The 57,457-nt window shown below is 39.9% G+C and overlaps 2 protein-coding genes across 4 annotated transcripts; one reads left to right on the top strand and one right to left on the bottom strand.

Moving 5' to 3' along the window:
* Nucleotides 1-2,040: 2,040 nt before the first annotated feature.
* LOC119720483 (transmembrane protein 161B-like) lies at nt 2,041-24,482 on the top strand. Of its 2 annotated transcripts, none has more exons than XM_038190161.1 (11): nt 2,041-2,257; nt 2,457-2,574; nt 5,835-5,935; nt 8,889-8,978; nt 10,460-10,726; nt 13,668-13,819; nt 14,571-14,775; nt 16,819-16,944; nt 19,797-19,971; nt 21,982-22,078; nt 22,806-24,482. In XM_038190161.1, exons 2-11 carry the CDS (start codon nt 2,572-2,574, stop codon nt 23,075-23,077), a joined length of 1,488 nt encoding a protein of 495 aa, XP_038046089.1. In that variant the 5' UTR covers nt 2,041-2,257; nt 2,457-2,571; the 3' UTR covers nt 23,078-24,482. The 2 variants fall into 2 exon arrangements, with proteins under 2 accessions (XP_038046089.1, XP_038046090.1); XM_038190162.1 differs by having other exon boundaries at nt 2,042-2,165.
* Nucleotides 24,483-29,051: 4,569 nt separating this feature from the next.
* On the bottom strand, nt 29,052-48,746 carry LOC119720186 (glycine amidinotransferase, mitochondrial-like). Of its 2 annotated transcripts, XM_038189756.1 has the most exons (9): nt 48,666-48,746; nt 48,001-48,096; nt 46,795-46,863; nt 43,113-43,328; nt 42,172-42,367; nt 40,935-41,125; nt 39,240-39,377; nt 33,398-33,626; nt 29,052-31,438 (listed from the first exon to the last, which is right to left on the bottom strand). In XM_038189756.1, exons 3-9 carry the CDS (start codon nt 46,858-46,860, stop codon nt 31,212-31,214), a joined length of 1,263 nt encoding a protein of 420 aa, XP_038045684.1. In that variant the 5' UTR covers nt 46,861-46,863; nt 48,001-48,096; nt 48,666-48,746; the 3' UTR covers nt 29,052-31,211. The 2 variants fall into 2 exon arrangements, with proteins under 2 accessions (XP_038045684.1, XP_038045683.1); XM_038189755.1 differs by lacking the exon at nt 48,666-48,746 and having other exon boundaries at nt 48,001-48,429.
* Nucleotides 48,747-57,457: the final 8,711 nt, after the last annotated feature.

The following is a 57,457-nucleotide window of genomic DNA, read 5'->3' as shown; positions in this document are numbered from 1 at the left end:
TTCTACATTACGGTATATATACATTTGAAGTCCGCAGACTAAATATAACTGGAGAAAATTAGACACACGCGCACCCACACAGACACGTTTACGTTACATACCTAGTGTGGACATTCTTTTGTTTTCGTGAAGTTAAGTAAAACATGTTAACATTTTTTAAAATTTTACTCACACTGTGAAAACTCTTTCCACCCAATTTTTTCCTATTATTCCTTATAGTGTTTCTATTCAATTTACCACTGATAAACCTTACCCAAAATGTCTCTAAACCTGTTCTTCAGAGAGGGGAAAATATTGTGTGGACCGCGGGCACGTCCACACAACGTCGCGATATACCTGGTTTATGTGGACCATGATGTGGACCTCTTTTGTTCGGAAGTCCACACAGTGAATGTAATGCTAGTTCATCTTTTCGCAGTCTTTTCTTTTTCTGTGCAGCAATTCCCCTTTGACTGCCTGTCAGGTGGGCCTTGGACATCAATGACATTCGTTTCTTAGTCTCGAGCATCGGCCACTTTGTAAATACAAAGTCCCCGATATTTTGGCATGAATAGGGAGTTGGATTGTGCTACATTTTACAAATTGGAAGTCCGCAGATTAAAAATAACTGGAAAAAATATTAGACGTACACATCAATGTTTTTGCCGTGTTTATTTTTCTGTGCAATACTTTGACTGCCTGCCAGCTGGGCCTGGGCCAGCCATGACAGTCTCGATTTTTTTTCAATAGAAATTCCCCAGTTTATTGCTTGGGTAGTTAGTGTACATTGTAGCCTACAAGTTTGAAGGCCGCAAAGGTTTAATTGGTCAGGAGAAAGTAATTTGATTATACGCATCCATATTTTAGCCATTTTCATTATTTTTTTCTGTGCTGCATTTCCCCTTTGACTGCCTGTCTCTGTACGCTTTGGCCAGCCATGACATCACCTGCTAAGTCTCGAATTTTGACAATTTGTCAAGAGAAATAGCCCGATATTACTGCATGGTTAGGGAGCTTGATAGTGTGATATTGTTTGGCTAGTGTGGAATTGAAAGGCAAGCATCTCTGATTCCTCAGACCCAACAGTTTTTGAGAAAATTCAAATGTATAGCCAATGTTTAAATCCGGAATCTTTTTGGTGCAGTATAACTAGTAAACCTCGTGGCAACCCCTGTCGGCGCCGCGCGGTATAGGCTTGATTATTTCGACCTAAATTAACTTTAAAATGGACTATTCCAGACAAATTTGTATTGTTGGCAAGCTGGGAAGATGGGCAACATTATGCAAATATCTCCAAGTCATCAGACCCAATAGGTTTAGAGACAATTCCAGATAAAATGCTAAACCGGGATGATCCGGAATCTTTTTTGTGCATTGCAACTCTCGTCTGCGCGCACCTCAGCGCAACTCTCGTCTGCGCGGTTTGAGGCTCATGTAAATGGAATATTCCAGACAAACTTTGTAGTTTGGGAAAACAGGATAGGTCGACAACACAACATGCAAAGACTGGTCCTCAGACCCAATATTTTTGAAGACATTAATACCAGATGTAAGCAATGTTACGTCCGGAATCTGTTGGTCACCGTAGACTGACCCCTGTCTGCGCCGCGCAGTTGTGGCTTGATAAAATGTCGACCTGCTGAAGGAACTTTAAAATGTAATATTCCAGCCAAACTTTGCATTGTTTGTCAACGACATGCACAAACTCTCCAAGTACTCAAGATGCAACCAATGTTTACGTCCCGAATCTTCAATTTGTGCAAAACCCGTAGCAACGTGTGAGCGCCGCGCTTGTTCAGGCTTATATGAACTTTTAAAATGGAATATTTTCCAGACACGTTTTGCATTGCATTTCGGAAAGCTGGATCAATTATTGTAACCAATGACCCGGAATCTGTTTCGTGCAGTATAACAAACCCCGTCAGCGCCGCACGCTATGATGCAAAATTGATGATTCCAGACGAACTTTGGATTTTTGGAAGTGAGCTGGGTGGAACAACATGCAAAAAACACAGTTCAAGTGAAACTGGGTGAACGCGCACCCAAAGCAAATAGAGGGCGCTGTGTCCTCCATCCAGTGAATGGCTGGCTTTGTCGGCATGGTCGGTCACGTAACACGTTGAGTTCATTTCCCTTTTGACGTTGCCTTTTTGTCCGGTCACTTCCATTTCCAATGTAATATGCCGGTGAGTTCATCAGGACCTACAATTCAAGTAGAAGTTGTGCAGTTCCATGTTATGAAATTGATGTCATCAATTCGCGTTTTGTCCCACTAACGGTAGGCCTACCAACCTTCTTTTTTTTATGGTGCTTTATCTGCCCAGTTTCCGGACAGTGCAATTTTCGCATTGCCGTTGGAAAGAATGTTGCAACCTGAGGCGTTTGTGTAGTTGCGGACCCCGTTCCTATAAGGGAACGAAAATGTACTTGTAAACTTTGGGACTCACCTGGAATATTGTTATATATTTTTTTTCCAGATACACAAAAATGACAAAGGTGCATTAAAAACATCAAGGTGATTGTGATATCGATCAGTTACGTGTAGATTTTGAAAGGAATGAGGTGCCGCTTTTGGATGTGTGCCAGCAAATCATGGTGAGTACAAACCTGCATATCACTCAGTCAAACCAGGTGTTTTGCACCTGAGAATTTGCAGTGTTGCGAAAGAATTTTGAGGGTACAAGTTTGAGTCTAAAACATCGTGCCATCGGAATGCTAGTCTTCATTCAACTCCCATGTGTTTCTGTAATTAGTGGGATCTGATTTCTTACAGTGAATTGTCAGTAGTTACTTTGTGTGTATTCCAATTTGGCACCAGTCTGATGTTGAACTTAATGAGAAAAAACTTGCAAAAGGGAACGTCTCAAAAGTTGGAATGCTTGGAACATTCCAACAGGGATGCCAGGTGTTCCTGCGAGGGAACGTTGCTCTATGCGCATGCACACTTACTTGGGAACGGCCTGCTCCAGCAGGAACACGCTGGGAACATAGGGGCACACAGTCCCCATATGGAACGAGAACATTCCGACTATTGAGACATTCTCAAAAGTGAAGATATGACTGGTACCAAACACATGTACCCTGTGAAATTATTCTGCCTGAAACGGTAGCATTTTCAAGAAAACAATAATTGAAGGCAGTTTAAAAATGTGTACCTGCGGGCACACTTTTTTTTAGATCAATGTCCCTTTGCAATGGCTTTCTGCACTATCACAACTATCACCTCACCTACCCATGTTGAGCAGAACCAATTGCACAAGGGGGTGGACAAGGCATAATGTTCACACTCACACCAGTTTTTATACCGGTTGGTTGTAGAGTTTGTATTTTCTCCCCGTGTACACAAGGGCTGGATTTTATCTGTGTAGATAGCCTGACCCTTGTAGAAGACGTGTTGGATTTATGCTTGTGTGAAAGGGGTTCGACCCAGGTCCAACAAAAGCCCTGTCCGCACTGGACTTTTTTTGGTCAAACTAACCGAGACTATGGGTACTTTTCCCATTTTAAGTCCAGTGCGGACAGCCTAGGACGTTTTCCTCTCGGTTACTTTTCCTGAGTCCAGCGGTTACTTTTACTGGCCAACTGCTGCCCAGGAAAACTTCACACGTGCCCAGGAAAACTGACCAGGTCACTTTTCCCGAGACGATAAGTCCAGTGCGGACAGTGCGAGTCAGTAAAAGCGGCTCAGGAAAGCGTACATCCGGCCTGAGCGCCCTGTTATGCATACAGAGACCGCACGAACCTGCACGTGCAGTGGCCGAACATATTGTAGAAACACGCTGTTTGCGGTGTATCATCAAGTCCGAGCGGTAAAATCTCGTTAAAATATATATTTCAACGGACAAATACATACACAGAGAAGAGAGATCACGTGCTGAGATTTAATTTGCGGAAATTCTCTTTCTCCACCGATGTATGTTATTTTCTACGATCCAAATTCGTCCTGATACGCTACTGTAGTCATGCACGGAACATCATGGTCCGGTACCGTACGTAGGCCGTAGTCACTGGTTCCTGGCCCACATCATAGCTTCGATTCTGTAAGCATGCGATGGGAACCAACGAATACTGATGGCACTGCTGCCGCACGGAACATCGTACAGCGGCATGGCTTCGACGACGTGGATCACAAATGCGTCAGAATTATAGGCCTTTTCGTCAAGATTTAGCATGTCAAGATGAAATAATATCGTGTAAACGATTATGTTGTGCATGCAAATGGCGTGTGTAATATTACTGTGCGTATCGGCGGCCGAAAATGTGATCGGTAATTTGTTTTCTGTGTACAGTGAGTAATTATACTGACACTGTGACAGCTCGGTTACTTCTCCCACGTGGTCTGGGTAAATTTTCCCGTGTCGAAAGTCCAAGTGCGGACAGTGGTCACATTTGACCATTTCTCATTTTACCATCGTCTCGGTAAAACCTTCCAAAAAAAAAGTCCAGTGCGGACACGGCTTAAGAGATATGGGAAAGTGTGAAAAGGTGTGTAGGAATGGCCTCCAAGCCTGCACATACGTACAGTAGTCAAGATCCGGTCTGACTAATTCCTTGTAGTGTGATGCCAAACCCTAACTTCCAGGCTTTTTTTGCTAGGATGCATCCTCAATCCTTACCTCCATGTGAAAAAAAATCATTCGTTAGTTCTTGAATTTGTTCATTAGAGGGGTGACCACTTTCTCAATCCTTCAAAATCCTCCACAAATTACTGTAATACATTGAAGCAGTGCAGATGATATCCAGAAACAGTGCAGATGCTATCAAGTATAATGTGGGCCTCTAGCACAAGGTACAAAAATAGCGCAAGGTACAGCTTAAGACCTTGACAAAATGCATCCTTGAAAATCAGCTAACCTTTCTTGGCATGCAGCCTAAATCTTCCACTATCCTCCAAAACTGCCAGGTTAAATTGAAGGATTGAGGAGGGTTATGGTTTATCCAAAAGCCTCACTGGCACTCCGGACAGGTTGCCACACGTCAGAGTTGTAATGACTCGAGTCAATGACTCGACTCGAGTCTGACTCAAGTCACATTTTTTAATGACTCGACTCGACTCGAGTCCCTAAGGGCAAATGACTCGACTCGAGTCACTGCGAGCAAATGACTCGACTCAACTCGAGTCCCTCATCAGAATGACTCGACTCGACTCGAGGAAGGCTAATAAGACTCGAGTCCCAAATATAAAAGCAAAACTTGGCGAAAAATATTTGCAATGACTTAAGCCGGTGCCGGTTTTTGTTCACATCGCGTTAGAATGTTCGCGAATAATGTATACATATACATACCGTACGTGGTTTGATCAGTGTCCCCATTAGTTGAATGGCGATCAGCTGGCACCCCCTTTTTATTTTCATTAAGAGTCAAATGTGGTGTCACCAAATGAAGTAGCCGGAATGTAAAATTAAAAAGCCAAAAAATGACTTTCTCTGTGTATTTATTGTATAGTGTTCAAATATTTGAGACTCAAATTGACTCGAGCTAAATACTTGACTCGACTCGACTCGACTCGACCTTCTTCACCTAATGACTCGACTCGACTCGAGTCACTTCTTTAAAATGACTCGACTCGACTCGAGTCACAAAAATCACTTCTTTAAAATGACTCGACTCGACTCGAGTCACAAAAATCAGTGACTCGTTACAACTCTGTCACACGTATTCTGCATGAACACATCTTCAATCATTTGACCGATTTGAACTCCCATTGTAAGTATGTACAGACCTGTGGTACTGACAGTACATGTATCGCTCTTGTAAAAGCCAGACCGAATGTGGATTTGAAAACCAATTCTGTATAGTCCAGGTTTCAAGCACCTTAACTTCTCACCGTTCTGTCTTTCTCCCTTTTACACCAGGCATTGTTTGGTGCTCAGCTTATTCTGACCATCATAGCCGTAAGCTTTCTTCATAAATTCACTCCGTACCACTCCCTGGCAGAATGGCTTCTTGCAAGAGGGTAAGAATCAGTGTTGAGGTTAGGGCTGTCCATTTTCGAATAAGTTAGTTTTCTAGTATTTGAAACTACGTTTGACGGAATGCAGTAAACTCCGGCTAAATCGATACCGTACAACTTGTCAAATCGCTCAAGTCGGCCGTCTGACTAAAGTCCCGATTGTCCGTAATGCATTTCCATTGAATTTTGTATTTCTAATTCGGCTTAAGTCGCCATTTCGCTCAAGTCGTTGTGTTACTCTCGGTCCCCTTTCCATAAAATGCATTACGAAATCCTTTGTGTAAGTCGGCATTCAAAAAATCACGCACTGTCACCGACTTCCTGTACTGCGGTCGGCAAGAAGTGTCAAGTGAAAAGTGGTTTCAATCGTACATTCATCGGTGTCGCAAAAGGGTTTCCTACTGCATACATCACATATGCATTGTGAGCATATCAATACCAGTACACCCTCTCGTCTGTACGCATGCGCTCTGTCCATTTTGGGGTTGTCTAATTGAATGACTAGTACATGCTGCAGTCAATGCGTGCGTGGTATACCGGACCATGCACGCACGCATTTAATTCCTTACTGTGCACGTACATATTGTACACGTGGTCTCCACTATCAATACCCCAAATGTGATGATACAATTCAAGGATTAATTTGCTGGATTCAACTCGAGCATTAAGGAGATAAACCATGTTAACTAGGGTAAATGGAAGCCAATTATTGCAATGAACCATGTGTGAAAAAGGCCATTCATGTAAGTCGGCAAAATGACGACTTACAGCAGATGTCGGCATTTGCGTAAGTCGACACAAATTTTCGGGTCCCGAGAGTGCCGACTTAGCCGGAGTTTACTGTATATTCAAAACTCGCTGCTCAGGTTTACATACACCAGCTGCAACTGTGTGCCACACCCGTGAGATGTTGCATGCAAAGTGCGCCGGGTAAAATTTGCATGTAGAGATCAATGTTGTGAGCTGCTGGAATGTTTTGCAGTATTATATTTCATAAGTGTCAAGAGCTTTACCCTGCTGAAAGGATAAGAAGGAACTGCTGTCGACAAACAGTGGCATCTAACAATAAAGCACCGCAACATTACAATTAACCCCTTAAGGACAGGGTGTAATGGGGACATTCCTCCACACATAGAGCAAGTGACCCGCATGACTGCACAGCCTTTGTGTGGTAGCGGGACTGCACAAAAGCAGCAGCTGTAGAACTACCCATTGGCCGTGCGCCACTGCATACCACAGCTGGCAAATGCACTCCAGTGAGGATTAGCGGCCGCGGCCATTACCGCTTCCCGTACACGAGGGGTTAAATGACATCAAAGTCATGTACGTGCATAGTTTTTTTAGTTCTTTCAAATATTCCGACCGATAATAAGCTATTCAAATATTCGGTAGATGATCGAATAATCTGTATACTCAAGACAGCCCTAGTTGAGTTTGAGTCCACAAGTCCTCACATGCCCGTGATTTGACGTCATTATGGACTCTGGACAGAAGTACCCCCTCAATCGAGAGTTGGGGTAGACCACTTAGACGCTCACACAAAGAAGCAGTTGATTTGAGCACACTCGAAATAAAACGAGCTGGACGTACTTCGCGCTGCACTCCCATGAACCAGCACATGCATGTGGTGTTACCCTCAAATTGGGCTTTCAAAAGTGCCGAAAAGCAGCATCCACGTTTTTTTGCAAGAAGTCCATAGTCTTAGTAGTCTCACAAACTGTTCAAATGAACTGTAACAAGTGTATCCTTGGTTCTTATTGTTCACCCCCTGAATATAACTTGTGAATTGACTTATGTTTTACTTCTGACAGGACTTGTGATTGACTTGACTACAGCACTAAGGGTGCATCGTTTAAACCTCATTCGCCCAGTTGGTGTGACAAAAAGGGCAGGGTTGGGGTTGTCGGGACACCCTGCATGTAGCTTGTATTTGCCCATGTGCCCCTACAGAATTTCGAGAAAAAAAAATATTTTTGACCGTATGGAATGATGTCCACTCCTTAGAAAACGAGGACCCCAATGTGACCTTCACCCTAGTTATGCCACTGCTGTGGCCATCTTGGTATAGTCCTTGGAAGGCCTGAAATGACATTCTGTGGTGAATGGACCAAGGTCCTGGCTATTTTGGACAAGAGCCTGATTGGACCCTCAAAAAGCAAATGCTTAAAGCCTTTTGTTGTGTGTTTGTCTCTTAGCTTAGGTTATTAGTCTGCATTCAAGTCAGTGGTGTTCACATCACAGGCGTTCAATTACATCTCCTGATCCCATTCAAAAGTTTGGGCAAGCTTCTCTTAACCTTAACGATCCCCAACCAGCCAAACTCCAACACCAGGGTTTGTTGGAATCTGTTACAATGAGTACTGCACTAGTAAACTGACTGTGCAGTGCGTGGGATTAGGCATACCGGTACCATAGATATGCACTAGTTTACCATGAGTTGGGATTTGCAAGGGTGAGGAAGGTTCCTAGTAAATCATTCTAGGGGGTTACGGTTAACCCTAACCGCCCTGAATCCTCCAAAATCCTTTTTGCAAATTGGAGGAATTTGCAGGATTGAGGTTACATGGCAAAAGTGGGTTGCTGATTTCGAAGTACGCACTGTGTCAAGGTCTTGGGCCGGACCTTGTGTTGTTTATGCTCAGCCGTGCATAAATTTAGCCCTTGATTATACTTGACATCCTCCGCACTGCTCCAGGATGTCACTGCCTCTGCCTCAGCCTATTGACAGTCATAGCCGGAGGATTTTGCAGGATTCAGGCAGTGGTCACCCCTCCATGGACCATATTCAAGAAATAGCGGAGGAATTTGCAGGATTGAGGCTATATGCTATTTTTCCATGAGGCCAATTGGAGGATTTTGCAGGATTGAGGCTGCATCTTAGCAAAAAGGCCTAGGGAGTTAGGGTTTTAATGAGTGATTTGATTTATAATTTTTTTATGATCTTTTCTCCCGACAGAAATCTTGTCCGCTATATGTACCCAAAAGATGAAGAATTACGGAAACTTGCGGGGATCACAGTCAGTAAAGGAAGACATCGTAAAAACAGGTGCGTTATAAATCTACAAAACTTATAAAACAACAGGGTGAATAAAAAAAAAACGGAGCTCAAACCCCAAAAGTTATATTTCATATTTAAAAAAATATGTAGCATCAAAAAAAAAATAATGACTGGAAGCCAATTTCATAAGTTACTTTTTGATTAAAAAATTACTAAAATTGCTGAATCCGTTCAAGGAATATCACCATTTTAACACAATGACCCTAAACCCTCTTTCGTTCAAAAATGCGATTTCAAGAATAATCGTCGTCACAGTTCCTCTTCAGACATCGTCACCGATAAAACCTCGGTTTAAAAGTTAACAATATTCAAGGCCTTATCAAGGCCCTTCTTTTTCTTTTTTTTTAAAGTGGATTTTATAAATCATATTGTTTGCCTAACCAGGGTTGTTATTAAAAATATTTTGTACTACAGTTGTTGACAGTTGTTGATACAAGTTTTCTGTGTCATTTTCTTTGTTATTTGGTCCCCCCAAAAAGCAATTTATAGAGTATTCTGACTGTGTTGAATATAAAAGAAATTATTTGGGGCGAAAGAGGTTTTAGGGTCATTGCGTTTAAATGGTGATATTTTTTTAACGGATTGAGCAATTTCAGTATTTTTTCCATCTAAAAATAGCTTATGAAATTGGCTTTCCAGTCATTATTTTTTTTGGTGCCACATATTTTTTTCAATATGTAATATTTTTTTGGAGGTTTGGGTTCTGATTTTTTGGACTCGCCCTGTATAAAGAATTTTTACTTGATTGGGGGCAAAATTAGAAAAGCACAAATTTACCATTTAAATTGTAAAAGATGTTCATTTGAAAGATTTACACGTAAGACAAGACTCCAAAAAAATCACAACAACCAAATTTTTGTTTGGTAAATTAACTTGCAATGAATTTGATTAATAGCATGAATAAGATTAACATTTGTCTTCTCCAAAATAGAGTGTCAAATTATTGAGAATATGACAGCAAATTGTGATACGCTCAGGTGTGTAGAAAAACCCACAAGACCACCAGTCTAGGTCAGCCATTAGCAATGTTAGCAATGCTGCAAACCTAGGCCAAGTTCGGGCAAGGACCATTAGACGACTAGTGGTTGATTTGTGACGTACCTTACGCCTGCGCACTGGTAGCAACGTGCGAACGTCCCTAGTCAAACGCTGGTCAAAATGTCATCGCAAAACTTCTGGATCCGGGCTCTCTGATAGCGTTATGAATGTGCGCGGCTATTGGTTACCAGCAAAGGAACCAACCCCAGTAGGCTGGTTCCAAATAGTCGACTAGCGTAGTCAACCATCGTCGACTAGACAGAGTTCGGGCAAACGTTAGTTAACCATTGGTCAACTAAAGTCCTTGCGCAAACTTGGCCCTAGAAACAGCAATCAGTGATCTTTCAAAGAGGATGCAGTTTGAGCCACATTTCTCAACTTAAACGTACAGATCTATCCAATTTAAGTGCATTTGCCTTTCAAAAAAACAGATCAGAACACAGTAGACGCATCAGTCTCCTGGAGAACTCCGAGGACAAGTCTTTCTCCGTGCCCAAGAATATTGACCTGGACTTACGTACCCGCGTCATTGAGCCCCTGCACGTGATGGTGCTGCGCTTCTTCAGCGAGTACCGCTGGCTGGTGGACTTCTCGGCAGCATCGCTGATTGTGTACGCCCTGACGGAATCCTGGCTTCAAAGTAGGGGAGACTTCAACTTGAGTCTTATCTGGATAGTCATGATGGCCGGGTTTGCACTGTATCCTTGTCGTGACTTGTTTAGAGCTGTGCATTTTTCGAATCATTTTGTATTTGATTAATTCTAACCTGGACTTGATCAAATATTTTGAATGTGCTGATCAAGTTTAAATTGCGCCAGCGTGAATTGGCCACCGATCGGGATTTGCTTGCTCCTGCATTTGTCGAAAATTGACAAAGATCTTTTTAATATAGTGTAAAGAAGAGGTAGCTGAATGGCTTATTTTTACTGAAATGAGAGAAGCTCTCAAATCATGGAAGCTCTGAAATCATGCACGAAAGTGGATTTTGACAAAAGTGTGGCATCAGACAAATAGACAAAACCACACAATTTATACAATCAAAAGACCATAGTGGATGTTTTTCATCGTCTCCTCAATACCTCTTACATTTTTTCAAATATTTGAATAAAAAAAAAAATGCTTTTCGGATAGTAGGTTGATGCTCAATTAAAGGGAATATACATCATTTGCTTTTGCTGTAATTTTCAGAAATGTATGGAATTGGGGGGTTGGACATGGGCGTCGCGAAGGGGGGGCAAGGGGGGGCACTTGCCCCCCCCTGGAAAAGCACAAAAAAAAAAAAGGAAGAAAAAGAAAAGAAAAAAAAAGAAAAAAGAAAAAGAGGCGCGAAGACAAAGTGGTGTAAATTTAATGAGTGGGGGGGGGGGGGGGGCAAAATGTCCCTGCCCCCCTCTAAAACTGATAAATCGAGAGTGTGTTGAGAAATACAAGCATTTTTTGGCCAAAAATATTTTTGCCCCCCTCTAGAAAAAATCCTGGCGACGCCCATGGGGTTGGAAATATATAGCAAATATAGTTACACTGACTTTTTTGAGGTTTTGGGTTCGAAAATGCTATAAAAACCAAGAAAAACAATCATTTTCCTGTAGTCTGGTTCCCTGACTCCATATAAGAAGAAACAGAGCAGTTTACATACATTGGGGAATTGTAAGGTCAGGGAACCAGTCTAGCTGGCTCGTACCCGTTCATAGGTTTGTAATCAATTGCAAACAAGTGCGATGGTCAATTGGGGCCAGTATTTTGAAAAAAAAGCCAGTTTTTTCCAACGCTGATCGGCCGATCGGCGTTGGAAATTGATACAAAAATACCACTTTTCTTGAAAATGACAGTATACCAGGTGCCATGATTTTACAGGATGCTTTACACTGTCATTCACTAACAGTCCAGCAAGGTATTTCAAAATGATTTGGTAGTTTTATTTTTTGATGTTTGCAAATGTTGTATTTTCCCTTTAAACAAATGTTTGGTATATTCAGCACGGCACTATGACTTGTGTAATGAAATCTTGTATTCAGTAAGACAAAAATTTCAATACAGGAAAATGCCACTATAATGAACACCACTATACTGAACATTTGGCGAAATGATCACCACCATCCCCCCCCCCCCCCCCCGTGGCTCCCAAATTCTGTGTATTCTAATACTGATTATTGAAAGCTGAAAATCATTATAACCTTTAAAAGTTTTTTTTATGGCAATCTCCTGACAACAGTGCACCTTTAAATTAGGAACAAAGACATTCTTAACCCTTCAGTTCCTGAACCGCGCCCAAACTGCCTGCCTGTTACTCCCTTAGTCTGGTTCCCCGACCTGACAATTTCCACCGACGTCCACGTCACACGTCTAAATTGTAGGTCAGGCAGCCTCCGTGGCTAAAAATAAACATAAAGCTCTTTCAAAGCTCGGCTTCGTTTCCGAATTCGCTTTATTACTTAAAGCTTTTAATGTTCCGATCAAATTTTTAAAAATAAATCACTTGCTTCATAATCATACAGTTATGATATACAGTTTAATACTTCTGTAAGAAAACATTGACTCATTTTGACCTGGAATCTTCAAATTTAGACACCCAAATAGCACTGTTAGCAGGCGGAGCCAAATTGAGACCACGCCGAGTTTTGAAAATGCCGGTAACAGTCGTCAAATTCAAATTAGTACATGACGCAGCAAAAAGTTCGCCTTGGTATACGATCGGAGTACAAAATCGTCATTAAATTTCAAGTTTTCTAAATAAAAGCAATGGACATTAATTAATCAACTAGTTTTTTAAGCTTTAATTAGCAATTAGCAGTTAATAAAACCTATATTATACTCAGAAATACTCGGGCACTATCCAATTGTCGACGAAATGAATTCGGTAAACTTTGGACATTTTCGGGAAAAGGAGGAATTCCTCCCGTTTTAGTCACGTGACGTAAATTGTAATACAATGTATTACCGGAGGCTACCGGACCTAAGATTCATCAGGAATAGTCAGAATCTGTTGGTCTGGGAACCAGACTATTACTCCCTGTACCGCCTCAATCTGCCCCGCCTGGTACTCCCTGTACCACCCCAAACAACTCAAATATTCCATGGAATGATGTGATTCATCAGGGAATTAATACAATGTAATACAGTGCAGTAGAGTTGATATTTAACGCTAACTCCCTAGGCCTTTTTGCTAGGATGTAGCCTCAGTCCTGCAAAATCCTCCAATTTGTCTCATGGAAAAACAGCATATAGCCTCAATCCTGCAAATTCCTCCATTATTTTCTGAATATGGTCAGTAGAGGGGTGACCACTGCCTGAATCCTGCAAAATCCTGTGGCAGTGACTGTCAATATGTTGCGGCTTGGCCAGTGACATCGTGGAGCAGTACGGATGATTTCAAGCATAATCCAGGCCGACATTTATGCATAGCTGAGCAAAAATAACACAAGGTCCGGCCCAAGACCTTGACAAAGTGCATCCTACGAAATCAGTAACGCACTTTTGCCACCTAACCTCAATCCTCCAAATTCCTCCACTTTGGCAAAGAGGATTTTGAAGGATTCAGGGCGGTTAGGGTTAATAACAGCAATACAGTTGGCGACTGAGGTTGCGTCACAAACCCTCTAAATTTTCCTTGAGCAGCAATTTGTCCTTGACCGGTCCTAGTCAGGTGCTGTTTCTACTGACGGCGTTGTACTTCTCCAGTGAGGAGGATGGCGAGCGATCCTTGTGCATCACGTTTGGTTTCTTCTTTGCTCTGGTTGCCATGGCAGTGCTTATCGTCCCCGAGGAGATTCTGGAATTTGGACTTGACGAAGGTGAGGAAGAAATAAAAATGAGCAGAAGTTTATCATTCGGTATCCTTGATGGTTTTATTTTGTTATATGTTTATTGTACGTTGTGATTCTTTATCACGTTTCTACATTCGCTATCCTCAGTATTCGACAGTTTCAGTCCTCCAAAATCATCTGTTATTTCTTGAATGTGGTCCTTGGAGGGGTGACCACTACCTCAATCCTGCAAAATCCTCCAGCAATCACCGTCAATACGATGAGGCAGAGCCAGTGACATCCTGGAGCAGTGCAGAGGATTTCAAGTGTAATCTAGGCCTAAATTTATGCACGGCTGAGCGTAAACAACACGAGGTCTGGCTCAAGACCTTGGCACGTTCCATCCTCCATAATCAGCCGCACATTTTGCCATATAGCCTCAATCTTGCAAAATCTTCCATTTTGCATAGAGGATTTTGGAGGATTTAAGAAGGTTCGGATTAAATATGTATTTTTTTATCAAAAGGAACTTAGATCTGCATATTTGCCTCGGGAATGGTTTGAAATCGGAATTTGTCTAATTACAGTTTTTGTTTCCCTTCAGCAAACTTTAAACAAAGAAGCAGACAAAAACGAAACTATAAGTATACATGTACATGTAAATGTTTAACCAAGGGAGCTGAAATGGCCTTTAGACTGTTTTATGGGCCCAAGTGCTTGATAGACAATGTGGCACTGAACACTAAAAACTTAACCTTTGTATGTATTATTATTTATTATTACTGTGTGTTTGCTTCAGCTTATGAGAACTTCACCTCCGGCGCGATAGACTTCTTGAAGGAACAGGACCTGCCCTCCAGCGGGCCCATCTCAAAGATCGCCTTCAAGTCCCTGATCGGAGTCTGTGCTGCTCTGCTCGGGGCCTTCTTGGCCTTCCCCGGTCTCCGCATCGCCAAGATGCATGTGGATTCCATCAGGTTTGCTGTTGACCGACCAGTCATGCAGTAAGTGATTTTTTTTTCTTTGGTGATTCCTTGTTGTGTCAGTACTTGGCAGTAAGCTAATGAGCAAACTTTTCTCAAAAATGTTTTCAATGAGCACATTTTTGGTTTTACAATATGAACAGAAAACCCCTAAAACTGAACAGTGTCTTCCTGAAATGACATCACAGCAACAGCGCCCTCAGTTGTCTGGAACAGTATGGACAATTTTAAAATGTTTAAAGAAGTGCACTTTTCAGTAAAATTAACCGAAAAGGGATTTCAAATAGTTTTCATATATTTTAGAGGAGTAGAAAGTTGCACAATATTTGTGTTCACTGTATTCACTGTATGTACCCTTTAACCCTATTGATAGTGCAGTGGCTTGACTGCACACGTCAGGGACTGACTGCATTGGGGAACAAAATCCTAACTCGGTCTCAGACCAAGAATATCAGATACTTAGTACTGGTAAGATAACGTCAGTGGAGGGCAAAACCCAAAACTGAAAAACACATCAGTGATAGGGCTGTGCATCAGAACTGAGTACCCGACCGCTGATGTCAGGAACCAGTTCCAGACTATGGGGTCGGGTACCCATCCCATACTGGAACTGGTTCCGAAAACCAGGTTTCATGGGGAAACAAAACATATTACTGGGTACCGGTGTTTCTTTTCAATTGGGTACCTGGTTCCCGTATAGTGTTGTGCAAACCCAACCCGAAACCAAAACTGAACCTACCCGAAACCGATTTCGGGTTGGGTCGGTTCAGTTTTGCCATCATTTCAGTCAGGTCGGGTCGGTTTTGGTTTTGCGTTTGTGATTTTCAGTTCGGGTGGGGTCCGTTAAACCATCTTGTGAAAAACCTGAAATAATATACAAATAATGAATGTTTGTGAGTGCAATGGTAAGATTAATTTCATGAGGTGACAGATGAAATGTTCCATTCCAGGAGGCGAAGCTGAGTGGAATGGAACATTTCATCTGTCAGCGAATGAAATTATTCTTACCATTGCATGAATGTGAAACATTCATTATTTGTTTTATATAACACCTGAATAAATCCTCGTCATCAGATTGGTTGACTTTTAATAGCCAATTTATTCAAGTTAAAAATTGTTTACAAGTTTGACAAGTTCAGAGTTATCATATTTAATTGATGCAAACTGTTCAACAGGTTGAGAACTATCATATTCAATTTATCTCAATTTAAAACTTTTCCTTAAGTTTAGAACTTAAACAGTTCAATAAGTCCAGAACTTTTATTGCCAATTTAAACACCACAGCGCCACCTTCGGCAACATGTGCAGTGACAGTGCAATGGTACTTCTAATCACAGTGCAATAGTACTTCCATTGCACTGTGCGCTGCGCGCCAGGCGCGCGCCGTGCATTGGTACGAATAATTCAATGACATGTGATCAACGATCCACCAAACAGATGACGGGGATTTATTCAGGTGTTTTATAAATTGAAATAAACTAAAATAAACTGAAACAGTTTGAAAATTCAAGCAGTGCAATATTATAGCAGAGATACTGTGCCTGGTTCAATGGTACGACCAATGTAAACCCACCGCGCGAATGTGCATGTGGTTTGCAGACTATCACACACAGTCTATAATGTGTACACCGACCAATAGGTCACGTTATGATTCTTTATCATACTGATGGTATGATTCTGTTACTGAGAGACGACAATTTTCACTCAACGCTGGCAAGTTCAGGCACAAAAAGTGGATACAGTTGCCCAAACCAGATAATCAGGTTTTTTCGGGTCAGTTCTTTTTCGGGTTGGTTCTTTTTTTGGGTCGGTTCGAGTCGGCTTTGCTTAATTTTTTGTCGGGTTGGATTAGGGGAGTTCAGACCAGTTTCGGTTCAGATTTGGTTCATATCTTTAATGTTTCGGGTCGGTTTTGCCTGGTCAACCTGACCCGATGCACAACTTCATTCCTGTACTACATGTACTCATAAATGATCACCCCCAATAGTGATAACATTTCAAGACCAATTCATTTCAATTCATATTCAATATGTGTTCATTGTTTGCTTGTGTCGCTTGTTGCAGGATCGTACTACACACCAGTTTTCTGTTTCCCATGCTGATCACGTTGATGTGGGTGAAGCCCATTGGCAGAGACTACTTGTGCAACCCTGCCACTGGCAAGAGAATGACTGGCAAAGACGAACCACTGTAGGTAGCCCTGCCGGTTATCACTGTCTGTTTGTCTGTGGGTGTCTCTGCCTGCGTGAGAGGAGATATCACCGTCTGTTGGTTGGTCTCACTGTGTGTGTATAATGAAAGAAAGCTAATTATCATGGGGTATTTTTCTGTAGGTCTATCTGCATGTGAGGTACATGGTGGCATGGCAGATTACCAGTGCCTGTTTGTTTGTTGGTGTCTACTCACAGAGGAAATATTGACTGTGTTTGTTTGTTGGTCCCAGTGTGTGTGTGTGTGTGTTGGAACACAGCCAGTTATCACTATCTGTTTTTGTGTGTGTGCGTGTTTATGGTGTAAATCGAGGACACACACATGCAACATCATCCATAAATCAAGGACAGAAACCGAATCAAGGACTCCTCGGTTGGAAAACGTGTACAAAACCAACGAGAGCTGTTGCGAAAAGTTTAAAGTATAAACAAAGGAAAAGGGAAGAGGAACAAAAGAAAATCCTTGATTTACACCATAGACAAATGTGCCTGTGTTTCTGCGTGTGAGAGAGAATATTACTGTCTGTCTGTTGGTTGGTCTCACTGTGTATGGGTGGGAACACAGGTGATTATCACTGACAGTTTATCTGTAGGTCTCCCTACAGAGCAAATCTGTGAAGAAGTGCATTATGCATTATGTTGTATATGATTATTGTGACCTAGGATAGTGATATGCGTAAGTAGACAACTTATACTGCTATTTTCACTAAATGTAATTTGTGAGGCGGTCTGGCACAATGAGACAGAACTGGGCACAGGCCGTTGTGGAGAAAAATGCAACAAAAACAAAAAACAAATGGGGGTGATTTTTCTAAATTTTTCAGATTTGTCTTACACATAATTTAAAGAAATACATGTAATATAAAAATCGTGGAATAAAAGCGTTTCTAAGGAAAATCAATCGGCATCTTACATTTTTGCCACAAGGAAACTCCAAACTTTAACGACCTTTTTCTCAGTATTTTACTTTTTTGACACGTCAATAAATGTGAACTTTAAACAGCCATAACTTGTCAACAGAATGACCGACTGAAGTGCAACAGTATTGTAAGGAACATTTATTTTGTTTCCGAATACCAACTTCTGGACAGAATTGGAATCAATTCCCTCTTTTCACACTTCCGCCATGGGCATGCACAGCCTCGATCTAAGAAAAAAACAATTGACATCTTTCATTTTCGCCACAAGGAAACTCAAAACTTTAAAGGAAACATGCAGTCCAAAATTTTCATAACGTATTTTATTTTATATATACATTCATTTATGTGTATTAAATGTGAATTAAAAGCAGAACTGGTTCTGGTGTACGTTTAGTGTGGTAATTTGCCGTCCAAAATTGAACCCCCCCTTTTTGATTTTCGCGGCAACTCCAAATGAGGGCGCTGTTCATGACATAAACAAAGGCAGAGAAATTCAGGGCCCGTAAATGACGTCTGGGTACGAGACGGATTAGCGAAGCTACTGTGCTGTGTGCAGCCGCCGCGTACCCGTACGTGGCATTATATGCACACGTACGAATGTGTCTACATGGGATATGTACAGTACACACATACACCCAGACGTGCCACGGTGCCACCGTTGTCGAATGAACACAACGATGACCGTCATGACCGTAAAAGTTCCGAAGACCGTCCTCTTCTTTCCTTTGCGAATCCGATGAAAATGGTACAGATTCGTCCGATTCGAATCAGAGTTCTAATGATTCAGACACTGACTCGATGTATTTTTAGGGGCATGCCCAAGTTGCTGTACAGACCAGCATCAAAGCACGACGGCTCAAAGTGCAGCGCAGAGGGCCGCGAACTCACTGGGCCCGGACCACTTTGCTCTGGTATTTACCTTCACTTTGGCTCTCCAAATGCTCCGATATTTCGGATTTACTGGAAACAAATGAAGGCTTACTCCATCCTTGGTAGTTTTGCTACACCCAGCAGCCACACACCTTGTCGGCATGGCCGAAAATCGGGTGTTATTTCTCCTCGATTCCAAACGAAACACCAGAAAAACTTTCAGTGCCGCAATGTATATGTACATGTATTATGATGCACGCCGCAGTGCCGGTGCCCCCGCAGCGCGGCAAGTCTCTGCCTTCGCTTGCGTCATACCCCTCGCGAAGTTTTATGTTAATGAAGCTTCCCTTTGTGGGGCGGAGTAGTTTGACCAAACATGTTCACAAATTATTTTCCCCCATTTATCTTAGAAAATAAACACCGCCATACACAAAATATTGTTAAGAACATCATCCTTTATTGATTTAAGCAAAAAAAATGCAATCAAAATTTTATTTCATGTTCCCTTTAAAGACCTTTTTCTCAGTATTTTACTTTTTTGACATGTCACATGTCAATAAATGTGAACTTTAAACAGCCATAACTTGTCAATGGAATGTCCAATTGAAGTGCAACAGTATTGTAAGGAGCATTTTATTTTGTTTCTGTATACCTGCAAACCCTCATTTCAACTTCTGCCCCGTTCTGTCTCATTTTGCCAGAACGTCTCACATTTACAATACCTGTCCTGAAGGGATGGGATGTGCCAAGGTCTACTGAAGTGACTTCTGGACAGAATTGGAATCACTTCGCTCTTTTCACACTTCCGCCATGGGCAATGCACAGCCTCGATCTGGCAACTTTACACAATGACTATAGCCGGTTCAGTGATTCCCGGTCAGGGTTCAGATCACTGAACCGGCTATTATTATTGTGTAAAGTTGCCAGATCGAGGCTCTGCATGCCCAATGGCGGAGCGTGAAAAGAGCGAATTCAAAACATGTTGGACTCACCAAAGGCAACTCTTGACGGTTCCCATATTCATCTTCTATCATTTTTCTAGAATGAGCTCCTTGACCTTTGACCTAATTCGTATGTCACTGGTACCCATGCTGTGTGTACTGCGCATGCTGTTGATGACCCACTACCTACAGTCCTATCTTAACATGGCCAAAGATAAAGTGGAAAAGCTGAAACAAGAGGCTGGACGAATCAACAGCTTGGAGCTCCAAAAGACTGTGAGTTGATAACAGCCACCATCTTGGTAAACTCCACCCAGTGATTTGGTCAGATTTTTGCATGTTGAATTTGGATTAGCAACATATTTGTCATCTGGAGTGGGGGAAGACACTAAATGGGAAAGTCTTGGTCAGAATTTTGTTGGCTCTTCTCAAGTGTTTTTGAGTGTTAACATCTTGGACAGTACACGAGTCTGAGTCGCAACAATTTCCAGTCTTTAAAAAATGTGTATTCACGTCCGAGTCTGGACTCTCAGGCTGCGGAGTGCCGTGGCCTCGTGGTCTGGTGCATTGAATTCTAGGTCTGCTGGTAATTCTGCAGGTTGTGGGTTCGAGTCCAGCCTGAGGTTATGGTGCATGTGCCCTTGGGTAAGGCACTTTGTCACTCATTTGCTTCTCCCCACCCCGGAGTGTATGAGGGTAGAGATGGTTACTTGGATTGATTTTAGCTGCTTTGCGCTGAAATGGCAGCATCGAGCTGTTTACTCCTCAGGGAGCTGAGATGGTGTAAGAATGTTTCATTGGCCCAATGAGCAGGGTTTAATAATGATGTAGCACCAATATTGGTGGAAACGTGCGCTTTATAAAAAATACACATTAGAGGGAGCAGACTGAAAGCTGTGGGGTGGGTTTCATTTAACTGGAAATTGGCTGAGTATATTGTGCGAAGACTGGTTTTCACTTGGTGAGTAAGTGGTCTCATTGGGCTAAATGCGAGTAGGCCACACAAGCTGTAGTCAATTTTGCATAGATCCCGTTCCTGTTGAAAGATGAAAGTTGGATGAAGTTTGCTAAATTCAGGGTGAGTCGAAAACAAGGAAACCCAAATAGCGGGACCATTTTTGTAATGAAGTTCTGCATGTATCACTTTCAAAATGTACGATATGAAAGCCCATTATTGAGCTTTCGTTTAGTACAAGAATCATTCACTCATGTACTTTTCAAGTTACCGGATTTTAAACACAGCCACCATTTTAAAGTTCTGTCCACGGATCACAAAAAAGGTAAGTGTTCTTACAGCAAAACAAAAACAATTCACAGTAGGAATGTACGTGAATTGTTTTCTTTTTGCTGAAAGAACAATGACTTTTTTTGTGATCCATGGACAGAACTTTAAAACAGTGTTTGTGTTTCAAATCCCGTAACTTGAAAAGTACATGAGTGATTTGAATGATTCGTAAATTTTGAAAGTGCTAAGGGAAGAACTTTATTACAAAAATGGTCCTGACATTTGGGTTTCATTTTCTTTACTCACCCTGTGTACACTGTGTGAAGTGAAATACTCAAAAGGAAAGAGTTTGACTTGGAGAAGAACTCAATATTTACTCAACGTTTGAAGGACTCCTCAGATCTGAGCATACTGGCCAAAATGCCATAAAATGCCATTTGTGGAAAAAAAAAATGTGTTTTTTTGCTGATTCAAGAAACAGCAATACAATGAATTTGAAACAACATTGTTAAAAACAAACCCGTCGAAATTCAGCTTTAATATCATACATGTACTTTTTGAGAAAACTCTGAAAACGAATCTTCATTTTTCTCAACACAATGCAAGTTTTACATTGAAAGTTCTCCCCTACCAAACTGTTTGTCATTACATTTTGACTTGCACCCTCTTGTGGTATAATCCCCAGTTTGTCCCTCGAGAAAATAATTCTCATTCACAGATTTGTAACAGATTGCAAACTAGACTACATTCGGTCAATTTGGGGCAGCATTTGAAAAGAATAATTCTTTATCAAGATGGTTTACCATTGTGAGGAAATGATGGCAATCCCTCTTTTCTTGAAAGTGACCGCATAGTAGGTGCAATGATTTCACAGAGTGCTTGATATTTCATAATAATTTGGCAGTTTCATTTTTGTTTCATTTTGGTATCCATTACCTTCAACACGTCTGGTTAAACCACACTTCTCTCTACATGGTGTATCTACACAAAATTTCTCCCAGGTTGTACGCTCCACCATTCAAATCCTCATACCACATTTCTGGCTGCTCTGTTCTTCGCAGGTTGTACGGGTCTTTTACTACTTGTGCGTTGTCACATTGCAATACTTAGCACCAATGCTCATACTACTCAGCTTTACGTGTCTACTGAAGTCACTTGGTGAGTTTATCCTTTCTAACCTACAAGATGTGTCCATTCAATGTTGGGTTTTGCCCTTCGCCATTGCGGTATTTTATAAACACTGTTTACTCCGTGTTGTCTGAGGGCTAGCGAGAAAAAAATTCTCAAGCTTATTTGGGTGGGACTCGAACCCACGACCTCCTGCTTTCTAGTGCAGATGTCTTACCACTCTACCACCAAGCTTGCCGGGATTGACCGGCTTGTTAATATAGCAGCAGGTACCGCAACCAAATTATTTATACATACATTTACGAAGGAGGAAACCCAATATTGAAATAATGGATTTGTAGTATTTTTGGTCGAGTCCTGATCCCAAGTCCGAGTCCATAGGGTCGAGTCCAAATCCGAGTCCAAGTCGTTTGTCATAGTGACTCGAGTCTGAGTCTGAGTCACGGAAAATGGGACTTGAGTCACAAGTCATGCAGCTCTGATAAATAGTAAGATGTGTCCAGTTGCAGATTTTATATTTTCAGTAATTTAACTGTTCATTAAGTGTAATTAAACAGGACAAAAAAAAACACATTTGTTTGGTAGCCTTGTGGAAAAAACAAAAACAAGAAACACACCACAGTAAGCGTGCACAAAAAAATTGAACCTGTATGGTTTTTTGCCTTTTCACGTGTGACGCAAGTTTTTAGTGGAGTTTCAATGACGTACATGTAATTTTGTTGTGTTCCGTTCTTTCTCTTTGGTTGGTTATTATCAGGAGGTTATTCCACGGGGTTGTTTGAATCATCTCCAGTCAACTCCACCGCTTCCGTTCCCAAAACTTCCCCAGCTGTCTCGCCACAATCGGAGGTCGCCAGTGCCGAGGCCACCGCCGAACATTTCAAAATTGCCCTGGAGAACCTGCGCAACGTTTTTTCGCCTGTGTTCTTCCGGGGCGTCTTCTCGTTCCTGACGTGGTGGACGGCCTTTGCTTGGTTCATCACAAGCCTCTTTGGGATTGCCTACCACATGTACTTCACCGAGCAATGACAGACGATAAAGTTGGAGTGGTTGTAAACATTGACTGTGTGCCCCCGGTCAAGGGGTGAGTTGAGCCAAATTTCCTTATCTAATGTATCATAAGTGAATCGGCCTAGGTCATCTGAGGTCAACTGAGGTCAACAGAGGTCAGCTGAAATTGTTAGAGGTCAGCAAAGGTCAGCAAAAAGCAGGAGACAATAGCCATTCACTCAAGCCTTAAGTTAACAACGACACCTGGGTTCATGGAGTTGCTAACCCAAGGAACAAAAATTGTTAGGTACTGAGCAAAAGCAGCTGAGAATTCCTGACTTGTAAGCAAAATACCTCACCAACTCACATGACATTTTAACTGGTACAGTACTTACTAAGTAAATAAGAACTGTGCTTAGCTTATTCGTGTGCTTATATACTCCATGTAATTGACTAAATGAGCTTCAGTGAGTTTCAATGAACTTCAAATGTCTGTTGGAGGAGGAAAATTATCCTGAAAACTGGAAACAAACTTCTTCTTTTTTTGAAGTTAAACTATTAAAGAAATTAACTGAAGCAGGTTTTGAACCTTCAACCTCTAGATTTCTGTACTGATGCTCTACCAACTGAGCCATATAATTCCCTTATTTGTCAAAAAAAAATTCTGCTTTTTTTTTGGTACTAATTGATAACCACCTTTATTGTACACTTGATAATACAAAAGAGAGGTTAAGTTACGTATTTTGCTAACGTTTACAGCAACGCGTACTCAAAGCTTCGCGTGCGTGAACGTTTTTAAAAATGCTCTAAAAGAATCAGGTCCATAGAGATTATGACAGTATATTATGTGACCTCTGATAAAACTTCATTGTCAGTCTTTAATATTTTGCATGCATGAGAAATGAAGAGGTTTGACCTCCTTTCCTTCACGTTGTGGCAAGCCAGCAGTTGTACATGTGTGTTGTCGATCAACATATATTTTTGTGTACGTTCATGCGTGTATCAATGACAGAATGCTGGTCCTAGGCGTACACGTTTCTGCAAAAAAAACTTTTGACTTAACCTCTCTTTTATTAGCAGAGGTGACCATTTATTCACTGTAATTAGTTAAAAAAATTTCCCATGCAAAGGTGCTGAAGCGACAGGCTCAATTTTTTGTACAGGTTCTGTTATGGTTATAAAGAATTTACAGCACAAAAAGAAGCAATATTAAACAGTTTCCTTGGATATCTCATTCAACTTGGTTTACTTTTTAAGATTGGAATCCATTATTTTAAACACGAAGAAGCCGTTTATGGTAAGCAATACTGTCGCTTTCGGGCAGTGAAATTTATCTTGTTCTGCAGTGCTTTTTATGGATTGTGTGCCAAATTTGATTTTTCCCGATTTGTACTTGCCCTCTTTTTGTGAGAATAAAATCTTGTATTGCTATACCTCATTTATATTCATGAGCGAGAACCGAATTCTTACTGGTCATTCACCATCACGTGTCAGCCGCTATTTTTGCCATTTACCCAGCACATATGCAAGGATTCACGCACAGAGCTAATAGGCATACGCAGTAGAATATCACACGAGTTACATGTGCGATAGTCTACTACGCATGTGCTTTACTATTAAAGATGTATTCCATCATTTGTAATTTGTGCATTTTGTTCGTTTGAAGCAATAAAAGTGTTCAAAATCTAATGAAAGATATTGAACAACTAACCTGATGAAGTTTCAGCTCAGCTTCAGCTGTATATTCCGAGAAAAATAGCATTCTAGGATCTCAATTTCAAATCAAAAGTTTCTGAATCATGTTTTGAATTGTTTTGAATTGCAGCTATACGCGATGTCGCGCACTGATCCGACGAATTATAGCAACCGCGCGCACCTATGCGTCGTGCCAATGCTTGCGCGCGCTGCGCCGAATAACAAAACGAACTACTAATTTAAATTTTCCTACGGTGCGTCTTAAGACGCACCGTTGGAAAGGCCTTCTTTCGTTGATTACTTCAAAATGATATCTTGCCAGAAAGATTAATTTCACAGGGAGTTAAGTCCACTTATTCTCTTTCAAGCAACTATGTTTTTCAACAATAATACGCCAGTTACTTTTTCGGATGGCTGCAAATGATGGACTATAGCTTTAAGCAAACATCCCCCAGCTTCATGAAAAGATGGCGGCACACACACAGCCGAGATATCGATGCAACACAATTGTTGTGAATATGTATGAGTTATATTAAAACAAAAATAAAACAGGTCATTATGGGTAGTCTGTATTAGCTCCCCACGGTATCAAGTTCCAGCTCCGGCATTATGGAAGAAAATGTAACGTCCGTGACAGAACTAATAAACCCTGATATCTAATGTTTCAGAGAAATGATCCAAATTTCCTAGTCTGTAATCTCCTTGACCATTACTAGATGATTGATGTGCATGAATAAGATTTGCAAAATATATTTTCAGGTTTATTTACTTTGTCTTCAAGTACCAAAAATGTCTGATTTATGGTGAGGTTGTTGATATACTGTGAACAACAGTCTGGGCAGAAAGTCCAATTTGGCCTAGAAACATCTTTCAAAGGTGTTAAATTTTTTTCTGTGTTTGGGTTTTTTGGGTACATTTCTTAAGATATTCCAGAATGTACCTTCCTCCCATAACAACCTCCTACAAAGTGTGTAATTGAGTGGTCGGGCACAACCCGACCACTCTTTGGATCTGTTACGATTAATCTTTCTTTCTTTCTTTCTTTCTTTTTTTTTTCCGGACAATACTTCTCCGTGGGTTTTCTCTTAAACGGTATATGGTATGAACTTGTAACTTTCAATATATATCGACCCTCATCCCTAGTGGTGCATATTACTCTGACGTCATGATTACGTCATCAGGTGTCAAATTACAAGTGATTTTATCTGAAAAAGTGACCAATTACTTTCACCTATAACTCTTAAACTAAATATTCAATGATGTTTGTATTCTGCAATCAGATAGACCATTAAACGCTTAACAGTTTTTGTCGTGTACGTGAACTCGCTTGACCTTTACTTCCGGGTCTACCGGAAGGTCAAAGTTAGGTGAATTCAAATGAAGACGTTAGCCTGAAATCAAAACAAGGCAACATTTCTTCCAAACGGTTCACGGTATGATCACAAAACCTTGTGGGAACTTGTACCGTGTTACGAAGATGTTATAAATTTCAGGTATCAAATTACAAGCAATTTCAGGGCAAATTTTGACAAAATAGTTTGCTTTATATCTTGTGAACTAAATAGAGTATTGTGTTCGTCTTTTCGTGAGGTTGTAGACTATACCGTGAGAAACATTTCGTTTTCCCGGACGCAAAACTGCTTGACCTTTACTTCCGGTGTTACCGGAAGTGCAATAAAAACTGAATATAACTCAAAAGCGGAAGCATTTTACTACAGACATATATATTATGAAAGTGTTTAGTGAGGAATGCAAGATGCAAAAAGCAGTGTGATGACGTCATCATCCGAAAGGGCGCCCCCTATCGGCACATAAAATAGAGTTTCCCTTCTTTAATTGTAAAACCATCCGTCCAAATTTTACCAAATCGCCCCTTGACATTCTCTGATTAACCACAGATAACTTGGCAAGGTTTCAAATTCATGACGTCATCAGACCGGAAGTTGCCTTAAGGAGAATTTGAAAAAGATCATAGTTTTAATTTAATTCTATCATTTGATCCCTGTCATATTTCCGAAGTCCACATAATGATATCCATTACAATGTTCACCTTTGGATCTCTAATGCTGTGATGTCATCAAACCGGAAGTTAGGTGTTATCAATACGTCATCAAACCGGAAGTTAGGTGTTATTAATACAAACAATTATATTTCCCATATTTTCATACGTTATTTTAACTTTACAATGAGAAATTATCCTCTCCGAACTTTATCAGTATTCATTCACCATTTTTGACTGATGACGTCATTAAACCAGACATAACTTTTTGTGCACATAGAATGTTTACTGAAATTTATTACACCGTTAAAGATACCTTTTTGAAACATTGATTGTGCTTGAAGGGATTTAATGTCCTGATCTTTTTTTCTACATAAACATATATTCTTAACTTAACTGGGCAGTGTATAATGAAAAGGCTGTCCGCCCGACCACTCTGCGTTTGTAACTAAACAAACGTGAAACTCTAGTTTGGATTTGTTTTGCAACGAGGAAAATAAAGTCTCAAATAATAATGAACTGTTAATTGTCCCGCCTATAAGCTTGATCATGATACTATATATTCAAAGCTGTAAATTTTTGTTTTTTTCTATGATCTGATTCAGAATAGTTATTTTTGAACGGGAATTCACAGAAGGAAATGTGTGGACGTAAGAATCATTCAGTTTACCGGGAACCAGCGACAGTGGACAGTACATCTTCAGTTTGATTATATGAAATTTTAATGGAAACAGCCAAACTTTACACTGAGTTAACCACCTTGTATTTTTTAGCTTAGTGACATTAAATCAGACATTGTTAGGGTGTGAAAGTGCGACGTCCTGATCTTTACATACATGACAAGGGGGGGGGGGGACCTGTTTAATACAAAAAAACTTATTTTGGCAAGAGCTCACACATAAAAATGTAGAATTTACTCTGTTATAGATCAGGGCCATTTTCGATGGAGTTGCTAAACACAAAATCGTTAAGCAAAGAAAACATTTCTGAGGAAAAATTCTTTTTATTTCTGTTTTATATTTTTTTGTGTTTGTTTTATTTATTTTTATTACCTTGAATTTATTTAACAAGCAAAAGCTTCTCATCAAATTTAGATGAATGAAAAAAAACAAAACTTATTGTACCTCTTTATTTCATTTTGTAAACGACGTTCTACATTTTGGGGTTGTAACTACATTGTCCACAGGTCATGCGTGTGTCCACTATTTAACACAACTCTCCCAAGGGTAGGGCATTAGTGGGTGGCTGCAGCAATAGTTCATGCGTGAGTCAATAGCTGAAAGAAATGGTCTTTTGACGTTTTGTAAAAAAAAAATAGGAAGATTTCATTGGTGGTGTATGCCGCTCTACACAATGCACTACAGCCATGCGCATTCATGACAAGGATCCTACACAGGTCAAGGATCCTACACACAAGAATGAACTAATCTGCCTTTGATGAACAACTCTTGGTCTTGGCCATGCCCATTCATGACAAATAATGGAACTTTCTAAGGCCAAAAAAAAAAGTCTCCGGTTTCTGGTATGCGCGCACGTCGCCGTAGCCATGCGCGTCGGCAAAATGAAAAAGTTTTTTTTCCAATGAAAGATGATGTCTCAAAACTGCCAAACTCACTGGTTTGACTGGAATCCTGCTGCTGCACAATTTTAACGTGTTTTTAGATGGGGTTATGATCAAGAATAAGCTTTATGTGGCCTCTCTGGACTCCCATATATTTGCACTAAGTTTAGTCGGGCACCATTTGCAGTCATCAGCCGACATTTGAAGCAAAAAAGTTAGGTAAAAAAAAAAAAAAAGCCGCGTCGCCGCACCACTTTTTGGGCAAGCTCCATACCAGAAACCGGAGACTTTTTTGGGGGGCCTAATGGGTCAAGGATCCTACACACAAGAATGAACTAATCTGCCATGGATGAACAGCTGGGAATACTATGAATACTTGTGTCAACCATGGAGCTCAATGGGTCAACAGTGACCCAAGCTGCTTACTCGCTTCACTGCACGTGGTGGCTATCAAATTTGCAGGGCACACTAGCGCCCTGCGCTGGCGATCTGGTGTCGAATTCTGTCAAGCCAAATAATTATATTTTTGAATGTTCATGATCCTACATTTTTGGCCTTTATTAGTGAATTGTAAAAAGTGATAACTACATACATACATGTACATGTACAGGTAACTATGTTAACGCCGAGCACCATTTCACCATATCGTCTGATGGTCCCTGTGTATGCTACTTGGCCTATTCATAAAGTATTTGTTCAAACAAAAATGGGATAAATCTGCAAACGTATTACAAATGACAGCCTTCAACATATACAAGCTTGTTGAAATCTTGAATTTTATTGCAGCACCATCTGTTATTCCATAGTGATAAAGTACATTTGTAATATCAGTCAAAACTTATAATACTGACAAATAGTTGGGCAATCAAAAGGTAAAGGGTGCCACACACCTGTGCTTGAAAACCATGTACATAACATTAACATATTGTTAAATATTGCTGTCAGAGTTGCATGAAATTATGCACCATGTTTTTTGATGACTTGAAAGATATTACAGTGAAAGTTTCAGACTAAAAGTTATTGACTAGTAACAGTGAAGATTTCACTTAATTTGTATACTCTATTCCCAAGTTATGACTATTTTAGTAAAAAGATAACAAAATGCAGCTGTCCACCACCGACATGAATACCTAAAAAATACAATAAAACATTGACGTATTTCACATAAATGAATGAACGAAAACTTGCAAAGGAAAACAAAAATCGTCATCAATATTTAAAGTTTTGTGAAATCAGCTGCGGTACATGTACTTCTCACCATCAGGAAATACGGGCTTAGGAGCGGTCACAAAATCCCAGTTGGCCTTCTTGAACATGCTGAGCTGATTTGCACGGCTGGTCGGGATTGACAATCACCAACCCTGGACCGATGATGTTGAACGTGGCGTCAATGTGCATGGGGTTGGGATCGTTGAAGGAGATCTGGTGGACGGTGTACTCAGCGCCAAGACGACGCTGCGTCCACTCAGAATATAGGCAGTGGACTTGTTCCTCATATTCAAACACAAAATCCGACTGTAAAAATGATGATTCAGTCTCGACTCAAATGATCCCATTTGTATTTGAGTGCCAGTGTGTACTCTGTAATTCTAACTCGGCTCAATAGCTTCCAATGGCATTCCATGGACAGAGCTTATTTTAGTAAAACATGCAAAAAATCTGAAAGCATGGATCAATTTCAGTCATTCTTTTTTTGGTCTTCAGATGAGTGGAAGAACATGCACTTGGAAGTCATACTTCGTTCTTGTATTAAATTTGATTGCTTTTTAAGAAAAAAAAAATGTTAATCCCAGTCACTTTCTTTTTTACTCATCCTGAAAACTACATAACATTAATTTTGGCCCAATTTCATGGCTCTGCTAAGCACAGAATTCTGCACTTATTTTCACCATTTTGTGCTAACGACACTAGCCAAAGGAATCCTGCGCTATCCCTGTAAGCACAGGAATCTGTAATAAAATGTTCAGTCCAAGAAGGATTATAACTATGCCTAGGGCCTATAGTCCATTCATGAACAAAAGAATCTCACCATAATTATATAAGTCTGCATAAATCCCCACAACCATAAGCTAAAGACTAATATTTTAAAAAGAAAAATGGCAAAATAAAGACATTCCCTCTGTTACATTAAACTACCTTACGTGTTCATCAATGTTCAAGCAGTTGCTTGGAATGAGCTGAAACAAAAGCCCTTTTGGAGCAGTGGAGTGCTCCTCCAAAAAAAATGGATATTTGGTATTTTTCCTCTTACAAATTGTCAATTTGTGTTTCCGTTTTAACTAAAAGACCCAACTTTTTTCTGATTTGTTGTGTCTGCAACCCTCTAAAAACGGAATTTAATTTTGCACACAATTAATGAACCTGCCCTGCAAGAGTCTGGCAGGCAATAACAGCTTTTTTCCCCTCCAAATACTACACCGAATTGACCAAAGTAGTTTGCAATCAATGAGGCCTAAATATGAATGAATAAGATTTTTTTTTTTTCGAGACACACATTGGGGATCATACCACAAGAGGGTGCAATTCAAAACATATGAACATTTTGGAAGTGAGGGCTATCAATGGAAACCTTGCTTTGTGTCGAGAAAAATAAACGTGCATTTGCACTTTTCTCAAAAAGTATGCCTACTGAGCAGAAAGATTGACAGATTAGTTGTTAAATAATCTGCTTCAGATTTATTTTATTGATTTTTTGTTTCTTGAAGCAGCTAAAATACATTTTGGCTAATGACTAAGCCATAGAAAGAACAGTTTATTTTAAAATGGATCTACCATAAACATGTATTATAGCATATATGAAATACATTTTATGTCTATAAATATAATTTTGAAAAGGAAGAATATTATCATGGTACTGTATTAAATGTATACTGCGAGTGAGAAAACGATCTGATTTACGTAAGAAAAAGTTTCAAAGTTTAAAAATAGGTCTCTAGGGTGCCCCGGCGGCGTATGTCGCTGGTCCAGCAGTGGAAGCCGCCACCGAAGGAGTTAGCAAAGGGAATAGAAACGCAGATGCACTCGATGCCCAGGCGACGGAACATCTCCTGCGTTGGTTTCTCGATTTCGTCCACAACGACACGTTTAGGGTCCAGCATCAAGACATTCATGGAGAGCCACTTGGAGGACATCCATAGGGGATGGTCTGTGAACAAAGAAAGGGAGGAATAGATGTAAAGTACACAAACACGCATACTGGAATTTGTTTCCTTGTGGAGACATTTCTTTGTTCTCGTGTAGTAAAGTTTTCGAGTTGAAAGTCTAGTTTCAAATGGCTCTTATTTTAACCAGAATTAATTTCCTTGGCTGAAATTTGGATTTAATATCCCTTTTCTAAAACTCTTCCATTTGCGACAGATCAACTTACTGAGGTGCCTTGGAAATTCCTAGTTTTTTAGTAAAGTCCATATATCTATTTCGTGATAACCTTGTGGAGACGTATTCATCTATAGAAATTACCCTGTGGAGACGTGTCCAATCTTTTGTTCCCTATTGTGTGCATGTCTCCAGAGAGCACGTTGTATCAGATAATGGGGACTAACAACATTAACAAGGAGCATCAAATTCATGTGCGTTTCACTATATCTAGGGCCTATCGGTCGTTCTTGTTTATTCTCTGATTATACTCTTTTTTGCTGTTCTTACCTGGGCCTAATTCTGTAATGTGATTTTGAAGCATTTTAAGTTATACTGGACTGTTTTATACCTTTTAATTTCTATACATGTATGTATTATATGTATTTTGATTACAAATTCAAAGCTAAATTTGGGCAGATTTTGTCATCTGATGTCTCATTCAAAAGTGAATAACTTTTGGTGAAGGGCACTTTGAAAAAAAAAACATAAAAAAACAACCTTTTTTAAGGGTGCAACTATGAACAAACACAGACAGTACATTGTACACCTTTAATAGTTCCATTAATAGTCTCCCTTCGTAATTTGAGTTTCACTTTTAAATATTGATTACAATTTTCAATCGCTATTTTTCTAGCAATTCGAATGTAACTAACTTTTTGCTGAGAAATTGAAACAAAAAAATCTGCCCACTTTAGATTTGGAATACAGTCGAACCATGATAAGAGCACTGTTAATACAGCATCCTGCTTATACATGTAGCAAGCAAAATATTAGGTCCCAAGTCTTTGTGTTTTCCATTACTGTTCAATACAAGGTACCTGTTATAAAAGGTAATTTGTAAAGTCCCAAGCCAGGACCTTGTTATGAAGGTGTTCCACCGTTTACTGTACAAATTTCTTTGTGTTGCCCAACAATAATTCATGTGTATCTCTTTTGTGCATTTAGGTTACAGAAGAATCCCAATATTATCTGATAATATTGTAGTTTAGGATGACTGAAAATGTCCAAAATAGGAAAAAGGTTGATTTTTCCATTTGAATAAAACATGCCAATTAAAATTTGTAAGGGGCAAAAATCGAATATGTTGGAGAGAATGGGTTCGAGAAACTTTGACACCTTGGGACCTACAGACGATTTCACGAAACAGTGCGTAACTTATGTTATGCGTAGGACTTACGCTTTAAATTTGTTGCGCAGCTGCGCAATAGCATTACAATTGAACTTGGCGTATGTGCAAAAGGTTTTAAATAATTTAAATTCTGTGATAACAACATGTTTTACTGTTGTTTGTGTATGATACTGTTCATCACGATACAGTTGTTGAATCACCTCTGCCCACCATATTTAAAATACTTTTGCCCAACTTTCTTCGGCAGCTCATGCAGCAACTCTAAAAAAAAATTGTCACAAGCAAAATAATTCATTTACCTCAAACACAAGGCTATGAGTGTCTTTTATCAACCTTGATAAGTTGTGCAATGACAGGCTCCCTGATGATCGTAAACTAGTTCATTTTCAGTCGCCATGCCACAACTTACACCACCTAAAATGATTGTGCAAGTTACTTCCTAATTTGTTGCACAAGTATCGGACTTATGCACGATGAAACTTACGCGGGATGTGTCAAAAGTGAAATGTTGCATAGCGTGAAATGTTGCCCCACTTACGCAATAATTGTGCCAAAAGTGAAGTTACGAAATTGCGCAAAGTTTAGTGAAATCACTGCAGTACAGATACTTCTCCTCACCGTCAGGAAACACGGGCTTAGGAGCGGTCACAAAATCCCAGTTGGCCTTCTTGAACATGCTGAGCTGATTGCACGGCCGGTCGGGATTGACAATCACCAACCCTGGACCGATGATGTTGAACGTGGCGTCAATGTGCATGGGGTTGGGATCGTTGAAGGAGATCTGGTGGACGGTGTACTCATCGCCAAGATGACGCTGCATCCACTCAATGCCCATCAGATTAGTGACCTGTGATCAGTTACAGATATTAATCTGTCAGTTTATTAGTACTGTACATATTTGAATGAACATTTAGTATGCGATTGTTTGAACCTGTACTTGATCGAATATTCGAAGTTATTTTCAATGAAACCGCTAGTCTGTTTCAATGATCTGACATGTCTAAAGCACACATGTCCACCCCGACTATGAATGGGGCGTGACGTCATGAAACCACTAATGTGGTTTGCTTGTTTTGATCAGGCCATGAAACTAATGCTCAACCCTGCATGCAAATCTCTCAGGCAGAGTGACCTTCGCTCCTTTATGGGAACCAATTATAGGATAAGGCCAAAAAAAAAAGTCTTCGGTTTCTGGTATGGAGCTTGCCCAAAAAGTGGTGCGGCGACGTGGCTTTTTTTTTTTTTTTTTAACCCATTTTTTTTGCTTCAATTGTCGGCTGATGACTGCAAATGGTGCCCGACTAAACTTAGTGCAAATATATTGTTGATGTACCCTAACGTGGCACGGCCCCTAACGTGGCGCACTTTGATTTTTCGCCGGTAGCGCCTAGCTAGAGCAAAAGTTTTAACTGAAATTTCACAGAAAGTGAAATTTCATCAAGTTTTAAACACTCCCGTTTATAAATCACGAATTTATTTACCCGTTACAAAGTTAAAAGAAAAACATATTTTGGCGTGGTTTTCCGATTTTATTTTCAAGTGCAAAGTGAACCCTTTGAAAATGCCCCGAAAAATAAGAAAATGATTTACTGACAAACATCTGGCTGGGTTTGTAAGTAAATATAATAATGATTTATCAGAATTTATCAAATTTACAGAAATTCTTAAATGTTAATTTGGAATTTTCTGAGATTTATTCAAGTGCGCCACGTTAGGGAACACTCCGCCAATTTGTGCCCAATTTCCGGACGCGACCGTTTTTGCATTTCGGATTAAATTTTATGAAACCGAAATTGTTCACAGAGGTTAAATAGCAAGCATTAAAAAGGTAAAAGTACCAGTATTTCACTGCATGAATTTGAGGTTTATCAACAAAGAGGTTTGGCAACACTACATGAGGAAAGTTGGGTAAGCTTCGAAGTGCGCCACGTTAGGGGACACGACTATATGGGAGTCCAGAGAGGCCACATAAAGCTTATTCTCGATCATAACCCCATCTAAAAACACGTTAAAATTGTGCAGCAGCAGGATTCCAGTCAAACCAGTGAGTTTGGTGGTTTTGAGACATCATCTTTTATTGAAAAAAAAACCCTTTTCATTTTGCCGACGCGCATGGCTACGGCGACGCGCGCGCATACCAGAAACCGGAGACTTTTTTTTTTTGGCCTAAGTGCTCATAAATATTTTAATCCCCTAGGGCAGGCTCCCCAAAATGGTGTGTCCCAACCCGAGTGGCCTAGAGAGTGGCCTTTACGGTTGGTCAGATGTATATTATTCAACTTAATTACCTTATAGTATGGAAATAAACCTGAAACCTGACCAAACGAAATATAAACTGAATATACCACTCAATGCCCATCACATATTGGTGACCGGTGATCAGTTACTGATATTTATCTGTCAGTTAATTAGTGCCACTGGTCACAGTTTTCATACAGAATATATTTATTCGTATTTCTTCTTCTAGTGCTGTGCATTTGTTTTTAATATTTAGTATGCGATTGCTCTATCTTGTACTTGATAGAATATCCAACTTGTTCAAAGTTGTTTAAACCACACGTCTGTTCCATTGATTGCCTGAGGCCCCCCCCCCCAAAAAAACAATTAGAAAAAAATCCAATCTGGTATGCATCCGGCCTGACATCATTTAGTTTGTAAATTCCAATTTAGCTTCTAAAGTGGTTTGTTGCATGGGGTTGGGATCGTTGAAGGAGATCTGGTGGACGGTGTACTCATCGCCAAGATAAACTGCATCCACTCAATGCCCATCAGATTAGTGACCTGTGATCAGTTACAGATATTAATCTGTCAGTTTATTAGTACTGTACATATTTGAATGAACATTTAGTATGCGATTGTTTGAACCTGTACTTGATCGAATATTCGAAGTTATTTTCAATGAAACCGCTAGTCTGTTTCAATGATCTGACATGTCTAAAGCACACATGTCCACCCCGACTATGAATGGGGCGTGACGTCATGAAACCACTAATGTGGTTTGCTTGTTTTGATCAGGCCATGAAACTAATGCTCAACCCTGCATGCAAATCTCTCAGGCAGAGTGACCTTCGCTCCTTTATGGGAACCAATTATAGGATAAGGCCAAAAAAAAAAGTCTCCGGTTTCTGGTATGGAGCTTGCCCAAAAAGTGGTGCGGCGACGTGGCTTTTTTTTTTTTTTTACCTTTTTTTTTTTTGCTTCAATTGTCGGCTGATGACTGCAAATGGTGCCCGACTAAACTTAGTGCAAATATATGGGAGTCCAGAGAGGCCACATAAAGCTTATTCTCGATCATAACCCCATCTAAAAACACGTTAAAATTGTGCAGCAGCAGGATTCCAGTCAAACCAGTGAGTTTGGTGGTTTTGAGACATCATCTTTTATTGAAAAAAAAACCCTTTTCATTTTGCCGACGCGCATGGCTACGGCGACGCGCGCGCATACCAGAAACCGGAGACTTTTTTTTTTTGGCCTAAGTGCTCATAAATATCTTAATCCCCTAGGGCAGGCTCCCCAAAATGGTGTGTCCCAACCCGAGTGGCCTAGAGAGTGGCCTTTACGGTTGGTCAGATGTATATTATTCAACTTAATTACCTTATAGTATGGAAATAAACCTGAAACCTGACCAAACGAAATATAAACTGAATATACCACTCAATGCCCATCACATATTGGTGACCGGTGATCAGTTACTGATATTTATCTGTCAGTTTATTAGTGCCACTGGTCACAGTTTTCATACAGAATATATTTATTCGTATTTCTTCTTCTAGTGCTGTGCATTTGTTTTTAATATTTAGTATGCGATTGTTCTAACTTGTACTTGATAGAATATCCAACTTGTTCAAAGTTTAAATCACAAGTCTGTTCCATTGATTGCCTGCCCCCCCCCCCCAAAAATTTAAAATTAAAAAAAAATCCAGTCTGATATGCACCCGGCCTGACATCATCTATTTTGTAAATTCCAATTTAGCTTCTAAAGTGGTTTGTTTGTTTTAACGATACAGTGAAACTTGCTCAACCCTACAATGCAATATTGCAAGGAGGCTCCCCATAAAACCTTGAAAGTTTGAAAGTTATTTCACCGGTCCCTTATACATGTAGTCATGTAGGTAATCGTAGGCTAGTGCTAATAATTACCACCACTAGTCCAGGGCCGCAGGGGGTTTGGGGCTCATGCTATACATGTGGTCACATAATGGTAGAGGCTTTGTTTAAAGCATGGAGCTGTAAAACATCCTTCAAATTTCATGTGTTGTATAGCTAGCCGGTGTCATACATGGGACAGGCGGAGGCCATACATTGTTAAGGCATCCTTGCTAGCCAGGGTTTATGATAATTGTTATTAATGTGACCTCGACCAAATGCAAAGTGCAACCAGTGCACAAAAGAAATGCCAAGAATGCAAGACATGTACCGTAACTTACGAAAAACTATGAATGTATACAGAAAAGTATGAACACTGACCCTCAAAAAACCCAGCATTTAATCGACAGAAGTACATACCGATATATGTATCTAGACAAAACAGAATAATACATAAGAGCGATTCCAGCATCACTCGCATTTCACTTTTTTGCATCCTTTTCCAATCTTAGTGGTGTACTTTTTACAAAAAAGAGAGAATTACTCTTTCATTTTTGGTTTGGAAATCGTCAGTATATAAGGCATTAACTGTATGGTATAAAAATGAAATGATACTAAATATGAGCATGGCACTGCTGGACAAAACTGTCACTTGCATTTTGTGAAAAGGACATGCCAAAAATTGTCTTGGTTTTAATTGAAAAGTTTCCTCAAACCAAATGTACCACAACCAAATGGTTATATGTACTAGATACCTACCATACTGAAGTATAAATGAGGGTAACAAATATCTTCAACAAGTAACTGTATTTAAGTTAGAGGGGAAAAGTGCTGTCACTTGCATTTCCGTCACTCGCATTTCAGTTTGTCCGTTCGTTAAGTTGTGAACAAAATGAAGCATTTACTCCAAAACTCTTATCAAGTCTTAGCTAAGTCTTTTCAAGCAACCTTTAATAGAAACCTTTTAAGTGTGCTCAAAATACAAATTGCAATGAAAAAAAAAAGGATTTTAAGTTACAGGGGAAAAATGCTGTCACTCGCATTTCAGTTAGCCATTAATTAAGTTTTGAACAAAATGAAGCTTTTCCTCCACAATTCTTACCAAATCTTGGCTTTGTCTTTTTAAACAACTTGCAAAATTGTTTGAAAATACTCAAAATATTAATTTCAATGAAAAAAAAAGGAATTTCTGAAATACATTCTGCATGCAGTCCAATACTTAAGTTGTTAAAAACTGAATTGTTTTCATCCATTCATGTACTATTTGAATGAACTCACAACCTTAGCAGCAGGAGCATGGATTATTTCACCAAAATTGACTTTCAACAGTTAACCTACAAGTTTTATACGTGTAGGGTCAGACTGTTCATATAGAAATAAAACTTGGAACTGTTCCTATGGAGATGCAATGCATCATGGATACCATAAATGATGCCTGCCTACATGTACCTTCTACAGGTCTTAAGACAGTAAGCATACATAGTGCATGCACTTCCCTCAATATTACCATCTAAGAGCTTCTCTGTCTGCATTCTTATAATAGAAATTGGTATTGTCAGTCGCATTTCATTTGTCACTTGCATTTCATTTGTCATTCGCATTTCAAATTCCAAGGGCTCTCTATTATAATGTGCTGGGTTTTTGGTTTTAATACTAGTTGCTTTTATACTTTGTATTGGTGGAAGAAGCAAATTATTAATTGTCAGCAATATAATCACTACCAGTTTAAAAAAAATAAAATTTTTTTTTTTTTTTTCGTGAACTCGCATTTCATATGTCTAAGCAGCTGTGCACCTAATTTTCTTCAAGAAAAGTCATGGGCAGATTATAATTTTATTTTGTTTGTAAGGTATAAAGTCATACTGCTAAATTGCATATTAAGTTTGTGACTTCTGCTTTTCCCAAGAAAAAATGCGAACAAATGAGAATGCACATAAAGTAGTACATTTTATAAGCCAAACATCACAAGGAAGAAACGTAACATATTTCATAGAAAACAATGGCGATTTGACTAAAAAAAGTTTATATCCTGGTCCTTGCATCTATTAGCAATAACTTAAAAATGAAAAGGAAGTTCAGGAATGAATTTGATTTTTTGGGGCCATGTCCCTGTTTGCTTGGAATTGCCCATGAAGAAAGGCTTGGCCTAGAGAGCATCTAACAAAAGTGCAATATGTACATGTACATGCAGGGGATCATGCAAAACTTGTATTTTTACATGTATGCTTCATCAAAGTGGGAGGAAAAAACACGAAAACAAAAGAGACAAATATGTGGACCTTTGCTCTTGAACGTCATTGATAAGACTTGAGTCAAAATATTTACTACTTTGCCAGGGTAAATCTAATGACATAGGATGTGAACTACAGCTCACCTGGCTCCTCTGACAGAAGATGTCCCTGCCTGCCCGGATGAAATCGGCCGCGTCAAAGCAGGGCTCAAACTCGGTGGTCACAAATCGGCCTCTGGCTGCCAGTGTGTTGCGCTCCGTCACCGAGTCCATAGGGTAGTTCTGCAACAAGTGGTGAATGGAAACCTTCGTCTCACCGAGGGATCAACCATGAAAAGGGGAACTTGGGAAAGTTGAAGAACCCACGTGCTGCCAGAACTTTGAATTCCCAATAAGCAGTTGGAGTGGTTTCCATTTTAATTGCATTAAAAACATTGCCAGAACTTAAAAAAACAACAAAACCAAAAAACCCTAAATAATCCTCAACGAAAACAAATCAACAAGAGATTAAAACAAAGAAAATGCGTTCATGTAGAACCAGCTGTAAATGAGATGGTTAACTGAGAGAAAATAAAGTCATAAGACAAATAAGCACCAATGAGAAAATTGCTACAAGTAGTAACATGTTAGTGTCGAAACTAGAAACGTGTTAAAATCAATTAAAAAAGCAACTTCAAAGTTGCCCGGTGACATTTGCCTCCGAGTTCATAAAAAACCAATGGACTATGGACCTTTTTTACTAATAAATTCATAATTATGCATGCAATAATCTCAAGTTTCGTCTTTAAAATCGGATAAATATCAGCCACTGCTACCTGTTTATAGTATTATTTTAACTCCCTAGCATGATTTACTAGGAACCATACCCATCTTAGCATATTCCAAATCCATATGGGAAACTGCCCACACATATTTCTGACTTACAAGGGCACGTGCTCGCAAATCCTGATTGCCAGCCTAGCGCATGTTGAAGCTGATCAGTGCATTTCAAAATCAAATATTTGACTATTCAATCCAAAACAATTAAAAATGCACAGCCATAAAACAGATTTACATTTTAATATCCAAAACTGTTAATCAGAAGGTTTTTCCCTGTTGTAAGTAATTTTTTGTGCGAGTACGGATATATGTATACCATATTACCAGTGGCCCTCCCGAAACACAGGGGAAGAATTAATAACCAGAACCAGACATTAGCACAGAAAAACCAACGCAACCAATGCACAGTGCAGTGAAGTACATGTTTAAGTTTGTTTAAGTTGACAAGTTTCTGTAAAATTGACAGCAGTCTCCGTTAGTTTACCAAAAAATTCCAAAAAGCACAGTTTCTTAACCCTCCTATGCAAACATACACTCTAGCCAAGTTGTCCTTTCAGTCAAAATCAATCAAGTGACTGTTTTTTTACAGTTAAGAATTGCCAGCCTACATAAAGCAGGGCTGACTGGCTGTGACTATTTAAGTAACTTGAGTACCGCTTTGCTATGACTGTGGGTGTTTGACAAGCCAGCTGTGTCCACAGCTTGCCCGCTTTGTCTGTTTGTGGTCTGTCGACTGAATCGACTAGTCACAGTGCTTGCTTGACATATGATCTGACTGTTTGTGACTAGCCTGTGGTAGAAGTATAGCAGGGGAAGTAGATGGAAATTTTGACTGTCTGTAACTGTTTAAATAGTAGGAGGGTTGTAACACCCAAAAGTGTCCATGTTTGTTCCGTTCAAATGCAAAATCCCTTTCAATGTGAAGCCAATAATACTTATGTCAATAGTTGAAGGGTTAATAAGCAGAACAAGAGAAGCCCAGAAAAAGCAACCCAACCCAAGCAAATAGCAGTGAAGTACCATATCATAGAGTTCATCACTCATTTGTGGTTTGGGCGCAGTGGTCCACTTCGCTCCCGCCCTGAAGTATTCCTTCATCAGTGGGCGGTAGGCCCGATACTCGAAAAATCGGGAACGCCAGGCCATGGGACTTTCTATGATCTCATCGCCAATTACCAGGAGAATGTCTCGTGGCATAGCAGCATACAATCCTGTTTTTTTAATAAAATGATCTTTTTCTGGTGATGGTCCTGTCCTTCTAGTTACTATAAGTTAATTATTTTGTCTTCAACAGAATGTGGGTATCTATAGTTCAGAGTAAAGTTAAAATAGGGCAACTACACATTAGGGCTAGGGGAAGGATCTGCTGAGTTATAAGCAAATGCTGCTTTTCCTCATGTCTTCATCATGTTTGCAACATTTTCCTTAGGATATGTTACAATTTACAGAAACTTTCCAAACTTTTTTCCCAGAAATTCATGTGAAAATGTATGAACCTACACTCCCTGTGGTTCCCGAAACCGCTCAAGCACTTAAAGGTTTACGGTAACTGATTCATCAGTGAAAAAAACACAATGTACATTTAGTACAATGTAGTACAGTTTCTTATGGGTAAATACATTTTCTTGATTTTATTTTAAACCTGAACCCAGCTGTGAAATATTCAGTTTTACCCTCCAATTAAAACCAATATCTGCACATTTGATCTGAACACACACATTTTGTTTTGAACTTTGAATAATTACTATACCTCATAAATATTCATCAACAAGAGCCAACTTCTTCCTGGTCCATTCACGATCACATGTCAGCCGCTAGTTTTTCTTTTTATCAAGCGGGCACGTGAGGATTCACGCAGTCGACTATGGCATGGGTTGCATATGGCATGGGTTGCATATGGCATGGGTTGCATATGGCATGGGTTGCCTATCGCATGGGTTACAACCATGACCATCGCCCTACATGTAGCTATATGAAAAGATGGCCGCAAAGGCACAGCAACATTTTGCCGGGATGATGCGTAACTCAGACAAAATTTTGGTGAATATATGAGGTATTGTAAAACAAATACATGTATAACATGCTTTATTTTGGGTGGCCAGACAATAAGTATTTTGTCAACTTTCAAGACCTTGGGGAGCTAATATTGACTATCCACCCGCAAACCATGTTATATTGGTATACTTAAACACCCTCTGTTGAAAAGGTGTGTAACAATACAAAGGGTATCCATTTATGTACAAGAAGAGAATCTCACCGCTTGAAGTGAAGTCGGGTGTGGAGTACTCTTTCTGGAAGTCGACCGGCTCAGGACGTCGGACTGTGACCCCCTCATGACGGAGTATGTTACACAGTTCTTCAATCTCGGCCTTGGCCCTCTCGACATGTTCAGCTGGAAAGGAACAGCCACCGGATCTCTTGAAAAAGTCCCAGTGCTTTTCGTTGGTGTTGGCCTGTGTGGGTAGAAAAGGACAATTGTTATCGGTTTATATCAAAGCTTTCTATTCTATCACCAAAAAAAGTTATGAACAAACTTTCTTCAAAAAATAAAGGACAGTGGACAGTACGCTACACTTCTGTCAAGTTATTCTGTGTGACATAAGGTCATTTTGAAGAAAACCCGGACCTTTGATAAAAAATTCAGATTTCTAAAAGTTTGCCGGGTAATGAGATCAAAATGATGACAACAAAATAATGACATCAATATAATCAGAACTTTGTATGGAATTGGGTCATTCTGCACCGATTCAACACGATTATGCACTCGACCCGCACAGATTGAAATGATATTTGGTGTGATGATTGGACTATATGAGAAACCCCCAGAACTGGGTTTTTTTTGTGTGGTAAATTGGCTCATTAGTTTTTGAGATACGACTCAACAAACTTTTGACTAATTAGCATGACCTCAGATCTTTAAATACTTGTATCGCCAAAACTATAGCACCTATAAAGCCAAGTTCTACATCATATTAAAGCTCTTTAAATGGCCTCCGTTTCATAAAATCAAACCAAAATCGCAGCATGAAGCGCAGAGAAAATGCGTAATGAAATAACCTTTGACCTTGAATTACGAAAAAGCAAGTAACTATGCTTCAAATTTTGTAAAAAATAAATTCAGATGTTAGTTTATGATGTAAGCAAGAATCTTGGAAACTTTTGTGATGGGTGATCTTTTAAGTTTTTTAGTTGGGGTACCTTGACTTCTATACTGAACGGAGGCACTGCAGCCCCCTCTACCCGTCCCACAATGATTTCCTCCAGAGGATCCCACTCGTTGTAGGAGCAGACGGGGCCCATCTTTTGCTCAACAGGTTTGACGGCGGGGTTGGTAAAACTGCTGCAGGTGCGTCTACTGCTGCTTTCGGTGCTTTGAGGCTGCACAGCAGCCATGCTAGACAGCCAACTCCGTGCCTAGTAATAATGATAATACATAGTATTTATACCGCGCTATACCAAGATCACAGTGCGTAACAAAAGGGGGAAAACGCAGCAATAACAAAATTCAAGGGGGGGGGGGAACAGGCAATTTAAGAGAGATCTGGGAAAAGGAAGTTCTTTAAAGAACGCTTGAAAGTTGACAACTCCTCCTCTCTCAGATCACGGAGGCCTCCGTCAATGGCAAAATCATTGTGCTAGTTGTTGTTCAGATACTTCATCATAGGGGCGTTGCTTTGAACAACAGTGTGCACAATGCTTTTTCCCTTGAAGGGGACCCATGAGAGTACAGTGATCGCGTGCCCAGATTCATACAATCACACCCTACAATACATGTGTGTGGGTCCCTCCACAAATGTGGGGTCCAAAAGCGCGACCTAGCTTTTATATTTGTGTCCATGTTACGTCTCACCTGTGTGATCTACCATACAAATAACATTAAATTGAGTTCCATTTGATTTTTATTTGCTTGATCTATAGGTATTTTGCTTTACAATCACTCTTGGAGATAGAAGGGATTTAAAGATGTGTCTTGAATATACAAAATCTTATATCAGATGTAACAGGGGGACTGGGAGTAATTGCATTATATAATGTTTGGCGAGACTCCTACCCGGTAGTTGTGTGATAATGTTTCAGTGCATTGAGTTGAGATTTGATTCTGCATTTTTGTAAAAGAAAAACTGTGGACACTGTATGTTCAGTGTACATTTTTTAGGTTTTTAAAAACCAGTTTCCCCCACATGACTAGAAGACAAATGAGCCACTTCTCTGGGTTTTTTTATATTTTTTTAGTTTTTTTTTGTTTTATTGAAAACTGTACACAGTCTTTCTCTGTTTCAATAGTTACTAAATGTCATACTTTTGTAAATTTGTGAAATTAACAGGTATTTTTTTTCTCAACATACATATAAGCACTGAGGCTCCAATTAAAATCCAAAACACAAGTTACATCCTGTAGGAATGGTCTGCTATGTTCTCAGCTTATTATGGGGAAACTGGTAAAATATTAAGAAAATAAACTGGTGTGGCGTCAATGTTATTTTCCATACAAAAATTCTATTACCCTACTGAAAAAACATCCCAATGCTCTGCAAAATTCTACGACAACTAGGACACCGAGTTACACCTCATGTTGAATTCAATACAAACTAAAATTGGGTAAAAACAAAATTGGGCCAGTTGGTGGATAAAAAAGTATACCTGGGGGGGGGGGGGCTCTAATTTTTTGTAGCCAGGAAAAAGAATGAGATGGTGGTCAAGTATTCTTAAAACAACAGAAATAAAACAAGTCAGGTGTGTTTACAAACACAAATGCCCCGCAACCGTGACTGTTCCCATGACATAACACCACTCTTTTAACATCAACTTACATGTACCTTGGTCACATGGAACGTTCATTGACAGCATTAGTGTCTTCTGTAGGCTTTATATGACTTAATCCCTAATCCCAATGATCTCAGAATAAATACAAGATTTCTATTGTTTTTTAGCCACTGTGACCTTGACCCTTGACCTTTTGACCCCCAATGCGATAGGCCTATTTGGATTACCAAGAACGATCCACAAACCAAATTTGAAGTTCACATGTAAAGTATTTCTCAAGTTATTGCGCTGACAAAATTTCTATTGTTTTAGCCACTGTGACCTTGACCCTTGACCTTTCGGCCCAAAATGCAATAGGCTTCTTAGGATTACCAAGAACAATACACAAACCAAATTTGAAGTTCAAATGTAAAGTATTTCTCAAGTTATCGCGCTGACAAAATTTCTTTTGTTTAAGTCACTGTGACCTTGACCATTGACCTTTCGGCCCCAAATGCAATAGGCTTCTTAGGATTACCAAGAACAATACACAAACCAAATTTCAAGTTCATATGTTAAGTATTTCTCAAGTTATCGCGCTGACAAGATTTGTCCGGACACACACACACAGTCGTTTTTTGCTATGCTTCCGAGGATTGGCTTTGTGTTTTCCTTTGTCCCTGTTACATAACACTCTCCCATAGACTAAGCACACAAACCTGCGTTCGAGGACAATAGGCACCTTCCTTCGAGGATCAATGGCCCCTTTGTGCTCCTTTTGTTGTCTGTCCTCAGGCGTAATGCCATGCAGGAACACCCACACCCCCCCCCCCCCCCACACACCCACCCACCCACGGAAGGACAAGGCGGAAACAGTATGCCCCTTCGGCTTCGCCGCGGGGCATAAAAAGATGACGGTAAGTGTAGTTAATGTACTTAATATTATAAAAACCATCTAGTAAAAAAACACATCAACAAATAACTAAAAGACACATGGATGAATGGTCAGGGAGTACACATTATACAAATAACGAATGTTTGTGAGTGCGATGGTAAGAATAATTTCATGAGGTGACAGATTGAATGTTCTATTCCACGAGGCGAAGCCGAGTGGAATAGAACATTCAATCTGTCACCGAATGAAATTATTCTTTCCATCGCACGAACGTAAAACATTCGTTATTTGTTTTATACAACACCAGAATAAATTCTCGTCAGTTGATTGGTAAATTGTAAACTACAATTTATTTTGATTTTAAAGATGTTGAACTACCCCTTCACGAAAATGTTTGAACCCAACGCTGTAGCGCTGGCTCTTTGGAACAATACGCGCTACGCTGAACGCGCACACCAGCATGCATTTTGCACGCAAATACCGCGTCATGGAACAAGCGCAAAGTGAAACGGTGTAACGCATGGGTATAACGCATGGTCGCACCGTGCATTATACCGAATAATAATATGTCACGTGATCTACAATTCACCAATCAGATGACGGTGATTTATTCAGGTGTTGTATAAACCTGAATAACGCATGTCTGTATACAAACATACACAGATATATACCATCTAGTAAACAAGCACATTTAAACAAATAACTAAAAGACAAGATGAGTGAGTGGTCAGAGAGTGCAAATAAAAACCCAGCAAAAAAAAAAGTCTGTAGGGGTACACCTTCAATGCTCATCTCGGCTGCAAAGAAGTACTATAATAACCTTAACAAATGACAAGACATCAATTTGAAAAGGGGAATTTGTAAATGTATAACAATTAACAGCAGTCATCGATTACAATCATTAATGTAGTACCGGTACTTTCTATGTGCATTTCAAAGTGTGCTAATGGAGATGTGTGAAGAATTAAAAAGAAAGAAATGCTATACACGTAACATTAAATGGGAGGATTTTGCTTTACAAAGAAATATAGAGGAATACATTTTTAAGTATTAACATACAGGGTTTTTGTTCTTTCTCAATCTCCTCCATAATCACATCTTTGAATCTAATGGCACAAAACTGCCCCTTTTGGATTCCTACTTTACTTCAAACTAAAAGATCCGACAAAATGACAACTGGCCGACCTCATTTTCAAAATTGACAAAGATCACCTTTATTGAATTTCTTTCAAAAATGCTTACCTTTACATAGCTACGCAATGATTCCCGACCTCGACATCCCCCCAGAGCAATTCTTACACCCAACATCACCTATTCGAGAAAAGGAAAGGAAAGAAGAGGTAAATTAAGTTCAGATAGAAATGATACCCCAATTGAGCACGGTCGATATATCAATATTACTCGATTATTCGATATTATTTTGATATCGCCGATTTCCAATTTTTTTATCATATCGAAATATCAAAATTTTCAATATTCAGGAATTTCAAAAATATCAAAAATGTGTCAGATTATTTTTAAAAAAAATCTCCCTGTTTTTACTTTTGTTTAAAACGCTGTTTGCTGTAACTTGTGCTTGTGACTCCAAATTTAAACATCGCGAAATGATGCCAAGCAGAGGTCGCTTTGTGCACTGCGTTTGCCATGTTTGCTGGTAGTCGCATCTCCCCCAATGTAAAACCTCAAAAAATGTGACCTGTATTCATTAGATTCCAAGATTATACATGTAGGCCTACATCCAAACTGCAATTTGTAATGTCAAAGTCCGAAGTTACCATTCTATTTTCTAAGTTCTAGTTGACCATTTCTCCAAGTATTACACTGTAACACTGTACACAGTATTGAGAGAGTCCCAAATTTTCGGACTATTAATTCTGTGAAAACTACAGAGTACAGTACCAGTATATCCCGCATATTACAATAGTTACTTTTTTTAGTACGCGATTGTTGTCAACATGTTAAAAAAAGTCACATGTACATGTAGGCCTAGGCCTACTCATACTGTTACATTCCAAGGTCTTACATACAAATTGCAATTTGTAACGTCGAGGCCCGAACTCCGAAGTTACCCTTCTAATATTGTTCTACTTCTAGTTGACTATTCCTCCAAGTCCATTGGTAATGTTATGAGTTACTTCCGTGCGTGACAGTTTTTGTATCTTCGAGTCATCATAATCGGCGCAGTTGTAAAAGTTGTACATGTACATGTTAATTGTAGGCCTAGGCCAACTTGCAAGTTGTAGCCCAGGTTGGACTCCGTTGTGTAGGCCCTACCATGGAGCAAGCTCCATGGCCCTACCATGATGAAGACGTCGTCCAACCTGGGCTAGGCCTATATTTGCTTTAATACAAAGTTGTAGAACGTTTCGAAAAACATTTCCAAATTGAATGTGTCGTTAACAGATAAAACAGTAAGTTTACAAATTTCTATCCGGGCGGAAAACTTACCTTACGTCGATACCGCACTGCCGCTCTGTCGGCGCCAAAGTTTGGATTAATGTTGTGCTATGCTGAGCTAATGTAGCTAGCTAGCTATCTCTGACTCTGTACAAAGGCAAAACGCGTTAACGCTATATGTACTGGGTGCGTTGGTACGGGTGTGATCGTGCACGCCACACGATCAGTTGATCTACATGTAGCTACGTCGACGTGACCGTGCACCCGGTGACCGGCCGTACGTATTTCAGCCGCTCATCGGCTGCCAGGAAGCAGGTTTGCTTCAAGGCCACCGTGGCTTAACTTGCCCGCATTCAAAGCGGCGAAGCAGCGAAGCGAATGGAGATGGAGACCACACACGCGGGCGGCGAAGCACGAGGGCCTTTTCTAATAACTTGTCGAGAAATTCTTATGTTTTTCTTTATAATCTCGATTTTTGCTACCTCAAAAGGGTAGCAAAATTCCAACCAATTATCAGCCTTTTTGTGTGTGCGTAGCTACTACCCGGACGCGTCGACGCGCCCGGATGCTTGCACAAAATTTAAAAACAAAAAATGCGAGTCTAGTTTTCCACGAGATCGTGACCGCGTTTACAATCAAATCTTTGCTCCAGTCGCTTCGGGTCTTCGCAACTCCGCCGCTCTGATTAAGCCACGATGGCCTGGGCGAAAGGCTACCTGCGTGCCGGCCGTGCGCAGGCCAGCCCCCCATGATTTATAATAAACTCTGAAACAAATACTGTGTCCGTCCCTCCTTAACCCTAAAGGGGCCGGGGGGGCGGAATCCGCCCCCCCCCCTCAACATTTTACCGTGATAGCCTCTAAAAAAATTGTTTTCGCGACCCGAGCTGTTATGACTTTTTAGCCTCGAGCTTTGCGCATCTTTTGATACCAAAAACATAAAAATCGGACCACGGGTTGCCGCGAAGCGAAAAATTTTCTGGCGCTACGCGCCGTGAAAACTGAATTTTCGCATATACGTCGTGTACACAGAGCAGAATTGCCATTCGTACATACAGTGACATATGAATAATTAATTAGCCATAATTCCAAAACCCTTTGACCTATAGTCATGAAATTTCTTGGGTATGTTTAGGAAGAGTTGCTCTATGCATGTGCCGAGTTTCAAAATTTTTCGTCACTCGATGGCCGAGATCTTAGGGGGGCGCCCCCCGGCTGAGAGATGGTCAAAATAACCCGGCCCCTTTAGTGTTAAGGCGTTCTGTACAACCAAACTGTTTTTCGCGTATGAGCGGAGCGAAGCGAAGCAACATGAAAATGTAGTTTCGTTTGTCACGCCCATGGAGGTAGAACCATTTGTGCTTATTAGGCCTACGTAGTTCCAGACCCTGCATTCCTTGATACCACAGGTTCTACCTCACCATTACCTCCATTCAGAATCACGTGAGATGGTATTGTTTGGTATTTAAAAGCTATGCCACTCTTCAAAGAAAAGAATGCTATCTGCGCGCATATAAGGGGCACCATGCCCATTCAACCGTCAGTGTATTTTTCGTGTTACACGCGGAAGTATCGCCACTTAGCGCGCATAGGACCACGCTGTGGCCACTTTTATTATGACGGACTTATGTTCCATTGAAATTCATGCCAATCCGTCCGAGGACGAAGCATTAGTTACTGCACAACTGAACGCAGAGATGTCTGAACTGACACAGGTAGCACTGCAGCCTGCCACACCCGCGCCAAAGCAAAAACGCAAGCACTCAGCTAAATCAGCGCCTAAGAGCGCCAATGACGATGAGCCTGATTTGCGCGATATGGTGTATAATCTGCAGCAGACGGTCACAAGTCTCACCGAGGCTTATGCCAAGCAAAACGCGCCGGCTTCTCTCATTGTCAAATCTTGCACTGGCGCTAATAAGCTCAGCAGCGAAATTGCGAACATGGCAGCGCAGCGCCTTCAGTTCAGTTCGCACCTGAAGAGGGCGAGCAATCCTGTGCTGATACAGCCGTACCCGAAAGGGGCGATTATTACTCTGAAGATGAGGTAACTAACCTGTTGCAAACTGACTCAGTTCAACCTACGGGTACTGACCAAGAGGACGATGAAAAGGCCCTGCTATCAATGAACAGTTGGCAAAAACTATAAACTCGTTGGCACATGGTAAAATTCAACAAGAAAAGTTGAACGAAAAAATGAAGACGTATGACCGCCCTAAAATACAAGGGATGTGAAATTCCAAAAAAAATACAAGAGGCATTTGTATGTGCATCAATTGCAACCACTAAGGCAGTAGACCAATTGTTGCAAGTGCGGAATGCAAAGACCGCAGCAAACAATACCTTGGATATCGCGGGGCTTATTAAAACCCTGATTGACGCGGTAGCAATAATGGGTCATGGGAACTCGCTTCTTAACATTCGTAGACGCGATTTTATTGGACCAGATCTGAGTGCTCGATATGCACCACTATGCCCCTCGCAGGTTCCAGTTACTGTCTTGCTCTTTGGAAATGACCTGGTACAATCATGCAAGGCAATGCAAGAAACAAACAAAATCATTTCCAAGGTATAAGGCTCTGACTTTGCACTTGGTGGTCGCAAACCAGGTGGGCGTGGCGGATTCACCCGGCCAACTTCCGATCACAGATACATGTATCGTGGTCGTCAGCAGAGAACGCCATATGGGTCAATGCGAACAATCATTACATCGCCCGATGTAATCTTATGAATGATTTGGGTTTCGTCATCAATGACAAAAAATCCTGCTTACACCCTACAAATGAATTGCAGTTTCTAGGCTTCGTCATAAATTCAAAAGAAATGAAAGCCCGACTTCCTGCTGATAAAATTGAACCAATAAGCCATTTGCAAGTTAAATTTGAATAAAATCTGGAACGCTGACTTAATACAATGCTTTGCACGTTTAAACCTAGCATTCTCCCAACCAAAGAGACTGTTACTATATCACGTGATTCGGGGCAAGCCTTACGCTAGCAACCCCCAGCTCCGGCATGGTCTTGTGTCTTTGTGCCATTCTCACCCATTGTGAGCGATGTATTGGTGCTGAGCGTCTCTTACGTAACTATGCAAGAGCTTGCCCCGAATCATGTGATTAGCAACAGTGTCTTTGGTCTGGAGAATTCAAAGTTAAAATGTGCCAAGCATTCTGAGCAAGTCATTGTACCAGACGTTTTTCAAATGTAAATCCCAAAGGGTATAGGTTACTCGCAAATGGCTTATTGTGAAGTTATGTCGTTCCTTAGTCAGCCAGACATGGCCGACTGTCCAGTTTGCCGCTCAAGTAATTGGGAAACTGGTTTCTTGCTTTCCAGGAGTACCATTGGGTCCCCTGTTTTACAGGAATCTTGAAATTAGGAAAGATGCATCACTTAAGGAAAACGGAGGAAATTTTCAAGCAAAAATGTCTTTGACGAAAGAAGCAAAAAGTGAGTTGCAGTGGTGGATTTCAAATTTGCACACTGCGTCACGTTCTATTTTGCCTAAAGTGAGCAACTTGCAAATAGAGACAGATGCATCCAATAGTGGATGGGGGCCTATTGCCCCACAGTTAATATTAAAGCTAATGGAAGATGGACTGCTAATGAAACTTAATTTCATATTAATTACCTTGAGCTGTTGGCTGTTTTCTATGGCCTTTGTTCGTTTGTATCGCACGTCGAAGGTAAAACCATATCCGTATCAATGCATAATACCACTGGAGTATCATATATAAATTATATGGGTGGATGCCATTCATTGGAACTTAATCAGCTAACCAAGAGAATATGGCTTTGGTGTATAGAACATGACATATGGTTAATTGCACTTCACATTCATGGGCGTCGCCAGGATTTTTTCTAGAGGGGGCAAAAAAAAAGGCTTGTATTTCTCAACACATTCTCGATTTATCAGTTTTAGAGGGGGCAGGGACATTCATTCTCTCGTTTAATTTGTGGATTCTAGCCGCGGTGTATTTAAGTCATCATTGTGATAGAATAGTCACTTCAGGTTCTGGCACTCACATATGTCCACGCTATATTAGCGCCGTCCATCAACTACAGTATAACTGGCATCCCCCCCCCCCCGCCCAATCAGTGTGTTTATAATTATATTTGAGAACGAAGTAAAGGTTTTCTTCCCTTATTTACATCCTACAGGCTTGCCGACTTTTAACAGCTTTGGCTTCGCCGGAGGAAGCTCTCCATCCTCCTACGTCACATTTTAATCCACACATAGGCCTACCTTTGTTGCCCTCTTTCGCCAACACCGATATAAAGTAAGGACAAGTTCGCTGATGGGAATATCTTCAACCAACCTTTTTGGGGGCGAAAAACCTCCGGCACCGCTTACGGGTGATACAGAAATCAACTATAATTATGAGCAGGTCAGAGGGTATTCTGTTCTCGTATTTCTATAAATGTCGCCATATATTTGACTGGTTAGATTCAAATGATTACGCCCACCTCATTCCAAATAAGAACTAATGTGTAGCAATATGTCAATTTCAAATAAACTGGAACAAGTGATAGTCGTCACCGCAGCTGCGGCTATTATTGGATGTATTCATTAATTAATGAATTTAGCGGGGAAAAAACCCGTAGATTCACCGGTAGTCCAACATTTTTCTGCCTAATACCAAAATATTCGTATACAAACCTCCAGATATAACATCCGATTTCTTGCAGCAGTTAACGAATATCGGTATTGGTTAAAGAAGACGGCAGTTACACAGTGCTTACCTATACTATGTATAGGCTATGTCTCTTTGAAATACAATGTATGCCTTTTTGTTCAGACACAACGAAATGTCGGGTTCAAAACTCAATCATATTTCGCAATTCCCAGATAAGCTAGTTGCACGAAGCTAAGGACAATGATCCACCAGTAAACTTACTTAAAACTTTCATGCAGGGGATCGGGTATAGTATTTGCGAAGATAACTTCACCCCGCTAACCGTTTGTGGGAAAACTAGATCATACAAACGCACACAGAATAGGCTTTTGACTTTAGGTGTATAGAGGTCATTTTTGCGGTAGCTCTGAACCTATAAGTTAATTTGGAGTAGGAATTCAGGAAGTAGGTGGCAGTTGCTAAAGCAATTGTGTGATGGATAATGCAAGAGACACCTTGAAATCAAAGTTATTTTGAGTCAGGTGACAAGTAATTGCATGGTATAAGCAGTTTGTTGTTTCTCTTGGGACTTATTTTATAATTTACTGGAAGATTACAATTTCTTCACTAGAAGTTACAGGTTTTACATGATAAGAAAAATATGTTGAATTGAATTGAACTGAATTGAATTGAATTCCCTGATGGGAGTTGATAGCCCAATGGGCTTGAGTTCTCGTTGACTAGAAAATTAAAGGTTTGTTGTCGCTTAACATGACATTCGAAAATTGAGTGTATAAACAAATTCCCATACAGTGAAAAAAGGCTAGTTCTCAGATGAAGAGATGATGCCATGTAATCTGTTACAAACACCTAAGAACTTACTATTCAGGTGTTGGGCCTTGAGCCAAACACTTCTTGTTTTCTGCGAATATACTATTACTGTTGTTTTTATTATTATTCTCCTCAGAAAGCGCTTCTCTAGAACAGTGTTGAATTGAATTGAATTGAATTGAATTCCCAGATGGGAGTGGATAAGCCCAATGGGCTTGAGTTCTCGTTGAGGGCCAAGACTTTTGTTACCAGGCCTAGTCCTGAAGGGCCTAAAGTTCGGATCGGATGTAAGAGTTCTTGATAACGCCTTGATATAATATTACAGAATTAATTTGTGAGAAGATCCTTCAGTTTATATAAGAAACTATAGGTTTTCCCGGTTATTTTAACACTTGAATCACACAAATTCCTCATGTCGATATTTTAAATTCGTCCCTAAACATCGCAAAGCTCAATTCTCAATTTGAATTTCAGAAAGCCACCACTAGATTTCATTTAAGGTTCAGAATAATTCAAATTTTTAGCTTACAGATTCGTCCTAAATATGTGAAATTCGTCTCGTGTAGCACTCGGCGTTGAATTGAAAAAGCAAATTCGTTTTTTGTCATTCGTTTTAATGTTGTTGTCATTACATTTCGTTTCTGGCGACTTAAAACGTATACGATTTGAAAATGCGCCCAATCTTTAAACTTATTAATTTTGAAGAATTGTGCGCATTAAAACAATGATAATTCAACATATATTTCTTTATATATATACATGTATAAATATAAGTAGTTAGCTGCAAGGTTTGAATTTTTATTTCTGTGTTTCATTAACATTGGAGTCAAGAATAGACATTTTACAATATGCACTTTACTTATGGCATGGACACTAAGCATTAGGGTCAAACACCTTCTTAATGTTGCTCTTTGATAGACATATACCTTATTTCTGTTGTTTTATTCACATACATAAAACAGCAACATTACGAAAGTGTTTGATCTTAATGCTTAATTTCCATGTGCTAATCAAAGAGCATATTGTGAAAGTTCTATTCCTGATTCTAATGTTAATTTAGAAAAAAATCAAAATTTACAGCTAGCTACTTTCATTTATATGGAAATATTTGTTGAAAATTATAATTTAATTAATGCGCACAATTCTTTGAATAAGTCCAAAGATTGGGCGCATTTTTAATCGTGACGTTTTAAGTCACCAGAGACGAAATGTAATGACAACAACATTAAAGCGAATAACAAAAAACGAATTTGCTTTTTCAATTCAACGCCGAGTGCTACACAAGACGAATTTTATAAATTTAGGACGAATCAGTATCATGGCTAAAAATTTGAATTATACTGAACCTTAAATGAAATCTAGCGGTGGCTTTCTGAAATTCAAATTGAGAATTGAGCTTGGTAGGTAAACGCGCATAACGCTAACTAAAGGTGAATTAACACGTGAATTATGTAGGGTCATCGGGGTATTTGCCAGCGAGATTTTCATTGATGAAGAAAAAAATTAAGACAACAAATATACCGAGAAATCAATTTAAAATATAAATAACGGAATAAATGAATAAACGAATAAATGAATAAAAGGAAATCCAAGTAGTGTCAATGAAATCTAAATAGTACGTTGACATTTTGCGATGCTTATCAATATTTTTTTTGGGGGGGGGGGGTGGTGATTGTCCGAAAGATTGTGAAAACCTCTTGATGCGCACGCGCAGTGAGCACTTTATGGAGTAACTACTATGTACCGGGGCACCATAAGAATCCCAGACAAAATCATTCATAAAACCAAATAACATACATGGGAGAGCTACTTGACAGTGATTTAGTTTACTTTTTAGCAATCCCGCAGGGGCGTGCAAATATCTTGGTGTAAGGGCCTTATTTTTTTATTTTTTTTTTTTTGGTATAATTTTTGCTTTGATGTGTATTTTTTTAACTTGTCTTTTTTTATGTCTATACTGTCTGTAATATTTTTATTGGTATTCTTTTTCTTTTCCCATCGTAAATTTGACCTGCGAAATAATAAATGAAAATAATGCTTTCATGCCAGAGGCATGTGTGCCAAGACTCTCTTATTTTATTTGACTCATCACTGTGCTCTGGACGTTGGCTTCAAGTACGGAAATAAGGAATCGAACCCATTTTAGTGGAACACCAGCGGCCCTAAAAGCTAAAGTTTAATTAGCTTTAGACACACAACACAGATCCCCCGTACCGTAATTAATAAACTCCACGAGAGCTTAGTCGGTAGCGCCCTCTATTGACCTTAATCGGTCTGTGTAATGCCCTCTAGCGCCCTCTTTAGGAACAAACCAATTTACCCCAAAATTTTGAGTGAAATCACATAGAGCTATCTCTACGAGCGAAACGGACAAGCTCTATTCAAACCGATATGGGGCCGGTGTCATATGAAAATCAGACTCCTGTGAATATCGGTCTCCTTTTCCCTATTATTGGTTAATCCCTTCGCTCGACGCTGGGATACTCTGATGAATTCACGCTCTGATTGGCTGGAGTTGCGTGACCAGTGACCTGCGCGTCATCAAGGTCATGACTCTGCAACGTTTGAAACGGCCGTTAAGACTGATTCATTATTCTTTTATTCCAGTTTAGAGATTTTTTTTCTCGTTGAAAAGCGTAATAATGTAGGAAATTCTGTAAAACTTATCTGTGTTGTACATTAACAATTCCCGCCACTTGCTCAGGCTCCGTTTCGAATCACGAACAGTCGGATTGTATTATGCGACGCAATGAAACAGAAATCACATCCGGTATGGAATGTGCGCATTTCTATGGTAAGTTTTCGGATAGCATTTGCGCACATTGTCTAACTGCGGTCTTGAACAGCTGCAGCCAGATGCTTTATACATAGGTCATAGGCCACTTCCTTCACAAGATTCTGTGAAGCTCATCAGAGTATCCAAGCGTCCTGTTTGCATGGCGGGGGGTACGAGCGAAGTTAATCCCTCATGTGTGACAGGTCACTCTCCTATATATTATCCTATAAATAGCATATTATCATACTTAGGCATGCGCAATAATATCAACGAGTCCATATTTCATGGAGTCGGATATTCACGCTACACCTGGTAATATTTTAAATTTACGTTACATACAGCCTCATCCCCTGCAGGGTGTCAAGCAGTACGCGCACACTACTATTGAAACGAGGTTGGAAATAAAGTAAGCACTGGGGACGAGGTTGCGTTCTTTTTCATATTGCATATTCAAAGTTACGTAGGGGATGAACTTTAATTGTCTATTTAAAAAATAACTGTTTTGCAAAATGAGGAGGGAACTAATGTTACTAAAGGCTGATCGATGAATATAAAATATTGTGCCACAAGTTTTGTATTTTCAAGTTTGGTTGGACGAGGGAAATATTTTTCATGCATATTTAAGAACATAGCCACTTGATAAGTAATTAAAATAAAATAAATAATGTATCACAAATTGGAATAAAATATGTTTCTCTGACTTTTTACAAACTATATGAACATAAGCATTTACAATACCCAATGTTCCCTTCATATCTCGTTGTTGCCTTCCTTAAAATAAAATATAATACAACTAAAACTTTGTTTAAGTACTTTAGTTGTAGTCGATTGTTCTCAGCATGTAAATGCTGCTGGAGGAATCACATTCCTCCGCGTTTAGGCCATGGACATCACATTGGTCCAAGCACCACGACCTTTATGTACTTGGAAAGACCTCTAAATGAAAAGGTGATTATAATTTCACCCAAACTTTTCCCTCTACATAGAGTCTTTATGTAACACATCTCTTACAGTGAAAATCCCCTTTTACCCACACAAGGAGGTGGGCAAGCATAATGTATTTGACGGTGACACATTGTGCCTCAGATCTTTCGGGCTTGATCACTTTAACAACTAACCGTCCCTCTCTCAGTGACAACAGCTTTCAGTTTTAACAGTTCTGTAAATTGGGATCATATTGGTACAATTGACAGGCTGTGGTAGTTTTGTTAACTGAGGGCCTTGACTGAAGTTGATATATATGGTGGGTCAGCATTTCTATGGTAAGTTTTCGGATAGCATTTGCGC

Source organism: Patiria miniata, unplaced genomic scaffold (genome assembly GCF_015706575.1).
Source record: "Patiria miniata isolate m_02_andy unplaced genomic scaffold, ASM1570657v1 HiC_scaffold_9, whole genome shotgun sequence".
In the NCBI taxonomy this organism is placed as follows: Eukaryota; Metazoa; Echinodermata; class Asteroidea; order Valvatida; family Asterinidae; genus Patiria; species Patiria miniata.
The sequence above is the reverse complement of the archived record's forward strand: the minus strand, read 5'-3'. Positions and strand labels throughout refer to the sequence as shown.

Bases quoted from the DNA above. Each gene is read 5' to 3' on its own strand.
- LOC119720483 (XM_038190161.1), top strand. The intron at 5,936-8,888 runs GTAAGAATCAGT...TTCTCCCGACAG, and splicing joins GAATGGCTTCTTGCAAGAGG to AAATCTTGTCCGCTATATGT. The intron at 10,727-13,667 runs GTATCCTTGTCG...GACCGGTCCTAG, and splicing joins ATGATGGCCGGGTTTGCACT to TCAGGTGCTGTTTCTACTGA.
- LOC119720186 (XM_038189756.1), bottom strand. From the start codon at position 46,860: ATGTTGGGTGTAAGAATTGCTCTGGGGGGATGTCGAGGTCGGGAATCA. The intron at 43,329-46,794 runs GTAAGCATTTTT...CATTATTACTAG, and splicing joins CATTGCGTAGCTATGTAAAG to GCACGGAGTTGGCTGTCTAG. The intron at 31,439-33,397 runs GTGAGGAGAAGT...CTTTGTTCACAG, and splicing joins TAAGCCCGTGTTTCCTGACG to ACCATCCCCTATGGATGTCC.